Raw genomic sequence first — 72,089 nt, 5'->3', positions numbered from 1 at the left:
AACCGCCCCGACATGTAAAATCTTCATCGGCTCGTCCTCACGGTTCCTCAACTTTGGCCTTGCCCTTACCTACACATAAACATAGCACTGTGAGTCGACAGACTCAGTAAGAAAAGCATAAATCATAAAACATACATAAATCCCGGGTTATGATCAGACGCCCATACCCCTGACCATAACCCTAACTGCCGTGTCCCACACGATACTGAGTCCCGAACGTTCGTACGATGGTACCATTGACAAAGTAACAGCCTATACTCGGTACACTGGTCATACTCCAGCTGCTAGTCATACTCTAGCTTTACCGATGTGGTACAGTATCAGTCTATACTCGGTTCACTGGTCATACTCCAGCTGCTAGTCATACTCTAGCCTAACTGATGTGATACGGTCAAACAATACAATACCACCAACCCTAGTATCAGCCTATACTCGGTTCACTGGTCATACTCCAGGTGCTAGTCCTACTCTAGCCTAACCAATGTGATATGGTCGGATGGTACGAAGCCCACATACATATCTAATGTAATCTAACAGGCTTCCTAACATGCACGCTAAACATGTAATACATATGCATACTGTTATACTAATCTTACCTCAATTCCGAATTCAGGTGTGCCGGTCAACCTGAGTGGAACGAACTGCACGGCGGTTTACAGGCTCCTAAACCATAACAATCACAACACTGATAAGTGATACGCTAAATCACTTCCCGGGGACTTAAACTTGAAACTAGAAGTTTCCCTATCGATAAAAAGCATGGCAATACTCTAAACCACATAAAAACGAGAAAAACTAGGGTTCCTAAAAATCCCCCAATCGGCAGACCGGTTCTGCAACCGGAATTCCGGTTCTGGGAATTCCTGAACCCCATCTGGAATTCTGGTCGCACAACCAGAATTCCGGTTCCTCGCAGGAACAACACAAAATTCCATAACTTGCTCAAATCAAACCAAAATCACACCAAAACTTCTAGACCTGTTCTAAATACCCCTAAGAACATATCCAAAGCATCAAAACCATCCAGAAACCACAGATACTAAAAGTGACATGTGAGCTCCAAGCTTTGAGTTCAAAACTCAAACTTGGCTAAAGCTCACCTACAAGCATCAAAACTAGCTTATATCTACTCAATCACGCATATAAAAACTGCAGAAAATGAACTCAAGCACAAACAATCTCTACAACAACTAATTTCACATTTTCACTTTGAAAAACCATAGTTTTTGAGCTAAAATTCACAACTTTAAACAACACCACTAACATGCATCACAAGCAGCTCAATTCTACTCAATTAATCATGAATAAGCTTCTGTAAACATCATCAAAAAATTAACAGCAGCAACACAACCAAATCAAGCATGCAAATCATCATTTTCTTCCAAAAATTCCAAGAAACATAGAAGAGAAGCTAGAACAAGGATTACCTCCACTAGAATTACTCTAAACTTGATGGAAATCACTTGAATCACAAAGGAAAAATCCACTTCCTTGCTGCTCAAGGAGGGCCGAAAAGAGAGAGAGAGCTTTGAGAGGAAAAACTCTTACTTTTTCTAATTTTTCTACTTTGAATAAAATGAGAGTTAAAGCAAATAATAAACCTTTATTTCAGCCAAAAGAAACATAACATAACATCAATTTTCCAATTACTAAGTCCATTAAAGGACAAAACATAAATGGGGCAAAATGACCATTTTGCCCCTTTACACTAAAATAGCATAAAGGGCACTAAAGGGTATTTTGGGAAATTCTAAATTCCCGACCACTCCCGACATTCTTAATGTCTAAATAACCATCCCCTAATACTAACATACTAAGTTCTGATTTTACTGAGCCAAACGCCGAGTTCCATGTTATCGGGCACCGGAAATGCAAAATTATGAAATTCACTATATGACATAAAATGCTTTTCAGAATTCAATAATAATAGCATAAATAATTATTTAAATATCTATAAATAATTTTCCATAATTAAACATAATTAACTGCTAATTTCCAAATTAAACTAAGCGGTCTTTACAATTGTGTAATCTGATTTTTCAGTGTAAAGTATGAGTATTAATGCATGTTGTATGTGTTTTAATACCTTATCTTTGAGCTTGATGATATGTGAGCATGTTTTGAGATTTTGGTTGAGTTTTGGGGTGATTTGGTGTCGAGTGAAAGCTGAATTTTCAAGTGTTCTTGCTGGTTTTCTGGGTTTTCAACCCTATTGACGCGGGATGGGGTTGAGCATGCTGCGAGCCGCCTCCTTGTGGGGGAACCTGAGATGTGTCTCAGGTGTCGCGGCATGGCTTGGGCATGCCGCGACCCGCCCTCATGTTTTTGGGCAGTTTCGAGTTGAATTTCAAAAATTCATAGCTTTTGATTCCGAACTCCGATTTCGGAGTTCTTTATATCGTTGGAAAGCTCGTTCCGAGCTCTATATGATTATCTAAATTTTAAATGACATGATTGAATTTTATGAGTATGGAATTAGGGGTTAACCCTAAGTGTGAAATATCCTGAATTGGTGTGACTAGGATTATCGGCACCTGATCAGGAGCACCCGGGGATTTGGAATCTCTATCTATTGCTGGACAATAGGTGTTGTCGAGTGAATTTCGCAACACACAAATGTATTATTTAATTAATATAAAAGAGAATTTTTAGGGAAATGACAAGTGCGAGTATTCGACCTAGAATGGCGAGTACTCGACTGGGAATGCAAGAACAAGCAACAAGGCTGGAAAATGTAAACAAGACAAAGAATTATAGTGGTTCAGTCAGATTATGATCTGCTTAGTCCACTATAGTAAAGGATTCGTAGGTCCATTTTCATGGTGGATCATCCCTTTATATACAAAGTAGGTGTCCAATCGGTTACATAAGGATCACATTCATTGTTAATCCATTATTTACACATTGAATTACAATAATTAAACCCAAACAACGTTAACATTAATAAATGCGTGACAGTTACTAAGTTCATCAACGTATGCGTCTTCCGCATCTGCGAGTTGACTGTTCATGTTCCGTTTGTTGAGCTCGCAGGGTCGCCAGTACGTTTGGAACGTCTGCGCCCTTAGGTAATCGCCCCTTGTAGACATTCGCATGTTGGAGCTGGTAAAACTTGGACATGCGAATTTATATCGGTTTGTCAGGGCTATTAGGTCGTTGGGACCAAATTGCAGTATAGAGAGTTGGCCTCTATACTTGTCGCGAAAATATAGAGGGGACACTCGCACATGTTCTGACACATGCGAGTTGGATCTACCCTGCATGATGAGAATTATGGTTACGTGGTTCGACTTAGGTCGCACTCGCCGTATCTCGCTGGTTTTATCCTGGGCGAGGTCTAAACTTCGAGAAGTCTCTTACGGACATTCAGCTTTCATTGGAAATCTGAATACACGTGTCCTTTAAAGAGGAGTCTGGTCTCGAGTTTCTAGGTGAGAGTAATCTCACTATAACACATGCCCCTAGTTTCGCGATGTGACAGGAGCAGTCACTGAGGGAAACTATTACTCGAGAGACAGGTGAAAGGTTGTCACGAGGAGGTGACCTTTTGGTTGTCCCATCGAGGGTTTCGAAAAATGACGGCTGTAATTATTAGTTTTTATTATCTTTATGGTGCCACGTCACAAAACTCTTCGGTTTTCGTGTAGGCGTGGCCATAGTTGGCCGTTAGATTGGGCGACCTTAGGCATTCTGGCTGCCACGTGTCACAATCCCAATTAATAAGGGATATGGGTATTTAAACGCTTTGATACGAATCAAATTTCCCATTTTTCCCTCTTACTCTTAACTTCCCTCCATTGCATACACTTCGAAAAAATCCATTCCCAGATTTTCTACCATTTTTCCACAACATTTTCAATCTCAGAAGTGATCGAGAGCAATCGCAGAAATCAGAACTAAAGGTTAGTTTCTAAATCACTGCATTTTTCGTTTTCTGTTTTGGAGAAAATATGCTTTATTTTCTGGGTTTGGGTGTTTTAAAGGCTTTTTTAGGAATGTATGCTAGTGGGTGTTAATGAGGTTATGTGTTTTTGGGTAAGTGAACCTGGGTAACATTCATAGAATATGACCTGTAAACTGATATAACCGCACACAATTCATAGGCACTGTTTCACGTCTCGAATACTCGCGGATATTCGGATGAACAATTTGAATGTTCGCGGGTGTTCAGATGAACTGCTTGAATATTCGCATATTTCCAAGACTTATTTCCACTTGACTATTAGCTAGATCTTTTAGGATTTTTATATGTCGCGGGCTGAGTTGTGAGGGTATTAATTGCTATTCCAAATGGTGGGTGTGTCACAGTATTCTAATGGCCATATATGCGATTATATGCCCCTTGAGATACTGAGATACACCCAGCCATTTGTGACATGCGTTAATACTCGAATGATCGCACTCTTTGGTTGATAGGTAGTCTCGGAACGGTGGGGGTCTCTCAGTAACTTCAGGGTTATGCTCGAAAATGCATACCTCTTGAGTCACTGTGATACTCCCAGCCGTTTCTGGAGGTATACCGCTTAGCCGAGGATGCGTGAATTACTTTGCCCAAGATAGTTGTATCTCTTCTCGCACATTGATGGAATGGTCAGTTTTCGCAAGGAGACGGACCATTCTGTCGAGTGCGACTTTATAATCTACTGCGGGAGAGATCACTTACTTTATTTTTCACACATCCATCACGCTGAAAAGATCTTCTATCTTTCAGATGAGCGATTTATCGGATAGCCAGCAGCTCGGCTCGGGAGGCCATGCATTTGACGGTGAGACTGACCAGGAGAGGGACAGTTTTCTCCCCACGGACATTTCCGAAATGGAGGCCGCTCAAATAGAATTAGGTCCGATGTCTTCTGTAGACATCGAAAGGATGGTGCAGGAACTCGCAGAACCTGGTACCATCGATATCCGGGACAGCGAGTCCACAGTGTCGGCACGCGACTATCTTATACATACGAGGCATGCTCCCGACATCGAGGTCGAGGAGATGGACGAGGAATGGACGACTCCAGCCCGCGAGTCAGGTGGGGAAGAGGAGGAGGCGGAAGGGAGTGGGACAGATTCGGTCGACGACTCCCAACTGAACGAGCCCTTCGCGTGCGAGGATTTAATCTCGAGGGTTGCCAAATCAGACTTCACCACCTTTGTGAGGTTGAATTTGCTGCGACTCGCGTTTCAACGTCCTAAACCATCTCAGAGAGCGCACCTTCCATTCACTAACCCTGCGATCATTCCCACAGAGGATGTGGTAGTCTCAATACCCATCCTTCGGTGTGGTGTATCGGTCCCCTTTCACCCCTTCGTCGCAGCCATTCTCAGGCGATATGACGTATCGCCCTTTCAGTTAACTCCCAACAGTTATCGCACTGTCCTGGCTTTCTATGCGATGTACATGGAGTACGTCCATAGGGCTCCCTCAGTAGAAGAGTTCAGTTACTTCTACGACATAAAGAGCGTAGGTCTCCATAACGGCTTCTACTGCTTTAGCAAATGGGCGACTTCTGAAATCAACGGAGTTGAGGGAATGGTGTCGAACATGGGTGATTGGAAATCGAAGTGGTTTTACGTCTTTAAGGTTCCTGGGATTAGGACCGACTTTAATCGCAGACCCAGTATGTCGCGTATTTTTTGACTTAGACATTTTTTGCATTGCTTTTGAAATCTTTTGCTTACTCGCTCTTTGTTGTCATCGCAGATAGACCAGCTCGACCGACTCTTGACGCGACTAGCAAGGAGACAGCTGAAATTCTCGGGAGCCTTCCGGTACAAGATCGCGACTGGCGATTATTGTGTACAACTGCGAAGTTGCGAGAACATCAGCTGATTCCTGAGAACGCAAGTCTTCAAAGGGAGCCAGTATACAAAGAACCATCCGAGAAGCAGCAAGAGCGAATAGACAAGCGTCTTTCTAAGCAAACTCCTCGACAAATTTCAGGTAACTCGTCTTTTGTTATAAACTAACAGGTAGGATTGTGATTTATACTTATCTTTCATTCATGTTCGCAGATATGACTTTTCTGAAGTCTGCCCCTGTCCTGAAGATCAAACCAAAGGGTGGAACAGCGACGACTTCGCCGGTTGTTGCCCAGAAGAGGAAGAGCGAGGTGATGGCTTCACTTGTCGCAGACTCTTCCAAGAAGCTGGCCAAGACCACACAGGACAAGGGGAAGAAAGTCGTCATTGATCCACCTGTTCGAGCTCGCGACTTCCTGGCCATGCAGGAAAAGTTCCTGGCTGAGATCCCTTACGAGGATCTTGTTACGCGATCTGCTGAACTGGCTGCGCAGTCCATGGCTTTGTTCATAAAAGCTGCGGCTACTCCTTCGAAGGAAGCTGACTCGCTGAAGAGGCAGAACGCTCATTTTCAGGAGAACATAAAAAAGCTGAAGCAGGATGTGGCGAGGATGGAGAAAGAGCTTGAGGAGCTCAGCAAGGCCAAGGAGAAGGAGCTCGAAGAACTCAGCAGGGCGAAGGAAAAGGCGGAGCTCGAGGCCAAGAAGTCGCAGGCAACGATCGTGGAGATGGCCCGCGATTTGGAGGCTGAGAAAGAGAATGGGAAGAAGCAGTATGATCAGGCAGTGTCTGATTATATCTATACCACTCTCTCCAAAGTCCCAGACTTCGACTTTTCTCTTCTTGGAGCAGAAGCCGCTGAGATGGCCGAGGCTTTTCGCGCCATGTCGCCTACTCAGACTCAAGGTGGGGGAGGTAACCTGCTTGACGAGGTCGAGGGTGCCCAAACTGAAGAAGTCGAGAATGAGGTCGTCAGCAAAGTCGCGGATGAGACTGCTCCGGATGAGACTAATCCTGCTGCTCCAGATGCTTAGTTATCCTCTAACTTATGTTGTTTTTTAATTTCACTTTTTTTTTATAGATGCGGTACAAGGGTACTCGCACTTATGTACTTAGACGAATTTACCTTTTGTTTTGGACAAATTTCTATCCTCTCGGGGATAGCTATCCTTTAACATTTACGCAGTACACGGGTACTCGTGATTTTATATATATATTTGCGACTTTGATTACAGCTCGGTGTAATCGCAATTTTATATATATATTTGCGACTTTGATTACAGCTTGGTGTAATAAGTAGGAAAATTTGCAAAGCTGGTAAATTTTTTTTGAAAATTTAGCAAGTAATTTTATTCATATAATCAATAGTACATTCGGGCATATATCCCCCTATACTTAGGATTTTTTCTTATTGAATAAAAAATATCTAAGTATAAGTACAAGAATGAACATAATCGAATAATGCGAATACTATTGATAATAAAATTTCAAGCTCTCGCTATTCCATGCTCGTGGAATCGCAGTTCCATCGAGTGTTGCGAGTCGATAAGTTGCATCACCAATTTGATCTGCGATGAGGTATGATCCTTCCCAATTATCCCCGAAAACCCCGTGCGACGGGATTTTGGTGTTTGGCATTACTCTTCTAAGGACCAAGTCTCCTGCTCGCAGGGCTTTTACCTTCACTTTGGAGTTAAAGTATCTTGCGGTTCGCTGTTGGTAAGCCGCATTTTGTAGGTGCGCTTTATCAAGCTTTTCCTCCAAAAGATCAAGGCAGAACAGCTGATTCTCGTTGTTCTGCGAGATGTTGAAAATATCCCTGCGTAGGGAACCTGCCCCAACTTCAACTGGCAACATGGCCTCGCACCCGTAAGAAAGTGAGAAGGGTGTTTCGCCAGTTGTAGATCGAGGGGTCGTATTATAGGACCATAGGACTTGCGATAACTCATCTGGCCAAGCCCCTTTGCGATCTTCTAATTTTCCCTTTATGGTGTGTTTAATTATCTTATTAACGGCTTCAGTCTATCCATTACTCTGCGGGTAAGCAACTGCGGAAAAGGCTTTTTTAATCCCCAAATCGTCGCATAGCTGTCGCATCTCTTTACAACAACCGTTTTCCATTGTCTGAAATGAGTTTATGCGGAATGCCAAAACGACAAATGATGGAGGTGTAGACAAACTCGCGTAATTTCGTTGCAGTGATGGTTGCGAGTGCTTTTGCTTCAGCCCACTTTGTGAAGTAATCAACTGCGACTACAGCATATTTGACTCCGCCTTTTCCCTTGGGTAACTCGCCGATTAAATCGATTCCCCATATTGCAAAGGGCCAGGGACTTGTGATAGAATGGAGGTTACTCGGGGGCTGGTGTGTGTAAGTGGCTATTTGCTGACATCTATCACACCTTTTTGCAAATGCGAGGGCATCTTGTCGCAATGTTGGCCAGTAATACCCTTGCCGCATAATTTTTAAGGCAAGGGAATTACCTCCGGTATGATTGCCACAAATCCCCTCGTGTACTTCACGCAGTATGTAACCGCAGTCTTCTCCACTTATACATTTGAGAAGTGGTTGACTAAAACTTCTGCGATACAACCTTTGGTCATATATCACATAACGGGCTGCTCGCTGTCGCAATTTCCTCGCTTCTATTTTATCATCAGGTAGGAGCCCCTTTTCAAGGTATGCGAGGATAGGAGTCATCCAGGTAATCTCCTGAACATCATCGATCTCCATGATTGTTTCTCGATCTATGGTTGGGTGAGCCAATACATCTACCGGAATCACATCGAGTAATTTGGCTTCTCTGGTTGAGGCCAATCGGGCCAATGCGTCTGCGTGGGCATTTTGAGCACGCGGTACTCGAGACACAACTACATTTTTGAACTTCTGCATTATTTCACGAACGATGGCTAAGTATTTAACCAATCTTCCGCCTCTTGCTAGGTATTCTCCATTCACTTGGTATACAACGATTTGAGAGTCGCTAAAAGCCTGTAGATACTCGACTTTCATCTCGAGGGCCAGTTTCAAACCTGCGATTAAAGCCTCATATTCGGCTTCATTGTTAGATGCAGAGAATTCAAAACGTAAAGCAGCGTGTACCTTGAAATTATTGGGACTGATTAACAAGATCCCGCTGCCAGAACCTTCGTTATTTGAGGCTCCATCGACATACAATGTCCATACTTCTTTGCTTGCCATGACAATGTCATTTCTACCCTCTACAACTGCCACCTCGGTGCTTGGGAATTCAAGTATAAAATCTGCCAAGGCTTGCCCCTTGATCGCAGTTCTCGGTTTATACTTGATGTCGAACTGACTTAACTCCATCGCCCACTTTAACAATCTCCCCGATGCTTCTGGTTTCGCCAAAACCTGTCTTAAGGGGAAGTTTGTCAAAACTTCAATGCTGTGAGCCTGGAAATAAGGTCGCAATTTCCTTTAGGATATTATCAAGGCGAAAGCCAGTTTCTCCATTTGAGGATAACGCGTCTCGGCGTCTAGTAATCGCTTACTAACGTAATATACCGGGTATTGGCGTCCTTGGTCCTCGCGGATTAGTACTGAACTAATCGCATATTCGGAGACGGCCAAATAGATAGACAAAACTTCTCTGGACAACGGCTTTGATAAGATTGGAGATTGCCCCAAATGTGTTTTTAAAGCTTGGAAGGCCTGCTCGCATTTTTCATTCCAATGAAACTTGTTGTTGCCTTTCAAAGTCTGAAAAAACTCTTTACACTTATCAGAAGATCTGGATATAAAGCGGTTTAAAGCTGCGACTTTACCTATGAGGCTTTGAACCTCCTTTGGCTTAGTCGGTGATGGCATCTCTACCAATGCCCTGATCTTCGCAGGATTGGCTTCTATTCCTCGCTGATTTACCATAAAACCAAGGAATTTCCCAGAGCCCACCCCAAAGACGCATTTCAACGGATTTAGACGCATCTTGTATCGCCGCAATATGTCGAACATGGCCTGCAAGTGGGTAATATGATCCTCCGCATGTTGCGATTTTACGAGCATATCGTCAACATATACCTCCATTGTCTTTCCAATAAGATCTGCGAACATCATATTCACTAGCCTTTGATAAGTCGCACCTGCGTTTATTAAACCAAAAGGCATTACTTTGTAACAGTATAATCCTCGATCAGTAATGAATGAGGTATGTTCTTGGTCTGGTTCATACATCGTGATTTGATTATATCCCGAGTACGCATCCATGAAGCTTAAAAGCGCGTGACCTGCAGTGGCATCGACAAGTTTGTCAATGCTAGGAAGAGGAAAGCTGTCTTTGGGACAGGCTTTGTTTAGATCTGTAAAGTCAACGCATGTGCGCCATGAGCCATTAGGCTTTGGCACGAGTACTGGGTTAGCTAACCAGTTGGGGTAAAATGACTCCCGTATAAAGCCGCAGGCAAGGAGGCGGTCAACTTCTTCTTTCAGCGCTTGGTACCTCGCGGGGTCCATTTTGCGGCGCTTTTGTCGGACACCTCGCACTTCGGGGTCAATGTTCAAGCGATGACACATGACCTGTGGAGATATCCCGACCATATCTGAATGTTTCCAGGCAAAAATATCAAGATTTTGCTTTAGAAAGGTCGTTAATTGTTCTCGCAACTGTATATTTAATTTAGAACCAATTTTTAAAACCTTGTTATTATCTATAGGATCTATAGGTACCTCGATTGTATCTTCCGCGGCTTGGGCTGCGGCGGTGTGATCGAGGATTCTTGGATCCAAGTCTGGTTCGTCCATGTGCGGCACCTCCTTGATCCTGAGGATCTCCTGGCGAGGTGGTGGTGCATCCAAAAGGTGGATAACATTTACCGTCCTTTTTTCTGCAAGTTTAACAGCTGCGTTATAACATTCTCGAGAGTCGGATTGGACTCCCCGCACCGAACCTACTCCAGCGGGAGTAGGGAACTTCATCGTCAGATGATAGATCGAGGTTATGATCTTCATCTCCTTCAGAATTGGTCGACCAATTACGGCGTTATACGCTGAGTATTGGTCGATTACTGCGAAGTCGGCCATCGACTTGGCTGTTACTGGGGCAGTTCCCAAAGTGATTGGGAGCTTGATCATTCCTTTAATTGCTATGACATCTCCCGAAAAGCCATAGATGCTTGATGTCATAGGCGCAAATCCTTCTCTTGCAATCCCATTTGCTTGAAGGCTTGGAAATTCAGCAAATTCACCGAACTCCCATTGTCAACCAGTATACGATGGACATTGTCTCCACCAATATTGGCGACTATCACCAGTGCATCAGAGTGCGGGTGATGGACCCATCTCGCGTCGCTCTCCATAAAGACGATGTCGTCGCATTCTTTCTTAAAGAGCTTCTCTGGCCGTTCACCAAGATTGTTCACATTGGTTAACGGCCTCTCCTTGGCTTCTCTGGCATACCTTTCTTGCGATTTGCGAGAGTCGCCTGCGATGTGTGGTCCTCCGATTATAGTTAAGATATTGCGAGGTGTTCTGGAGCCACTCGCGTTCTGGGTATCTCCTTTGCCATCCGCTTGGGGATGTCCTTCCTCGCTTCTTTTATACTTGTCGAACTTCCCTCTTCGGATCAGTTCCTCTATTTCATCCTGCAAGACCCAACATTCAAGAGTAGTATGACCAATGTCCTTGTGGTACTTACAGAATTTTTTAGGATCCCTCCGGTCGCGATTTCCCCTGATGGGGGGTAGCTTCTTGAAGACGCCGTTCCTTTCCTCAATCGCATAGATATGGTCTCGAGGTACGGCAAGTTCAGTATAGTTGACGAAGCGAGGTCCTCCCTTCCTTTTCGGCGAGGACTCCTTCTTTGGGGGTGACTTAGCCAACTTCGGGCTTCGCTGTCTGCGCGGGCTACGTCTTCTTGGGCTTCGGCCCCTGGAATTCTTCCCTCGCGGACTGCGAGAGCGCGACCGCGGTATGGGTGATCGTCGTTTGTCCTTCCCCTTCTCTAACTCTGCTAGAGAGTTCTCGATTCTCTTGTGAGGTTCGGCCATGGCAAAGAACTCTACTAAGGACTCCGGCCTTCGAGCTTGTAGTTCCTTCCAGTAGTCGGTCCTTGGCAAGATACCTGTAATCAACATACAAACAAGCGAAGACTCGGGGGCCTTCTCGACCTTTGTTACTTCTGGGTTAAAACGCTTGAAATAGTCTTGTAAAGACTCACCGGGTTCTTGTTTGATGTTGGCCAAAGTCGTATAGGGTGGCCTATACGTCATTGTGGCTTGGAAATGTGTGAGGAATAAGTCGACAAAGTTTTCCCACGTCGATATCGATGCCTCAGGTAATTGGGTAAACCAATCATGAGCATTTTCCTCGAGTGTTGCCGCAAGAATGCGGCACTTCGCAAGTTGCGGTACCTGGTCCACTTCCATTATAGTATTGAACTTTTCTAAGTAATCTAACGGGTTAGAAGTACCTTTATATTTGAGGGATTCGGATAAACGAAACCCTTTTGGAAGTTGGGCCTGTCGCACCTCTGCAGTAAAAGGCGAAGTGCGATGCAGCTTGTATATAGGCTTGCGCTGCTGCTCGAGCATCTTCAAAGCTGCAGAAGCATGCTTTGGTCAATTCCTCCTGTCGCAGGGGTTAGAGTCGCTGCGACTGCGGGGCTCGCAACCATTGCGGCAAGGTTTGCTGGGATATTAATCCCAGTAGTCGCGATCGGCGCGATAGGCGGGTTATTACCTGCGTTGACACCCTGATCGCCCGCATGGGGATCACGGAGCGTCTCAGTGTTATGTGGGCCGCGGGAGCGTGCCCTGAAAACTGCGTTGAGATGATCACGCAGATCACCTCGGTGTTCTTGATAACGTCCTCCCTGTTGTGTCTGTACAGAGCCGGACCTTGTATACCTGCTCGGAGTGCGGCCATGCGATGACGAAGAGGCTGACTCTGCGTCGTTGTCTCGCGATGGACGACTGCGAGGATTGCGGCGCTCAGGATCCTCGTCAATTTGTGCGCTCTGATTAGGAAACCTTGCAGATTGATCTCTTGACATTGGGTGATTCAAGTCCAGAGCTTCAGGGTCAGTTCTTCGTTCCCTGCGTACACGGTTAGTTTGACGTCTGGAAACTGTTACCTGAGGGTTTTCGTTGCGAATGGCAGGAACTCGAGGAGGACGTCGAGCTCGACTCTGTCCATCTACCTCGGCTTGTAGTGCCCGCAGTTGATCCTGAATTGCAGCATATTGATCGGTGGTGAGCTGGACCATTCCCTCGGATACTACCGCCGGGGTGACGGGGGGAAAATGCATGGTTGCTGGTGGTGTGGACGTGTCTCCGACTTGAGGGCCAGTCGTTTCTGGGAATAGGCTGAGAGGTCTGATGTTGCTCCTCCCTACTCCGCCGTTGATGACGTCTACAGGTGGCACTCCAGCTCCAGGCAGTGGTACACTCATCATTCCAATATTGATGGATCCGTTGTTAGCTCCGTTAGCGTGATTTCCAGCCATGATGAATAGTGTTCTTTAAAGCGAATGAAATCTTTCAGTCGAATTCCCATAGACGGCGCCAAATGTTGTCGAGTGAATTTTGCAACACCAAAATGTATTATTTAATTAATATAAAAGAGAATTTTCAGGGAAATGACAAGTGCGAGTATTCGACCTAGAATGGCGAGTACTCGACTGGGAATGCAAGAACAAGCAACAAGGCTGGAAAATGTAAACAAGACAAAGAATTATAGTGGTTCAGTCAGATTATGATCTGCTTAGTCCACTGTAGTAAAGGATTCGTAGGTCCATTTTCATGGTGGATCACCCCTTTATATACAAAGTAGGTGTCCAATCGGTTACATAAGGATCACATTCGTTGTTAATCAATTATTTACACATTGAATTACAATAATTAAACCCAAACAACGTTAACATTAATAAATGAGTGATAGTTACTAAGTTCATCAACGTATGCGTCTTCCGCATCTGCGAGTTGACTGTTCATGTTCCGTTTGTTGAGCTCGCAGGGTCGCCAGTACGTTTGGAACGTCTGCGCCCTTAGGTAATCGCCCCTTGTACACATTTGCATGTTGGAGCTGGTAAAACTTGGACATGCGAATTTATATTGGTTTGTCAGGGCTATTAGGTCGTTGGGACCAAATTGCAGTATAGAGAGTTGGCCTCTATACTTGTCGCGGAAATATAGAGGGGACACTCGCACATGTTCTGACACATGCGAGTTGGATCTACCCTACATGATGAGAATTACGGTTACGTGCTTCGACTTAGGTCGCACTCGCCGTATCTCGCTGGTTTTATCCTGGGCGAGGTCTAAACTTCGAGAAGTCTCTTACGGACATTCAGCTTTCATTGGAAATCTGAATACACGTGTCCTTTAAAGAGGAGTCTGGTCTCGAGTTTCTAGGTGAGAGTAATCTCACTATAACAATAGGTAAGACAGTGATTAGCACGTAGAGTATGCGCAGTGGCGCTTATATTGAAAGTTATATGTATGATTATTTAATAACCGGGTTAGGGCAATTACCTTAATAGGAACGATATACTTGCCTAGGGTTATTACCCTAGTGATATATGTAAGAAAATGCCATGTCATGTTATATGTAATGAGATTCAAGGGTTATGCGCTTAAGGGATAATTAGGTTAGACTCGGTAACCATAACTGAGATGAACCAATTCTAAGGCCTTAAAGTAATTAGACGTTTGAGAGCAACACGTAGGTCTACGCCACGTAGATTTAAATAGATGTGTGAGTGCGACACATAGGTCTACGCCACGTAGATGTGAATAGGCATGTGAGTGCAACATACAGGTCTGTGACACACAGACATATATGAATTGCATTATTGTTTAAATAGTATAATGTGCATATTAATATTGTTAAGTTATACACTGTCTTGCTGGGCTTGGCTCACGGGTGCTCTACTGTGCAGGAAAGGGTAAGGCATTAGCTGATCAGCCATGAGTTCAGGAGCTGGGCGAAGAATGTACATGTCCGAGCCATATCAGACCAAGCAGGTTAAGGCTCTATCAGTGATGTATTTTGAAACTCTATTTTGCCGCTTAGGCCGGCTGAAAGAAAAATACTTGTAATAAAGTTTATAAATATTTTTTTTGGGATCCCAACTGTTTTAAAGTTTAAATTTATTACAAGTCTTATTTTCATTGTGTTTAATATAAAAGTTTAAATTCAGAGCTATTTTGATTAGTAATCCCGATATAGGGGATCAGGGTTTCATAAACATTTTGGGTAGCGTGCCTAATTTTTTATGGTGTTAAAATTTGGTATCAGAGCGCCAAGGTTTTTAAACTTCCTGTAGACCGGCCGAACATGTACATTCGTCAGAGATAAGCTGGACTCATGGTGCAGTGAGTATTGAGAGTAAATACTTTACTGTTTGTGTGATCATCTGTTTACCGCTTTCCATTTTAGGCAGTATGCAAGCATTTAGAGTATGTATGTGTTATGTGATGCCATGCTTTAAATGCTATTTGTTTATGTGAATATTTTATGAGGGAAATAGATGAGTTAGGGTTTAAGGCAATAAGTGCATAAGTGTGGTATTGGTGCTTAAGTCGCTGGGGTTGTTGACTACATGGGTACTAGTAATGGACCCTCCGCAATCATCTAGACCACAGGGCTAGCAAGTAGAGCCTGGGGATACCCGAACCGATCCACAAGAACTGCCTCCACCTCCGCAGATCTGGGGGATAATGCGGGGGCTGGTAATGCTAATTCTCCTGCTGACTGGCACCAGATGTTTTAAGAAATGCGAAGTATCATACTTCGTCAAGAGGAAGAGTTGCAACGTTTGAGGCAACAGGGTGCCCCAGTTGATCAAGGGTTACCACCAGCACCTGTGCCAGTGTTGGGTAACCAAGGGTATATTATGCTTGATTGTGGCTTGAATTTGAGGTAGTTCTTCTCCTCACCCCCATTAATTATGAATTTGTCGTTGAGTTTGGAAATGAAAGCATGTATTTTTAGGTTTGAGTGTTCTTGATTATATGATGAGTGAATTGATGTTTGATTTGGATGAATTGGATCTCTATTGTATGAAGTTGTTGTGGATTTTATTGTGAAGTTGTGGCTGTGTGTTTTAGGGGATTTCCTAGGTTGAATTCAGTTATTAATTGGATAGTTTGCTGCTGGAAATTAAATGTTTTGGGTGTGCTTGAAGCACAAATTGTTAAGCTTGAGGTTGTGATTTTGAGCATTATTTTTGAGTGATTGTGCAATCTAATTTTTCAGTGTAAAGTATGAGTATTGATGCATGTTGTATGTGTTTTAATACCTTATCTTTGAGCTTGATGATATGTGAGCATGTTTTGAGATTTTGGTTGAGTTTTGGGGTGATTTGGTGTCGAGTGAAAGCTGAATTTTCGAGTGTTCTTGCTGGTTTTCTAGGTTTTCAACCCTATTGACGCGGGATGGGGTTGAGCATGCTGCGACCCGCCTCCTTGTGGGGGAACCTGAGATGTGTCTCAGGTGTCGCGACATGGCTTGGGCATGCCGCGGCCCGCCCTCGTGTTTTTGGGCAGTTTCGAGTTGAATTTCAAAAATTCATAGCTTTTGATTCCGAACTCCGATTTGGGAGTTCTTTATATCATTGGAAAGCTCGTTCCGAGCTCTATATGATTATCTAAATTTTAAATGACATGATTGAATTTTATGAGTATGGAATCAGGGGTTAACCCTAAGTGTGAAATATCCTGAATTGGTGTGACTAGGATTATCGGCACCTGATCAGGAGCACCCGGGGATTTGGAATCTCTATCTATTGCTGGACAATAGGTAAGACAGTGATTAGCATGTAGAGTATGCGCAGTGGCGCTTATATTGAAAGTTATATGTATGATTATTTAATAACCGGGATTAGGGCAATTACCTTAACAGGAACGATATACTTGCCTAGGGTTATTACCCTAGTGATATATGTAAGAAAATGCCATGTCATGTTATATGTAATGAGATTCAAGGGTTATGCGCTTAAGGGATAATTAGGTTAGACTCGGTAACCATAACTGAGATGAACCAATTCTAAGGCCTTAAAGTAATTAGACGTTTGAGAGCAACACGTAGGTCTACGCCACGTAGATTTAAATAGATGTATGAGTGCGACACATAGGTCTACGCCACGTAGATGTGAATAGGCATGTGAGTGCAACATACAGGTCTGTGACACATAGACATATATGAATTGCATTATTGTTTAAATAGTATAATGTGCATATTAATATTGTTATGTTATACACTGTCTTGGTGGGCTTGGCTCACGGGTGCTCTACTGTGCAGGAAAGGGTAAGGCATTAGCTGATCAGCCATGAGTTCAGGAGCTGGGCGAAGAATGTACATGTCCGAGCCATATCAGACCAAGCAGGTTAAGGCTCTATCAGTGATGTATTTTGAAACTCTATTTTGCCGCTTAGGCCGGCTGAAAGAAAAATATTTGTAATAAAGTTTATAAATATTTTTTTTGGGATCCCAACTGTTTTAAAGTTTAAATTTATTACAAGTCTTATTTTCATTGTGTTTAATATAAAAGTTTAAATTCAGAGCTATTTTGATTAGTAATCCCGATATAGGGGATCAGGGTTTCATAAACATTTTGGGTAGCGTGCCTAATTTTTTACGGCGTTAAAATTTGGTATCAGAGCGCCAAGGTTTTTAAACTTCCTGTAGGCCGACCGAACATGTACATTCGTCGTTAGAGATAAGCTGGACTCATTGTGCCGTAAGTATTGAGAGTAAATACTTTACTGTTTGTGTGATCATCTGTTTACCGCTTTCCATTTTAGGCAGTATGCAAGCATTTAGAGTATGTATGTGTTATGTGATGCCATGCTTTAAATGCTATTTGCTTATGTGAATATTTTATGAGGGAAATAGATGAGTTAGGGTTTAAGGCAATAAGTGCATAAGTGTGGTATTGGTGCTTAAGTCGATGGGGTTGTTGACTACAGGGGTACTAGTAATGGACCCTCCACAATCATCTAGACCACAGGGCGAGCAAGTAGAGCCTGGGGCTACCCTAACCGATCCACAAGCACTGCCTCCACCTTCGCAGATCCGAGGGATAATGCGGGGGCTGGTAATGCTAATTCTCCTGCTGACTGGCACCAGATGTTTTAAGAAATGCGAAGTATCATACTTCGTCAAGAGGAAGAGTTGCAACGTTTGAGGCAACAGGGTGCCCCAGTTGATCAAGGGTTACCACCAGCACCTGTGCCAGTGTTGGGTAACCAAGGGTATATTATGTTGCACCGAGACTCTGTGTTTGAGCGGTTTGTGAAGCTGCAACCTTCGACTTTTCTGGGACGTATTGATATTATTAAGGCCGACCAGTGGATGAGCACAGTTACCAGTATCCTCGATAATATGGAGGTGACGGGAACTGAGAAGGTGAATTGTGCGGCCTTTATGTTTCAAGACCATGCCCGCGTTTGGTGGGACATAGTGGGTCAGACCCGAGGTATCAGTGTTATGACGTGGGAAGAATTCAAGAAACTTTTTGAAGAAAAGTTTTATAATGTTGCTATGAGGACTTCACATCAGGAAGATTTTGTGAAGTTGACTCAGGGAAAGATGTCTGTGGCCGAGTATACTCTTGAATTCGACCGTTATCTAAATTTGCTGGTGATCTGGTGCCCACAGATTTCACTAGGAAACAGAAGTATGTTCGAGGACTGAATGCTACAATCAGTCGGGACTTGAAAATTACCACATCACATGACACTATGTATAAGAGAGTGGTAGACTTGGCCTTAATTGTCGAGGAGGCCGAGCAGTAAGTAATTAAAGAGCAGGCTGCAAGGGATGCCGTCATGGTATCAAATCCTCCTGCTAGTGGTAGTATCAGTGAGGGGACTGACAGTAGCAACCCTGAGCACAAACGGAAGGCTGAGGCTTCTGGAGCTTCAGGGGGAAGTAGAAAGTTTTGAGGAAACCGAGGTGGCCGTTAGGGTCTCGGGTCTTCATTCCGATCATATCTCGAGTGTCCTAAATGCAAGAAGCATCATCTTGGTGAATGTCGAGCCAAGGCATGTTTCCAATGTGGCATGCCACTTTATCAAAGATTGTCCTCAGGCCAAGAAAGAGGAGCCTAAGAAGAATACTGCTAAGAACCCAGGGCAACTTTTCACTATAACTCAGGCTGACTCTGATGCTAGTCCGTCAGTTGTGAGAGGTCAGTTGTCTATTAGTGGTTGTTCTTATACTGTGTTGATTGATTCAGGAGCTACTCATTCTTATGTATCGATTAGAATGATAGAAAGTTTTCATAAGCCATGTGATAATTATGCTTTGGGGTTTGGAACCCTGTTACCCTCGAGAGACCTTTTAGTATCCACTAGGTGGATTCGGTCTTTGTCTTTCTGGATTGATGGTTGTGAGTTGACCGCCAATTTGATTGAATTACAACTGTCTGATGTTGACATAATCCTGGGAATGGATTTTCTATCTAAGTATGGGGCTATGATTGATTGCAAACGAAAAATGTAGTGTTTGAGCCCAATAGTGCTAACCCAGCGGTGTTTATCGGTAAGGTTTAGGGGGCACGCATACCGAGAATAACACTGTTGAAAGCTAAGGACCTGATGGGTAGAGGTTGTCTAGGGTTCATAGTCACTGCAGTGGATACCAGCCAACCTGTGACATCAGGGCCAGAAAATACGAGATTGGTATGCGAGTTCCTTGATGTCTTTCCAGAAGACTTGCCGGGATTGCCACCTACCCGGGAAATTGAATTTGTTCGAGGAGTGGATCCAGTATCTAAGGCACCGTATCGAATTGCTCCAGCTGAGTTGAAGGAATTGAAGATACAATTGCAAGAGTTACTGAATCTGGGATTCATCAAACCGAGCTACTCACCTTGGGGTGCTCCAGTATTGTTTGTGAAGAAGAAAGACAGAACCCTGCGAATATGTATTGATTACCGGGAGTTGAACAAGCTTACTATTAAGAACAAGTACCCTTTGCCTCAAATTGATGATTTGTTTGATCAATTGAAGGGGAAGACGGTCTTTTCCAAGATCGATCTTCGCTCAGGCTATCATCAATTGAGAATTCGAGAGGAAGATATTCCGAAAACTGCGTTCTGTACTCGGTATGGACACTATGAATTTCTTGTGATGTCTTTTGGACTCACTAATGCCCCGATGACATTCATGGATTTGATGAATCGAGTGTTCAAGGACTACATGGATAGGTGTGTGATTATGTTTATTGATGATATTTTGGTGTACTCCGAGTCAGAAGAAGAGCATAAGTTGCATCTTAGAGCAGTTTTACAACGGTTACGGGATCATAAGCACTATGCTAAATTCAAAAAGTGTGAATTCTGGTTATCCCGTGTCTCATTTTTGGGGCACATAGTGGATAAAGATGGGATCATGGTGGATCCAGCCAAAATTGAAGCTGTTCGGGATCGGCAAGCACTGAAATCAGCTACTGAGGCTGGAAGTTTTCTGGGTTTAGCTGGTTATTATCGTCGATTCGTTGAGGATTTTTCAAAGATAGCTATACCCTTAACAGAGTTGACTCGAAAGAACCAAAAGTTTGTTTGGACTGATCGGTGTGAGAAAAGTTTCCTGGAGTTAAAGCAATGCTTGATTACCGCTCCAGTACTAACTCTTCCTTAAGATAAGGAAAAGTTTGTGCTTTATTGTGATGCCTCGAGACATGGTCTCGGCTGTGTGCTTATGCAAGCTGGAAAGGTAATAGCTTATGCTTCTCGTCAGTTAAAGGAGTATGAGCAGAGGTACCCTACTCACGATTTAGAACTTGCAACTGTGGTATTTGCGCTAAAGATTTGGCGGCATTACCTATATGACGAGAAATGTGAGGTATACACTGATCACAAGAGTCTGAAATACTTCTTTACCCAAAAGGACTTGAATATGAGACAAAGACGTTGGCTAGAATTGGTGAAGGATTATGACTGTGAGATCCTTTATCATCCTGGTAAGCCCAATGTAGTTGCTGACGCCTTGAGTAGAAAAGGTCAGAGTCAGTTGAGCACTGTGAAGCAAATCTCCCAGCAGCTAGCAAATGAAATGACTTGAGCTCAGATTGAGTTGGTTGTGGGGAATTGGCTAATATTACTCTGCAATCCACTCTTTTAGAGAGAATTAAAGAAGCACAAAAGCATGATTTGGAATTGATAAAAACTCGAGCTAGGGTTTCGGCTGGGAAGGCTAGTGATTTCCCTGTGGATGAAACAGGAATGTTAAGATTCGGGAATCGAGTTTGTGTGCCCATGAATGAGAACATCAAGAAAGAGATCATGGATGAGTCTCATACGACTCCTTATTCTGTTCATCCAGGGTCATCAAAGATGTATCAAGACCTAAAAGCCATGTTCTGGTGGCCAGGCATGAAGAATGACATTGCTGAATATGTTGCAAAGTGTCTTACATGTCAGCAAGTGAATGCTGAACACCAGCGACCTGCAGGGTTACTGCAACCATTGAATATACCAGAGTGGAAATGGGAGGACATTGCTATGGACTTCGTGGTAGGTATGCCTAGAACCACGGGACAATTTGACTCTGTGTGGGTCATAGTGGATAGGTTTACAAAGTCAACTCACTTTTTACCTGTTCGGACGAATTTCTCCATCGATCAGTATGCTGAGTTGTATGTTAGAGAAATTTTACGTCTTCATGGTGTCCCAAAGTCCATTGTGTCGGATAGAGATCTAAAGTTTACATCAAAATTCTGGGAGAGTCTGCATCGAGCTATACTCAGTTAAAGTTCAGCACAACTTTTAATCCTCAGACGGATGGACAATCCGAGAGGACGATACAGATTCTAGAAGACATGCTACGGGCATGTGTGCTTGACTTTGAGGGATCATGGGCAAAGTACCTTCCCCTGATCGAATTCTCTTATAATAACAGCTATTAGGCAACAATCGGGATGGCTTTTTATGAACTTTTATATGGAAGAAAGTGTAGATCGCCCATTCACTGGGATGAAGTGGGTGAAAGAAAGTTCTTGGGTCCCGAAGCTGTTCAGAGAACAAGTGAGGCAGTTGACAAGATTAGAGCGTGAATGCTGGCAGCTCAGAGTCGGCAGAAGAGTTATGCTGATCCTAAGCTTTGAGATATTGATTTTTCAGGTCGGGGACATGGTATTTCTCCGAATATCTCCGATGAAAGGCATTAAACGCTTTGGGAAGAAAGGAAAGCTTAGCCCCAGGTTCATTGGACCTTTTGAAATCCTTGAGAGGATAGGGCAAGTAGCGTACTGGTTGGCTATGCCCCCAGCGCTGGCAGCTGTACATAATGTGTTCCATGTTTCAATGCTTCGGAAGTATGTCTCAGACTCGTCCCATGTTCTGAGTTATGAAGCGTTGGAACTCTAGCCAGACTTGTCATATGAGGAACAACCAGTGCAAATACTCAATGGAAGAGAGAAAGTCTTGAGAAACAAGACAGTGGCACTGGTGAAAGTACTGTGGAGGAACAATAAAGTAGAAGAGGCAACCTGGGAACTCGAGACGGATATGCAGCATAAATATCCAGAGTTATTCAGGTAAATTTCGGGACGAAATTTCTATAAGGAGGGGGTAATTGTAATACCCTGGAATTAAGAAATGGATTAGCAAAACCCTAATTAGATAATTATGAATAATTGATGGATTATATTATTATATAGTTCAATATATGTGAATTAATATGAATTTTAATATGTTAAGACCCCGTTAGTGAGCCAGGGGCATTTTAGTAATTGTGACCCAAGAAGGGTAAAATGATGAAATTAATTTAATTACGTGCTTAATGGAACTATATTATTATATAGTATACCTGTGTTGTCTTTTCAGGTGTTTTTTGACAGGTTGGCGCGGTATAGTCACAACTGGGCATTTCGGGCCGAACCGGGTTCGGGCTCAAAATGTAAATTGGATTGCATTATTTGGCATTTTATTTGATAATATGGATTCTGAAATTTATTTGGAAATAATTGAGTATTAAATGACAATATTTCCCTTGAAATGTTTATGCATGTTATTAGCCCTAGGGGAAAAATGGTCATTAGACCTTTATTTTCTATACTTGGTAAAAAGTTGATTTTTGAGATGAAGGAAATCAAAATTCTGGATTTGTCTCCCTCTCACTCGACCCCTCTTTCTCTCTCAAAACCCTCTTCTTTTAAAAATTGATTTTGGGAAGGAAACTTGATTCTTGGTGTGAATTGAAGCTAGCTTTTGAAGAATTAAGCTTGATTGTGGCTTGAATTTGAGGTAGTTCTTCTCCTCACCCCCATTAATTATGAATTTGTTGTTGAGTTTGGAATTGAAAGCATGTATTTTTAGGTTTGAGTGTTCTTGATAATATGATGAGTGAATTGATGTTTGATTTGGATGAATTGGATCTCTATTGTATGAAGTTGTTGTGGATTTTATTGTGAAGTTGTGGCTGTGTGTTTTAGGGGATTTTCTAGGTTGAATTCAGGTATTAATTGGATAGTTTGCTGCTGGAAATTAAATGTTTTGGGTGTGCTTGAAGCACAAATTGTTAAGCTTGAGGTTGTGATTTTGAGCATTATTTTTGAGTGATTGTGCAATCTAATTTTTCAGTGTAAAGTATGAGTATTGATGCATGTTGTATGTGTTTTAATACCTTATCTTTGAGCTTGATGATATGTGAGCATGTTTTGAGATTTTGGTTGAGTTTTGGGGTGATTTGGTGTCGAGTGAAAGCTGAATTTTCAAGTGTTCTTGCTGGTTTTCTAGGTTTTTAACCCTATTGACGCTGGGGTTGTTGACTACATGGGTACTAGTAATGGACCCTCCGCAATCATCTAGACCACAGGGCTAGCAAGTAGAGCCTGGGGCTACCCGAACCGATCCACAAGAACTGCCTCCACCTCCGCAGATCTGGGGGATAATGCGGGGGCTGGTAATGCTAATTCTCCTGCTGACTGGCACCAGATGTTTTAAGAAATGCGAAGTATCATACTTCGTCAAGAGGAAGAGTTGCAACGTTTGAGGCAACAGGGTGCCCCAGTTGATCAAGGGTTACCACCAGCACCTGTGCCAGTGTTGGGTAACCAAGGGTATATTATGCTTGATTGTGGCTTGAATTTGAGGTAGTTCTTCTCCTCACCCCCATTAATTATGAATTTGTCGTTGAGTTTGGAAATGAAAGCATGTATTTTTAGGTTTGAGTGTTCTTGATTATATGATGAGTGAATTGATGTTTGATTTGGATGAATTGGATCTCTATTGTATGAAGTTGTTGTGGATTTTATTGTGAAGTTGTGGCTGTGTGTTTTAGGGGATTTCCTAGGTTGAATTCAGTTATTAATTGGATAGTTTGCTGCTGGAAATTAAATGTTTTGGGTGTGCTTGAAGCACAAATTGTTAAGCTTGAGGTTGTGATTTTGAGCATTATTTTTGAGTGATTGTGCAATCTAATTTTTCAGTGTAAAGTATGAGTATTGATGCATGTTGTATGTGTTTTAATACCTTATCTTTGAGCTTGATGATATGTGAGCATGTTTTGAGATTTTGGTTGAGTTTTGGGGTGATTTGGTGTCGAGTGAAAGCTGAATTTTCGAGTGTTCTTGCTGGTTTTCTGGGTTTTCAACCCAGATGCCATGACATGGGGTTGAGCATGCCGCAACCCGCCTCCTCGTGGGGGAACCTGGGATGTGTCTAAGGTGTCGCGGCATGGCTTGGGCATGCCGCGGCCCGCCCTCGTGTTTTTGGGCAGTTTCGAGTTGAATTTCGAAAATTCATAACTTTTGATTCCGAACTCCAATTTGGGAGTTCTTTATATCGTTGGAAAGCTTGTTCCGAGCTCTGTATAATTATCTAAATTTTAAATGCCATGATTCAATTTTATATGGAATCAGGGGTTAACCCTAAGTGTGAAATATCCCAGATTTGTGTGACTAGGATTACCGGCACTTGATCAGGAGCACCTAGGGATTCAGAATCTCTATCTATTGCTGGACAACAGGTAAGACAGTGATTAGCATGTAGAGTATGCGAAGTGGTGCTTATATTGAAAGTGATATGTATGATTGTGTAATAACCGAGATTAAGGTTATTACCCTAATATGAACGATATAGTTGCCTAGGGTTATTATCCTAGTGATATATGTATGAAAATGCCATGTCATGTTATATGTAATGAGATTCAAGGGTTATGCGCTTAAGGCATAATCAGGTTGGACTCGGTAACCATAACTGAGATGAACCAATTCTAAGGCCTTAAAGTAATTAGACGTGTGAGAGCAACACGTAGGTCTACGCCACGTAGATTTAAATAGATGTGTGAGTGTGACACATAGGTCACGCCACGTAGAAATGAATAGGCATTTGAGGGCAACATACAGGTCTATGATACACAGACATATATGAATTGCATTATTGTTTAAATAGTATAATGTGCATATTAATATTGTTATGTTATACACTGTCTTGCTGGGCTTGGCTCACGGGTGCTCTACTGTGCAGGAAAGGATAAGGCATGAGCTGATCAGCCATGAGTTCAGGAGCTGGGCGAAGAATGTACATGTCCGAGCCATATCAGACCAAGCGGGTTAAGGGTCTACCAGTGATGTATTTTGAAACTCTATTTTGCCGCTTAGGCCGGCTAAAAGAAAAAGACTTGTAATAAAGTTTATAAATATTTTTTTGGGATCCCAACTGTTTTAAAGTTTAAATTTATTACAAATCTTATTTTCATTCTGTTTAATATAAAAGTTTAAATTCTGCGGTATTTTGATTAGTAATCCTGATATAGGGGATTAGGGTTTCATAAACAATTTGGGTAGCGTGCCTAATTGTTTAGGGCGTTACAGTGTGGTTATATCTCCTAGGTGAAAGTACCTGAAGGGTACTCCTCAAATGTTTCTGATTGGGTAGATATGAACAAATTAATTTTGAGTGGCCTGAAATCTCACGATCATCATATATTGATTCAACATATTCTACCAGTGAGTATTCATTCTGTATTGCCAAAGAAAGTTAGATATGCAATTACGAGATTGTGTTTGTTCTTCAAATCTCTTTGCTGTAAAGTGGTTGATGTGACTAAGTTACAGAATCTCAAGTTAGAAATTATATAAGTTTTGTTTTATTTGGAACAATTTTTCCCGCCTTCATTTTTCGACATAATGGTTCACCTAACAGTGCATTTGGTGAGAGAGGTGAAGTTATTTGGACCTGTGTAATTGAGATAGATGTGCCCATTCGAACAATACATGAAAATCTTGAAGGGTTATGTCAGAAATAGAAGTAGGCATGAGGGTTGTATTATTGAATCATACATCGTTGAAGGGACGATTGAATTCTACTCAAACTACTTGTCAGAGGTTACCTCTATTGGCTGTCGCTCTACTCGGGTCGATAGGGAAATAAGTAGGGGGTAAGGGTTTTTCTGTTTGTGGTGTGAGCCGAGCTGATTGTGAAGAAGTGCACCGACTTGTGTTGCAAAATACTGATGTGGTCCAATCGTACATTGAGTAAGTTTAAGTTAATTTTTCATTGTTAAAACATATTAATAATATCAATTGAAACTAAAATTAATCCATCAAATACTTGAAGGGAAAATTTTAATTAGATCAAGACTACTAATTCGACTAAGGCACGAAATAAAAAATGGGTACAAGATGAACATTATCAAAATTTCAGTACATGGTTACAAAATAAGGTACTATTAACATTACTGTTTTGTTACGCATCATATGTTGATTTACCTTGACTCACTAATCAACTTGTATGTTCATAGGTATATGCAGAAATGTGTGAATCTCTGAGTAATGTATCCAACACACTACTTTGCATATCAGGAGGTCCTTCGTGTGATGTACTCAAGTACCCATCATACCATATAAATAGTACTCAATTTTGCACCCAAGCCCGTGATAAATCTAGAAAAACACAAAATAGCAGTGTTATGATTGTTGCTAAGACTTTCCAAATATCTAGTTCAAAAGACAAAAATCCTATTGAACGTGACATGTCTTTTTACAGTGTAATTGAAGAAATATGGGAATTAGATTACAGTAGTTTTCAAATCCATGTTTTTCTTTGTGATTGGGTTAGGAGTGATAATTGGGTTAAAGATGATGAATTTGAATTCAAGTTGGTGGACTTGAATCGAATCGGATACAAGTTCGATAGGTTTATAATGGTGTGCCAAGCCAGTCAAGTGATGAGCAATCCATTAGATGCACGCTGGTCAGTTGTCTTGACGACGCAACAAAAAGATTATGATAATCAAGAGTCTAATGGCGATGATCTTATGCTTGGTGACCAAATTCATCAAATCACCCCACCACCTGTTGATGTCACCGTTGGGAACGATATCATATCATCTCGTGATGGTGGTGAAGGACTACGGTTGAACGAATCTATCAACACATGAGTCATATATCAAACACGTACTTGTATTTAGTCTTTTTGATATATTTACATTTAGCTATTAATTTGTATATTTTTGTATATTCTAATGTATGATTTTAAATTTGTGTAGGATTTTATATCATGGAACGAGGTGGGGATAATGAGTGGACTGCGTGGTTAGATTATGGTGGTGATGATGGTCCATCTGTGCCAGAAGGATCTAGTGTTGATCCTGAACAACCATCCATGGAAGAAGGTAGTGGTGATCCTGAACAACCAACACAGAAAAATGTTCGCGGGAGAAGCAAACAAAATGATATAACAAAAATGGTTAGCGAGGTAAAAAAAGTTAGAGGTTGAGTACAACAACTACGGAAGAAATTGGGGAAAGGGAGCGACAGCAAAAGTTACTCGAATTGGAGCATGGGTGGGAACTAATATTCCACTTTGAGACATTTTGTGGCCTAGAGTGAGTGAGGACCTTAAAAACTAATTATGGGAACACATAAAGGTAAAATTAATTCTATTATTCGAGTTCTTTACTATTGATTATAATTTGTACTTATAATTACTATTGTCAATGTGGCAGGCCGTGTTCGATGAACCGGACACAGATAAGAAATTAACAATTTCTAAAGGTGAAGATTGGTGGAAAGATTGGAAAATACCCTAACAGAAGGTATAGGGCACTGTCGCCTATAGTATAGGGCATAGTTTACAACCGTTGCCTATACCCTATTATAGGCGACATTTTTAAACGGTCGGGAAGTTCACATTAGAGACAGTTTTTAATAGTTGCCTATTTTGCCCGTTTTGCAATGATCGTATAAGCGACACTTATAGAAACCGACAGGAATACTTTAAATGACTGTTTAAAATATCACGAAAAACTATTTTTGTAGTAGTATTTAATAACCATAACGTATACATATATATAAATAGATTTTTTTTTTCTAAATACTCAAATAGATAGAGAGTGCATCAATAGATCAATACATTGTAGAATCACTCTTAATTATAATACAATATATATTTTCAACTTTTTTATCACCCTCTCGCCCGCATTTATTTCCTTTTAGTTGCAGAAGACAAACAATTACAGAGAAACAAAGAGAATGAAATTCATCTTTCATTATTGCAAAACAGAGGAATGAACAGAGTTTTATATACAAGCTTTAGCTCTAACTGCCTAACCGAAATCCTAACCAACTAATTCAACAAAATAACAGAAAGATGTAACTAACTCAACACCTTATAACAAATCATTCTAATACTCCCCCTTAAGGTGGAGAGTATATGTTACAAATTCCCATTTTACTCTTGAGAGCTTCAAATTGGCTAGGAAGCAAAGCCTTGGTGCAAATATCAGCAATCTAATTTTCGCTAGAAATATGGGTAGTCTTTATCATTCCTTCTTGCACTTTGTCTCTTACAATGTGACAATCGATCTCTATGTGCTTTGTCCTTTCATGGAAGACGGGATTGGCAGCTATTTGTTGGGATGCCTTGTTGTCACAGTGTAAAATGGCAGGTCCTACATGTTCGATGTTCAACTCCTTCAAAATGGACAAGAGCCAAACAAGCTCACATGTAGTATTAGCCATTGCTCGATACTCCGCTTCAGCTGAAGATCTCAAAATTATAGATTGCTTTTTACTCTTCCAAGAAACCAGAGAGTAGCCCAAGAAAATAAAAAAACCGGCTGTTGATCTCCTTGTGTCAACACAAGCTGCCCAATCAGCATCTGTGTAACCTTGGAGCTGAATTTCAGACTTTGTTGGATAAAAGAACCCCTGTCCAGGTGTTCCCTTCACATATTTCAAGGCTCTTTGGGCAACATTCATGTGTGTGGCTCTCGGGGCAACAAGAAATTGGCTTAACTTGTTGACAGTGTAGGCCAAATCTTGTCTAGTAATAGTGAGATACTGCAGCTTCCCTATTATTTGTCAATACAACTTGGGATCAGCAAGAGAATCCTCACTATCTTGGTTGAGTTTTAGATTTACCTCCATAGGTGTGTTGGCTGCTTTACATCCGAGTTGTCCACGATCCTCTAAGAGTTGTAGAGCATAGTGTCTTTGAGACAAGAAAATGCCCTCATCACTTCTAGCAATTTCGAGTCCCATAAAGTACTTGAGCTCACCAAGGTCTTTCAACCTAAACTTATCATTCAATCTGGTTTTCAAATTCTGAACAGCAGTCATGTTGTTGCTAGCAATGATCACATCATCAACATAAACAAGAAGGATTATGATACTTGATCCTTTTTGTTGTATGAATAATGAATGATCTGGAGCTACTGTTGAAAACCTTCAGCAAGTAAAGCTGTAGAGAATTTTTCAAACCATTTCCTAGAGGCTTGCTTTAGGCCATAGATTGCTTTTTGTAGCTTGCATACAACATTAGGTGGCAACTCCCCCTTAGGAGTATACCCTTGAGGTATAGTCATATAAACTTCCTCATGCAAATCTCCATGGAGAAAAGCATTGTTAAATCCAATTGCTGCAAAAACCAGCCATTAATGGCAGCAAGAGCAAGTATCAACTTAAGAGAAACAAGCTTAGCAACTGGTGCAAAAGTCTCATTATAATCGACCCCTTCTTGTTGACTAAAACCCTTAGCAACAAGACTTGCCTTGAACCTTTCAATGGATCCATCAGCATTATATTTAATTCGATAAACCCATTTGCACCCAATAGCATGATGTCCAGCTGGAAGACTAACAATGATCCAAGTTCCATTGGATTCAAGAGCTGTTATCTCAGTATTCATGGGTTTATCCCAAACTGAAATCCCTTTATCTTGATGATAAAATTGAGGCTCAAAGTGGCTGGAAATAGCAAGCACCAGGGCACGAAACTTAGGAGAAAGCTTGCTGTAATCAACCATTGCAGAAATAGGGTGATCTGTAGAAACTTTTGAGACCTGAGATTGAACATTGTTAGTTGATAAAAAACAATGATAATCTTGTAAATAAGTAGGTCTTTAAATGTTTCTTATAGGTCTGGTATGAAAAGCCGGTGTTGGAATGTTAATCACATCAGAACCGTGAATAGAATCACGTGTGGAAGGAAGGAAAAAACTGGGATCAGGTTCTGATGTGTGAAAATCTGGTGCTGGTGTATTGGTTTCTGGTGCGTCATGATCATTTTGATGGTGAGAATTAGGGGCACAAGCTGCTGGAACACAGGGATGAGAATTTGACATATCAATATGCTTTTGAGAAGCATCAGCAGCAAAAAAATTAGAAAAATTTGATGACAAACTGCTGTTATTTGAGAAAGGAAAAATGTGCTCATGAAATATGACATCTCTAGAGCAAAAAATTTTGTTTGTGCTAAGGTCAAGAAATTTGTATACCTTCATTCCAGGTGGATATCCCAAGAAAACACAGGCAGTAGCCCTTGGGGAGAACTTAAATCTCCCAGCTCCTAAGGTTGAGGCATAAGCTAAAGTCCCAAAAGTTTTTAGATGTGCATAACTAGGAGCTTTAGAGTTTAGAATCTCAAAAGGAGATTTGTGTTTGAGATTAGGAGTGGGAGTTCTATTTATAAGATAGGGAGCAGTGGTTATGCCATCTCCCTAATAAGCTAGAGGAATCTGAGATTGGAAAAGAATAGCTCTAGCAACATTCAATAAGTGCTGATGTTTTCTTTCCATAATAGAATTCTGTTGAGGTCATTGGACACAAGAGTGATAATGTATAATGCCTAATGAGGAGAATAAGGCTGGAAATTGCAACTCTTTGGCATTATCAGGCCTAACACCTTTGACTTGCACATTGTATTGGGTTTTAATCAGCTTTATGAAGGCAGGTATAACAAATTGGGCATCGAATTTGTTCTTAATAAGATGAATCTAAGTGAACCTAGAACAATAATCAACTATGGTTATGAAATACCTAAAACCTTCAACAGTGGGAGTATTGTATGGTCTCCAAATATCAATGTGAATGAGGTCAAAACAGTGTTTAGACAGATTATGGTTGCTAATGAAAGGTAATTTTCTCTGCTTGGCAAGAGGACATATAGAACAATGGAAATCATGACAGTAAGAATATTGAAATTGTAAATTTTTATTCAAAGGATGTTTCTTTACACAAGAAGCATGACCAAGTCTATAATGCCATAGATTGTCATCATTTATTCTAGAATAGGAAACAGTACAAACAGAGGGATCTTTATGCTCAGAAATATAATAAAGATTTCCAACTCTTTCACCCATCCCAATCACTTGACCCTTGGTGATATCCTGAATAATGCATTTTTGGGGAAGAAATAGAAAAGGGTAGTTAGATGAGTTGGACAAAGCACAAACAGATATGAGATTTTGATGAAAATCAGGAACACATAACACATCAGTAAGCATGATATTGAATAATTTGACATTTCCAACAAAAGATACTCTAGTGCTAGAACCATTTGGCAAACCAACAGATCTAATCCTGCTATTAGATTTAACCTAATGGAATAGAGAGGGATTAGAACATACATGATGTGTTGCACCAGTATCTAAGATCCAGCTGAGACTAGGAATAGAGATGAAATTACCTGAAATGTTTGAAACATCAGGTTGATCAGTTTGTGCAGCTGGTGTGCTTGTTTCCTGCAACTTCTGAGTCAACAAACTTATAAGCTTCTAGCATTGAGCAGCAAGGTCCATCTCTCCACTGCTATTCTCTTTGTTGTCATTGACAGCTGTGAAATTTGCATTCGATTTTCCCTGCTGATTGTAGACTGATTGGGCGTTTCCTTAGGGAACCTGCCATATAGACGATGGCCAGGTGGATAACCATGAACTCTATAGCATTTTGCTATAGTATGTCCAGGCACTCCACAATGTGTGCAGATAGGTCGATTATCAGATCTGCTATCAGATCTATTGTTGCTTCGATTTTCTTGAGTGCTTCCAGCAAACTGATTAGAATTCTCATTTGTGGATTGACTGCTTTCAGATTGAGGAATGATGATTCCTCTTCGTTTCTCTTCTTGGATTATACAAGCAAAAGCCTTATTGACATTTGGAAGCGGATCTTGAAGAAGGATTTGGGATCTAGCATTCAAATATGATTCATTCAGGCCAATCAAAAACTCAAGCACCTTGTCTTCATCCTGATATTCCTGAATGATCTTCAAAGCTCCACATGTACAGACCGGTTGTGGTCTGTATTCCTGAAGTAAATCCCAAAGTCCTTTGAGTCGTGTATAGTAGGCTGTAACATCATTAGAGCCTTGTGTCAATGTCTGCATACTTGTTTTAACTTCAAAGATTCTTGGTGCATTCTTTTGATGGAACCTCTCTTGTAATTCAGGCCAGATCTGAGAGGCATCTTCCATGTACATAATACTGTCAGCAACGGTGGGAGATACAGAGTTGAGAATCCATGATATAACAAGGCTATTGCACCTGATCCAAGACTCATAGTCTTCATCTTCTTCATCAGGTTTTGGTAATTTACCATTGATGAACTTGATTTTGTTTCTCTCCATTAAAGCCACCATCATTGATCTACGCCAAGAACTATAATTCTCTGCACCAGTGAGAATCTTAGGAACAAGTGAAGAAGAAGCATTATCGCCAGTAGACAAGAAATAAGGGCTTCGTGGATCATTGGTAGGAAGCTTACTACCATCATCCAAAGCTGAAAAATAGATTGGAACCAGTAGCAAGTCCATTGTGAACATTGCTACGAGTTTGAGTTCCACCTCCTCGAGCCATGGAAAGATGAAAACAAGAAAGTAGAAGAAGAAGGAGAAGAGATGCGGAAGAAGAGCCAAAGGATCAATATGGCTCTGATACCATTTTAGTTGCAGAAGAGAAACAATTACAGAGAAACAAAGAGAATGAAATTCATCTTTCATTATTGCAAAACAGAGGAATGAACAGAGTTTTATATACAAGCTTTAGCTAACTTCAGCTCTAACTGCCTAACTGAAATCCTAAAAAACTAATTCAACAAAATAACAGAAAGATGTAACTAACTCAACACCTTATAACAAATCATTCTAATATTTCCAACTATTATTATACCAAACCATGTGTGTGTAGGATTGTGGAGTAAAATTTGGTCTTACATTATCTTTTCTTACTCCTTGATCTATTTAGGGCTAAAGATTTTATTATCCAATTATAATTTTGTCCACAGAAGATAAACTAAGCTATAAAAAAAACTTCAGTGTGAAGTTTCTCTCTCCATGGTTAGTTTTGGTATTTTCTAAGGCTCCTCTCTTTGCTCCTCTTCTTCTTCCCTTGTACTTTTTCTCTTTCCTATGTGATGATAATGATTACACTTTTGATCTTGAAAATTCAATTTCTCATCGCATTAATGTTCTTTCTAATCTCCATTTAATTTTTACTGTGCATATTTTATTACAATTAATATGGTTTCAAGGATCTCTTGGTGTAAATTACTTACATCGTGTCTCCACAGTAATTTCAACTGCCATTTCTACGGTTTTGAGGCATTTGAGGATAAAGATTCCTACTCTTGAGATGTTTAGCCTACTCTAGGGGAGTACTGAGCAAATGGTTTTAAGATTTTCCCACTCTGCGAGAAGTCCCTTATTCTCTAGGTATTACTCTTTCTTCCTCTTGTTGGTCTATATAAAGACTATTTCATTTATGTTTTCGGCATTAAATCTGTTTTTACCTTTTTTAGTTCTGTTTCTGGGCTCTTAAGTATGTCTTCTTCAAGCGAAACTTACCTAACCTTCTCACACTCGCTGATGTGGAAAGTTTTGTTCATGAATTTGATCATGTCTCTTTGGGGTTCAGGAAACCATTCTGAGTCTCTGGTTGTCAAAATCCTCTCTCCCAAAGCTTTGAAACCTGCATTGATTGAAAAAGCTATGAAAGAAGCTTGGACTCTTCACTTTCCTATAAGTTTTTCTGAGTACCACTCTAGTTTGTTTCATGCCAGTTTTAGTTGTGAAGGTGATCGACGTAGAATTCTTGAGGAGCAGCCTTGGCATTTGGATAGATGCCTAATGATCTTTTCCAATTTAGAGGATTTTGACACCCTTACCCCTAACCAGCTGCGTTATGTCCCACTTTGGCTTCAAGCCCATAATATCCCTTTTGGCCAAAAATCCCCCAAGCTTGCCCAATTTTTTCTGATGAAGTTGGAGACCTCATTGAAATTTATCCTTTGTCTCTGCTTAAAAGGTTTGGTTCTTACCTTATGATTAGGATCCTCTTAGACATAACTAAACCTCTGAGGAGGGGAATGAATCTCCATTCAGGAAAAATTCTATCACTAAGTGGTTGAGTTTCAAATATAAAGGGCAACAAATTTTTTTTCTATTTTTGTGGCTTGCTAGAACATACTTACAATAAGTGTGGTGTATCTCAAGCATTGTGACGATTTTAATGCCCCTTTTGCTATGATATAAAGAAACTCTTCGAGCCCTTGCTAGAGCTGCCTTTAAAAAGAACCCTTTCAAGGTGTCTAGCTTTCTTCCTTTCGAAGAGTACTTTGGGTAGGGTTATGGGTCTGATCAAGGGCTACAACAAGTTGTTGATCAGTTTCTCAATCTATACTCTATTTTTATGGGTTCTATGGCTGATCATGTTTCTCAGCCAAACTACCAGGGTGGTCAAAGTAGTCATCTGAGGCCTCAACATGGTTTTGATGATACGTCTAGGGCCTTGTCCACATTGCCTTCATCCCCTATAGTGGTTACTTCTGTGATAACTCATGTTGACAAGGGGAAGGGTATTGCTCAACGTGACAAGGGGAAGGGTCTTGCTCATAGTGAGACTTAAGGCATGTTATTACAACTATTTTTGGCCCCTCTAGAGGGTTGTCTATTCCTGGTTTGGTTAAGACAGTTGCTGCTTCTGTGGCGAGAGTTAAGAGATCCATTGCTAGAAAGAATGTTCATGTGAGAGGTTTAGTCTGGAGTATGCTCAAGCGAGCTAGGGCTGGCTAGGAAGATGATGCTGTGGTGCCTATTGTTACTATTTGGAATGAAGCAGCGGGTGTTGCTATGCAACCTTGCCAGAAAAAATGAGTCTTATAAGTTGGAATGCTCATAGTTTGGGGATTCCTCGAGCATTCTAAAATCTCTGTCTTCTAGTGAAATAACATCATCCTATTTTGTGTTTCATTATGGAATCTAAGCTCAATTAGGCTAGGGAATGAATATCAAAAATAGATTGTATTTTGATAATGTCTTTGAAGTTCCTTAGAGAGGTTTAGGGGGAGGATCTTTTGCTTTTATGGAAAATGTTGTAAGGATTATTTTTTTCAAGTTAATTTAATTTAATTTAATTTATTTAAATTATATATTTAATAATTTATATATTATTTTATTTAATTTAAATTTAAATTAGATATTTATTTTTTAAAATGTAAATTAAATATTATTTAAATTAATTTTAGGATTGGCCAAAATACCTAATTTCATTTCACAGAAGTAATTAAATATTACACAGATATCGTAATATTAGTCCATGTATTAACTAGTTAATAAATCTAACTACAAGTTAACCTAAAAAAATAAGCTAGGGATGAAAAATTCTTAGGCCTTTCAGCATCAATCTTCCAAGCCATCGTGAATCACCGCCATCAACCGTTCTATCCACTGTCACTGTATTGGTAACAATTGAGTTTTTGAATTGTATTGCTGCTTATCTTCAAACTGTTAAAAAAAAAGTAAAAATTTATATTAGTTTATACATATATTATTTGTTATTATAATAATAAATACTATAATAATTAATTAAAACTTACAGCTTTTTGATCTTGTATGTAACGGTTGGGGTTTACATGTGCGACGATGTCACTCATGTATTTCAAAACATAAAAACCACATTCTTAGTTTTTAAGTTGTCTTGGACAATTTTCTAGAAAAATTCCTAGCCATGGGCCAAGAAATGCATTTGATGTCCCTATATATTTGTATGATTTGTTTGAAAAATTATATTATCATTTCAATTCATTAGTTAATTAAATAATTCGTTACATAAATAGTCATTAAATTACTACCTTCCCAATATTTAAGTAATTTGTTCGGGAACTTGGTGGTTAGATATAGGGTCTAAATGGATAATTTTCTTTGGCGCAACGACCTCTAGCATGCAATGCGCACAAAAAAATTATATTGGGATATAAGTAAGATAGTATGAAAATAATTTGAAGTTATAATATATAAGGTAACAATTAGCACTAAAGAATGTTTACCCGATATTCTAAGGAATAAAGAACATTTAGTGGTTGTTATTTATCGATGATAACCAAGCACCCAATCGTCTTGCCGCATTGTCAAAAGACTGACTCTTCTCTTCATCGTTGATACCATTCACTACAAGAAGCTTTGGGTCGTAAAACTTAAAATTTTTTCTCAAATCGTTGATGCTCTCCCAGAAGTGCATGCATTAAATAGTTAAGTATTAGTGTCTTATAATAATTTGACTAGAATTTGATATATAAGATTAATTAGATTAAAGAAGAGTATATATCATTCCAAACAACATTCCCTGGTTGCCGATGAAGTCACACATTGCAACCTGCTGCAAATCCTCTCCAGATTACGTGATCTGGGTACGTGGTGTTATGAATCCCTTAGGCACAGGCATTGTGATTATATCACTTTTATATTTGAGGTTCAGAAATTCAACAACCATCTATTTTAACGATTTATGGATCAAGTCCATGACCTTTTCCAAGAATAATTCATCTTCTTCATCATGACCGCCTTGTGGAGAAAGCATGAGAGCTTTCCCCTTCGACGCATCGCGTCTTGATGGCGGTTAAGCGAGTGGACCCTACAAAAAATACACCATAATATATTAAATTTCCTCTTCATCACTAACCAGGGAGGAAGATTGTACATAACAAGGAAGACAGGCCATGAACTATGACGACTACATAGAGATCTATGTGGATTTACTCCATCCGCAGACAGACCGAGACGAATGTGTCTTGGTTCAGATTTGAATTCAGGATTTATGTAGTTTACTTTTTTCCAAGCTTGGAAATCTGTAGGATGTCTGAGTGTTCCATCTTTCACTCTCTTGGTCTCATGCCAAATCAAATTTTCAGAATGTTCTACACTACGATATAATCGTTTCATTCACAGAATCAAAGGCATGTACCACATCACTTTTTGGGGGATAAGTTTCCTATTCTCCTTACTCTTGTTTACTTTCTGGTGGGACAAACCACAAGTCGGGCAATAATCCATGTCTGCATATTCCTTACGATATAAAATGCAATCGTTCGGACATGCATGAATTTTTTCATACTTGAATTCTATGGAATTTAACGTTTTTTTCCCTTTATATGTAGACTCCAGGAAGCAGTTGTCAAATGGTAAGATATATTTAAAAGCAACTTAAAATTGAGTAAAACATTTATCGGTCACTCTATTTTCTACTTTTATGTTGTAAAACTTTACCATTGTTGGCAATCTTAGTTTTGTACAACCATCGAACATGGGTTTATCAGCATCACTTAGAAAATTATCAAAATTTTCAGGTTCATTAAGAAATTCCTCATGTGCTTCGTTAAGCAAGTCCAATGGATGATCATTGAAATCATTACCCTTGATATCATCTACCCATCGCTTTCCTAATGGATATGGATCATCTGCTAAATGTTCACCATACCAACATCAAGTAGTATAGCTTCTATTGAAACCTCGTAAATACACATGGTCCTTAATTATTGTAATATTTTCTTTAGATCCGTTACAACAATCTACACACGGACAATGAATAGGTTCGACGTTTTTAGAATTCTTTAAGGAAAACTCTAAAAACGCATCGAACTCTACTTGAAATTGCAGTGTGTCTCTCTCCTCACACATCAATGATTTGTCCATAACAAATATCCTAACCAAAAAGTTTTAGTATTTAGTAACTAATAATAACTAGTTACTAATTACACAATGTAACTAACTAGGTTTCTCACAACTAATTCATATTAATTTACATATTACTAAAATTCTTGTTCTAGTTCGGTTTATGATATTAAGTTGTATAAGTTATAAAAGTTGTAATTAACTAACTAGGATAGTGCTTAGTTGATTGGAATGTTGATAGAATTGGAATGACTTTTCCTAAAGTGAATCCATTCATTTGTTTGGTTTGTCATTTATAATTGAAAAGTTTATATAAATGTGTTATGTCACCTAATTTCTTACAACTAGCGAGTGGATACAAAACTTTAACTTGAGTATAGGACATTATATATAAACATAAACCAATAAGAGCAATGCAAAGAATATAAATAGTTTTTTTTTTATTATTTAATGAAAGAATATGAATAGTTTTAATAACTAAATATAGAATAAATATAAATAATATTTTTTTAATGAAGGAATACAAATAATTTTAATATTTAACAAGGAAATCTTAATATAAACATAAATGAAAAGAGTTAAACAAAGAATACAAATAATTTTTTTTTTTGTTACGAACTTTTATTTTTATGTAATTATAAAAACTCTAAATAATAAGAAAATGAAGGTATTAAAAAACAAAATATATAATAAAAAAAGCTCATATGCAGTATCACATCACCTTCCTATATCATTCTCCTTTATTATTATTATTATTATTATTATTATTATTATTATTATTATTATTGATAGAAAGAGTACTAAGAGATGATGATAATTACAATTTATAATTGTATTGATTAATATATTATTGTTATTATTATTATTATTATTATTATTATTATTATTATTATTATTAATTAATAGAAAAATAATTTAGGCCTAAGAGATTGTTCATATTCATATTAATTGTTATTAAATTATTAGGTAACTTATTATGTGTTGTAACTTACTTATTAAAAGTTACTATTAATTAGTTGTTATCATCTTTTATATTTTAATAGAGATAGAATATTAAAAAAAGATGATACCATTTTTTTAAGAAAATAGTTAAATAGCTATAAACTAATTTGAGAGTGCCATATCATCTCTTCAAAACCTTCCTTTATATCTATTCTATATAAAGTGTGCCTATAAAACAGAATTCTTGGTTTATGAGAAATTCATGGTGACTTTTTATTTATATTAAAAATAAAATGACTTATTATTAAAAATAAAATGGTTTATGAAAAATTCATGGGTCACTTTTTATTTATATATAATACAATAAATCCCATTAAATCTAAAAAAACACGATTGGGTTTTTGCTGTTGTACATCTACGATTTTTCTCTTCTTCTTCTCTTCTAGAATTACCATTTTTCTATAAAAACACCCATTAAAAGAAGAAGTTATATTTTAGCACATACGGTATAATTAAGAAGCCATAAAATTTATAATTTCGTCTTCTGTTAAATAAAAATAAAAGCAACTTAAAGCATTATTATAAGTATGCTGCTTTGTACATGGTGCGACAAAAAGAAATGCTAATCTTATTAATTTCTCCATGTTCTAGCTATTAATGCAAACCAAAAAAAGAAAAATATTTACTAAAACCCACCAAAACTTACATCACTGTTTTTGATCACGTGCTCATAAATTAGAAGCACAATTAAATATATTAGCGAAATAGTGACTAACAACCAAATTTCAGAGTTGACGAAAAATCTGCAACTGAATGAGGTAAAGACTACTACAATATTTACTTTATAAAACTTTTGTTTCAATATCTTACTATTATTAACACTATTTGATTTGGATGTAGAAAAAATATTTTTGGATTGAGGCGGCAATAAAAATAACTGATACTGTCCAGAGTTTTTATTATATGTCATGTGACTCATGTCATAAAAAAATAGATTTATACAATCTCAATAAAAAAATTATATGTGACAAGCCAACATGCGGCCAGGAAGAATTTCCTACACCACGGTATATTACAAAAAACATATGATGTTATTGAAATTATGTTAAAATTAAAAAAGGCACTAACAATCTTATTATGCATTTTACAGTGCTATAGCATATGTTGAACTTGATGACAACACAAAGAGCCTATCTGCTGTCATGTTTGCAGATATCGTGGAAAAAATATTTTCGTGTACTACTGCCTGACTAATGAAATACACCGCAGAGGTGTAATTTTAAAAAAATAAAATAGTTTTACATGCCTTTCATAAGTTGATTTTTTTAATTAAATAAGCTATGCACACCATGTCTAATCATCTTAAATGAAAATACATCACGGTTTGCAGGTACACCGCCGCTTTGTTGACACTACCATATTCAATTTATCAACGAATAAATGAACAATCTAGATATATGCGGACCCGGCTAGAATGAAAAGTGCAAAATATAAAAATTACACTATTGTCTCTATTGAAGCAAATGAAGATTGAAATCCACCAATGACTATCATTAGTTTTCTTATCTACAGTTTTTAGACAAATGCTATCTTCAATTATCAATAATTTAGAGATTGATTTTTAATTTTCTTTTTATCTTACACCCATTTAAGTAATGTTTCTTTAAGTATTGAAACATCAATTTTTAATTTATTTTTGGATTAACTTAAGAACATATTTAAATCATCAAGCTTTCTTAAACACTAATATATTGCATTCCGTATTCACTTTTAATTGACAATATTATAAACTATAATATTTAGATACACATTGTAACACCCTAACTAGCATAGGCGTGTTTACGTGATTTTTAAACGTACTGTGCAGCTCGTTGCTAATCAACGAGATTTATGGAAAATGTGATTAATTAAAATTTTTACTTTTTAATTAAATACTCATAATATTTCATACAAAATACTTTGGGATCCCATTTACAAAATACTTTACAAAAAGTTCACTGTCTATCACAAAATACTTGTCGCCCAACGACTAACTACAGAAGCCCTGATGTCCCGAGGATCGTACGCTCCAGGCCTAACCACCGTGACATGTACAATATTTATTGGCTCGTCCTCACGGTTTCTCAGCTTTGGCCTTGCCCTTACCTACACATAGACATAGCACTGTAAGTCGACAGACTCAGTAAGAAAAGCATAAATCATAAAACATACATAAATCCCGGGTTATGATCAGACGCCCATACCCCTGACCACAACCCTAATCCCCGTGTCCCACACGGTACTAAGTCTCGAACGTTCGTACGACGGTACTTTTGACAGAGTAACAGCCTATACTCGGTACACTGGTCATACTCCAGCCGCTAGTCATACTTTAGCCTTACCGATGTGTTACAGTATCAACATATACTCGGTATGCTAGTCATACTCTAGCCTTACCAATGTGATACAGTCAACCAGTACAGTACCATCGACCATAATATCAGCTTATACTCGGTACGCTAGTCATACTCTAGCCGTACCGATGCGATACTGTCGGATGGTACGAAGCCAACATACATATCTAATGTATTCTAGCAGACTTTCTAACATGCACGCTAAACATGTAAATACATATGCATTCTGTTATACTAATCTTACCTCGATTCCGAATTCAGGTGTGCCGGTCAACCTGAGTGGAACGAACTGCTCGACGAATTACAGGCTCCTAAACCATAATAATCACAACACTGATAAGTGACACGCTAAATCACTTCTCGGGGACTTAAACTGGAAACTAAAAATTTCCCTATCGATAAAAAGCATGGAAATACCCTAAACAACACAAAAATGGGAAGAACTAGGGTTCCAAATTTTTCCCCAACCGGCACACCGGTTCTACAACCAGAATTCCGGTTCTGGGAGGAACCCAAAACACCAACCGGAACAGGCGATACTGAACCGGAATTCCGGTTCAGTGCAAGAAAATTAAAAAACTTCATAACTCGACCAAATAAACCCCAAACTAATTCAAACTTTCCAGACCTGCTCTAAATACCCCAAATAACAATTCCAAAGCAATAAACCACCCAGTAAGCACAAATACAAAAAATGCCATTAAAGCTCCAAGATTTGAGTTCAAAACTCAAGCTTGGCTAAACTCCACAAACATGCATCAAAACCAGCTTGAATCTACTCAAATATACATAACCAAACCTCTGAAAACAACAGCAAACAAATACCACAAGCACAACAAGCTATTTCAACATTTCACCATTAAAATCAAGATTTTGAGTCAAAATTCCAAACTTGAACAAAACAACTAGCATGCATCCCAAACTATTCTATTGCACTCCATTAATCATATATAAATTATAGAAAATAACCCATAAACCCAGCAACAACAACATCAAATTACTAAGCATGCAACTCACAAACTTTTCTTAAAATCCAAGAAACTTAGAAGAAAGCTATAAGAATCTTACCAACAATATGAGATCACTAAATCTTGAGAAACTAGCTTGAATTACCAAAGAAAACCCAAGATTTCTTGCTGCTCAAAGAGGGCCGAAAGAGAGAGAGCTAGAGAGAAAAATAGAATTTTGCTTTTTCTTTGATTTTTTTTCCAATTTTGAATAAATGACAAAATGCATAACCTTTCTTTATTTCAGCCAACATAACATCAAGTAATTTAATTAATTCATAACTCAAAGTCCACTAAAGGACAAAAGCTTATGGGGCAAAATAGTCCTCCCACACTAAAAGGATTAAAAGACACTAAAAGGGGTATTTTTCGGAAAACTCTAAATTCCTGACTAATCCCGACATTCCCAATGTCTAAATAAACTGCCCCGATATACTAAAATACTAAATTGTGATTCTACTGAGCCATACATCGCGTTCCATGTTGCCGGGCACCGAAAATGCAAAATTATGAAATTTCACTATATGACACAAAAATGCATTCTGAATTCAAATATAACAACATAAATAATTATTTAAATATCTATAAATAATTTTCATAATTAAATCTTAATTAACTGCTAATTTCCAAATTTAAGCTAAGCGGTCTTTACACACATAATTATATTCTTACCTAATAACTAATAATATTTTTTCTTTAATTTTTAATTGTATCACTTTCAATCAACATAGAAAAAAACTAGCATAAAATTTAATATACGTGCCTCGCACGTAATTTTTGCTAGTATATATATATACATTGATATTGATTGATAGAACCTAAATAGTCTTCAAAAATAAATATATCATCAATTACAAACACAATTTATTAATTTTTTTTTTATCTTTTTCATTTATCTTCTCATAAAAATACATGCAATTTTTTTTGTTAATTCAATAATTTTTAATATTTGTCACAAAATTGTCATCTTTCTCTACATTTTAAAATTAACAAATTATATTTTTAATTTCAATATTATTACTTTATTTATAATACATATCAAAAAATAATATTTTAAATTATATCACTCAAAATTAGCTAACACTGCGTGAAGCAAGACTTAATAAATAACATATATCTATTCTATATAAAGTGTGCCTATATAACTGAAATTCTTGGTTTTTGAGAAATTTATGGGTAACTTTTAATTTTTGTTTAATATAATAATAAAATATTATTTATATATAATAAAATAATAATAAAACAAATCCACTAATATTTGAACTGATATTAAATATTCTACAATCAAATATTTTAGTTGAGTTCAAAGTTTTTAATTTTACTTTGAAAGATCGGAAACTATTAAGTTTGTTCTTAATGGGTTTTCTACAAGGCTCACTATGCCGATAGTTGAGGCCAATGTCGAGTCTTCTAGGATCGAACAAGTTGTTTTCTTGACAAACAAACACCCGAACCCAGATGGGTTTTCCCCAAATACTTTGAAGAATGAGCATATTAGAAAATCTGGTTGGAACAGAGAGAGCCCTAAGGTTTCCATGTCTTTGGGTCCCAAAGCACAAGCGTCGAGCAAAACATGCCAACCATTCTCTCTAGCAATACTCATCCATTGATATGAGTATCGAGAGCCAATCATTCTCGATTGAAGTGGGAAAACGAACAACCCCTTGTTGTGTTTATTACCTCTTATTAATAACATCATACCCGAATCGCTGTGGGAGGTATTGACTCGAGTGCGTTTTTTGCTGTGGGAGGTATTGACTCGCACGTAATATTCTTCTAATATATATCTATATATATAATAATATGGTTCTTTTTTTTGGACGTTCGTTAATATATGTTTAATGGCTTTTGCCATTAATTTTCGTTTTTGGTTCATATACGGATGGCATATAATGCATCAATCAGTTTTTTTTCAATCGTGTTAATTGATTGAATTTTTTTATTGACTTAAATCCTCTTAGGTATACATATATATTGAATTGATTCGTAAGTAGCAGTTTATTTATTTATTTATTTATTTATTTTTCATTTTCTTTATTAATTACTTGTTGTACGAGTTTTTTGGCATATATATGTGATGCTGTAAAGTGATTTATTATTAATATGATATATGACTTGCTGTATACATACATATATATTTTATTAAAGATTATATATATTTATATATAATATGTGTGTAATATATATATGTTACAGTATAAATTGATAAATGTATATTTTAGTTCAAACAATTAAATTCAAATTTTAGTGTTGGTTTATAACTAATATTTTGAGTAAATTAATTAAAATAATATGTTGCCAAAGTTACTTTCTTTTGTGTAGATTAATTTATTTAAATATTAGGTTGGTTGTGTGTTTGTAATTGATGCATATATTGTCTAACCCAAAGGTAAGTGAAGGCTAGCTCACGGAGTTTCCATGCTTTGTGGCTACCATCTTCAATCTCATGCACTACTCTTCACTAATATTATAATTAATAAGATATTGATTATATTTTATGACTCTTTTTATTAATTACGTAGTCATTACTATATTTTTTATTTTGTCTATCTACTGATTTATTTGAAAACAGTTGAATAAATGGCTACAATATATACAACAATTAAGGATATCACCCCAACTACAGAAAGTTGTAAGATTGAAATGAGAGTGTTAGAAAAATCTGGAAAGCGGACAAGCAAGAGTTCACCACTCAAATATCAAAAGCTTATGTTAGCAGATAAAAAGGTATACAATTAGTTTATTTACCGTTGAAATTGTAAATACTCTACTAATAAATGTTATATTTTCCGAATTCTGACTATAAACACGCTCCAACAGATTATTATTTCATAAATATATTTTTTTCCTTAAAAATGACACAGGGTAATGATGTTGAAGCAGTAATATTTGGCACTGAAATTGATGCTAGAGAAAACACTTTGGAAGTGTTCCACACTTACTACCTTAGCAACGCTTATGTAAAAAAACAGCCCCACCTTTCGATAAAAAGCAAGACTACAAATATTCTTGGACATTGAACTCAAGAACATAAATCGAAGAAATCCAAACAGAAGACAACCAGATATCAGCACCAAACTATGATTTCATTCCGTTTAGCGACCTCCATACACCTAAAGAATTCAGCAAACCAATAGATATTTACAATTTGATTTTCATATATATATATATATTCCTCATTGACTAACTATTTAATATTTCAATTTATTAGATATTTTGGCTATTGCTCTCAAAATGAACCCACCAAAAGAAGTCAACACTTCCTATGGACTACATACAATTCAAGAGATATATTTAATTGATGAAAGGTAAACTATACATTTAATCTACCACTATAAATACACCCTTGTGTTCATTTTTATTGCGATATATTAAATACAATTTAACAAAATTTTTGCTAATCTATTTTTTTATTTCTTTACAAAGTTGTAGCTTCAAACCAGTATGTTTGACGATGTGGGGGCATAAAGTTCACGATGAATGCTTACAAATAGCAGAAGTAATCGAAGACAGACTCATAATATTGGGATCAAAACTAATTGTTCAAACCAAGAGAGGTTATTGCATTAATTAAATTACTGATATTTAAAAGCGAAAATTCAAAAATTCAATTAACACATACATTTTGATTTAGGGCTTCTCTATTGTCACGCGACACGCGTACCTTCAAAATCAATCATCAACTCCCCGAAGCAGAAGCACTAAAGGAATGGTAATACTCATAAAATCAAATACACATACTATTATAGCTACACATTTTACAAAAAAATTTGAATTTTTGTATACTATATTTATAATAATACTTACTTTATTTTAAGGGCGGAGAGTAACGAAACAGAAATTAAAAACGCAATAGCAAACTGCTTGACATATGAATCTTCTCCAAAATCTTTTGTTGGATTACACGAAATAGTGACTAACATCCAAATTTCAGAGTTGACGAAAAAATCTGCAACTGAATGAGGTACAAACTACTATAATATTTACTTTATGAAACTTTCGTTTCAATATCTTACTATTATTAACACCATTTGATTTGGACGTAGAAAAAATATTTTTGGATTGAGGCGGCAATAAAAATAACTGATACTCTGTAGAATTTTTATTACATGTCATGTGACGCATGTCATAAAAAAAATAGATTTATACAATCGCGATAAAAAAATCATATGTGACAAGCCAACATGCGGCCAAGAAGGATTTCCTACACCACGGTATATTATAAAAAACATATGATGTTATGAAATTAAGTTAAAATAAAAAAATATACTAACAATCTTATAATGCATTTTACAGTGCTATAACATAAGTTGAACTTGATGACAATACAAAGAGCCTATCTGCTGTCATGTTCGCAGATATTGTCGAAAAAATATTTTCGTGTAATGCTGCCCAACTAATGAATTATACTGCAGAGTTGTAGTTTTTCAAAAAATTAAATAGTTTTACATGCCTTTCATAAGTTGATTTTTTAATTGAATAAATTATGCACACCATGTCTAATCATCTTAAATGAAAATACATTACTGTTTGTGTAATGACCGCTTTAGTAATGTGGATTAGAAAAGGCAATTAGCACTAATTTTTATTATTTTATTATTTTATTATTATTTGTGAATTAATTTTGAATGTGGACCCCAATATTTAGAAATAAATATTAGAGTTATAATTTCTCAATTCTGGAGATTTTATTAAACTCTAGGGGTATTATTTAGCTTATATGTGAAATATGTTAATTTTGTAATTTTTGCTCGGCGACAACGGAAAATGCGATGGATGGCTAGATAATCACATGAGTAAGTTTAGAATCCTATTTTATAGTGGGGAATATTTTAGAGAAAATTAATTATCGGGATTGAGCGGGGTTATGGATTTTGACCATTTTACCCCTAGCTTTAGAAATACCCTAGTTTTAAGTCTAAGGGCATTTTGGTCTTTTGTTTATGGTTGAGTGAGGTGGCTGCCCAAGTTATTGACACCTAGCACCTTAATTTTCAGCCCAAGGATTAATCAATCCTTTTCCCAATTTGGAAAATCAAAGAAAAGAAAAGAAATTAAAAGAAAACATTTCCTCTTGAACTCTCTCTCTCTCTTTCTATTCGGCTGAGGCAATCAAGGATCAAACCAGAGTTTTTCCTTCCATTTTTGTGAATCTAAGCTAGGATTCAAAGTGGTTTTATCTAAGGTAAGCCCTAGAACTCTTGCTTATGTATTTTTGAGCTTTTTACTTAGTTTGAGCATGTGATTTTGGGAGTAAGTGGCTGTTAGGTTTCAAAGTGTTTAAGGTTCGAATTTTAGGGTTTAGTTGAGTTGATTCTAAGTCCTAGCTGCTGGTTTTAATGGTGTAGATGGTTTTTATGCAATTTTAGGTTTAAAGTTCAAAGCTTTACTCATTAATGGCAACTTGAGTTGTAGTGGTTTATTCTGTGAATTACTGCCTGGAAATCATTGTGTATGCATTGTATAGGTATACTGGAGAGTTTGGTAAAGTTTGGGATTGAATTGAATCAAGGGGGATAATTTTTTGGTTCCAATGAAACGGAATTCGGTTCGGGTGGTCTGTACCAACCGGTCGACCGGTTGGTGACCTGAAGCAGGGATGCCGGTTGGGAACCGGTCTACCTGTTGGGGGAATTTCCAGAACCCTAGTTTTGGCCAATTTTGAGTTATTTAGGGTATTGCCATGAAGTCTATCGATAGGGAAACTTTTAGTTTCAAGTTTTAAGTCCCGAAAAGTGATTTAGCGAGTCACTCATCTGTATTACTATTGTTGTGATTAGGGCATCCATCTAGCACGTGAATTCCGTTCAGGTCGGCCAACACACTTGAATTCGGAAAACAGGTAAGAACTGTGTATAATGTATGATGTGATTATCTGAATGTGTGTATATGTGTTTATATATGCATGCTTGAATTATGTTAAACACTACCAACACTTGTATGAATAAGTTATAGAGTGTATTGGTACAGTGATTGTTGTGATTATGAGTACGATACAGTGATACCAACGCAAGCATGGAAAAATGCTAAGGTGTGTGGTACATCACTCAGTGTTACTCAGTGATCGGGATAAACCCTACCAACACTCGTACAGTGAGGTGTGATGTGTATGTGGTATAGTGGTTGTACCCTGGTAATGAACGTTCATACTCATCTGTTAAGCTCTGTAAATAGGTGTATGGGCGCCTATTTACAGGTCGGAAATTATATGATATGTTATATGCATTTCTTACTGAGTCTGTTGACTCACAGTTTCTGCTTCCATGTGTAGGTAAAGGAAAGGCGAAGGCTGAACAGGAGTGAACCTGAGCTCGGGTGAGATTGTACATGTCAAGCGGCGCGACACGGAGTGTTCGGTCTCGGGACATCTGGGAGTTGTATTTTGAAAGTCGCTGTGCGACCTGTAAATCTGTATATTTTGGATTGTATGCTTGAAAAGTAAAGTTTGTAAAGTTTTAAAAATCGGGATCCCGGCACTTGTAAATATTTTATTAAATTACAAAGTTTAGTATTTAATGCAAAAGTTTTAATTTGACACGTTTTTCGAGAAATTTCTTTGATTAGCAAAGATTGCATAATTATTGAAAAAGCACTGTAGCGTGCCTTAGCATTAGGGCGTTACAATTTTGGTATCAGAGCCGCCAGGTTTGTCTACCGAAGCTTGCTATGACATGTACAATCTTCATCAGAGAAAGCTCGGTTCACGGTTCAGTAAGCCCGTACTTGTTTAGTACTTTAAATAAGTGTGATGTGAAAGCATGTTAGGAAGCATATTAGATTTAAATTAAATATATTTCTTTAAAAAGAAAAGAAAGTGTGTTGCCTTTTAGTTATTAAGAGCGGTGTTAATTTTGATCGCTGTCTAACCTGCCTGGCTTATGGATTCGCAGGCTAAGTCCTATTAAATGGACGCCCCGCGAAATACAAGAAGTCAGGGTGGCATGGTTGAGACCGGAGGCGGTCAGGGGAATCCTCAAAATCCTCGTGGCCGCGGCCATGGCCGTGGCAGAGCTCAGGGTGGTCGCCCTGTAAATCCACCTCAAGCTCCTCCTGATTGGGAGCAAAGATTTGCGGAGATGCAAGATAGAATCCGCCAGCAAGATGAAGAGATTCACGGAGTTGAGGCGAGCGGGGTCCTCTGCCGTGCCTCCTCAAGAACTTCGGGCCGTTGCGGTTCCGGCGGTGCCGGCGAGCAACTTTGTTGTTGGCAACCGTATGGAACCGTTGTACGAAAGATTTCGAAAACAGGCACCTCCAGTGTTTCTGGGAGGCCCTGATGTGATGAAGGCCGAGCAATGGCTTTCGATGATTGAGCGTATTCTCAACTTCATGGGAGTGGTTGGAAATGATCGGGTGACCTGCGCCACTTTCCAGTTTCAGGAAGATGCCCTCGTGTGGTGGGAATTGATAACCCTCACTCGGGACGTCACGCTGATGACCTGGGAGGAATTTAGGGAGTTATTTAACTCCAAGTATTACAATGAAGCGGTCCGCAGTGCAAAGCGGAAAGAGTTCAGCGATCTAGTTCGGGACCGAGGGTATGTCGATCCACCGAGTACACAACGAAATTTGATCGGTTGGCTAAATTGGCAGCAGGAATTGTGCCCACGGACTTCAGTAAGAAAGAAAAATACTTAGCGGGTTTGAGTGCAAAAATCCGACATGATCTGGTTATTACCACTACTGAAGCAACCACGTATGCAGATATGGTTGAGAAGGCTTTGAGAGCCGAGGGTGCAGTAAAATTTCTTCAGGAGCCCCGGGTGACTCCGAGTGTTGGTGGAACCCCCACTGTTCCTACTCTTGTTTATGGTAGGGATGGTGGTGACTCCACCACTGAGCAGAAAAGAAAAGTTGTTCCAGCTTCTGGTGGCTCGGGGCAAAGCAAGCGGTTCCGTGGGAACCAAGGCAGAGGAGGACGTCAGGGTTACTCTTATCCTGAGTGTCCAAGGTGCAAGAAACATCATCCGGGAGAGTGTAACCGGAAGACATGCTTCCTGTGTGGCATGGTGGGGCATTTCAAGAAAGATTGCCCCCAGGCAAAGAAAGAGGAGCCGTCGAGGTGAAACCGGTTCCTGCTCGTGTATTTGCCATTACCCAAGCTGATGCTGCGGCCGGTCCGTTGTGACAGGTCAGCTTCCCGTCAACAACTTGTTATTTACAGTATTATTTGACTCGGGAGCTACACGTTCATATGTGGCTACAAGAGTGATTGATCTTTTGGGTAGGCCTTGTGAAATTTTAGAAAGAGGGTTCGGAACCCTAATGCCTATCGGGGAATTGGTTATCTCTAATAGGCGCATTAGGTCTATGCCGATTAGGATCGAGGATAGGGAATTGAGTACTGACCTTATAGAATTGAAATTAACTGAGTTTGATATTATACTGGGAATGGATTTTCTATCCAAGTATTCGGCCAGTATAGATTGTAGGCGTAAAATGGTCACTTTTCAGCCGGAAGGTGAAGATCCATTTGTTTATGTTGGATCGGTTCAGGGGTCTCGGATCCCGATTATTTCTGTGTTGAGAGCTAGGGATTTACTATGCAATGGTTGTGTAGGATTTCTAGCGGTAGTATTTGACTCCAGCAGACCTGAAACATTTGGGCCTGAGGTAGTCCGGGTGGTGAAAGATTTTCTTGATGTGTTTCCCGAGGAATTGCCGGGATTGCCGCCACAGCGAGAGATTGATTTTGTAATTGATTTGGCACCTGGAGTCGAACCTGTTTCTAAAGCTCCATATAGGATGGCTCTAGCGGAACTCAAGGAGCTTAAGTTACAACTTCAGGGGATGCTTGATATTGGGTTTATTCGACCCAGTGTATCGCCCTGGGGAGCTCCGGTTCTTTTTGTGAAAAAGAAAGATGGTTCCCTCAGAATGTGTATTGATTATCGGGAACTAAACAAGCTGACGATTAAGAACAAGTACCCGTTGCCTAGGATCGATGATCTATTCGATCAGCTTCAGGGAAAGATAGTGTTTTCGAAGATTGATTTACGGTCTGGTTATCATCAACTCAGAATTCGGGAGGAGGACATATCGAAGACTGCTTTTAGAACCAGATATGGGCACTATGAGTTTCTGGTAATGTCGTTCGGATTGACCAATGCTCCTGCAGCCTTTATGGATCTCATGAATAGGGTGTTCAAGGATTTCCTCGATAACTGCGTTATAGTGTTTATCGATGACATTCTTGTATACTCTCAGTCAGAAGAGGAGCACGAGCATCATCTTCGAATGGTGTTACAGCGACTTAGGGATCACAAGCTGTATGCCAAGTTCAAAAAGTGCGAATTCTGGTTGTCCGAGGTGTCCTTTCTAGGTCATATTGTTGGGAAAAATGGAATTATGGTTGATCCAAACAAGATAGAATCAGTGAAGAATTGGCCGAGGCCCAAGTCTGTGACAGAAATTCGAAGTTTTCTCGGGTTAGCAGGGTATTATCGACGTTTCTTCGAAGGATTTTCTAAACTTTCTATGCCCCTAACCGAATTGACCAAGAAAAATCAGAGATTTGTGTGGTCAGATAAGTGTGAATCAAGCTTTCAGGAGCTGAAGCAGCGTTTAATAACAGCTCCGGTGTTAGCTTTGCCATCAGATCAAGAGAAATTTATTGTGTATTGTGATGCGTCCAGACAGGGTCTGGGATGCGTTCTGATGCAAGCTGACAGAGTCATAGCTTATGCCTCTCGTCAACTGAAGGATTATGAGCAGCGTTATCCAACTCATGATTTAGAGCTCGCTGCTGTGGTTTTTGCTTTAAAGATTTGGCGACATTATCTTTACGGTGAAAAGGGTGAGATTTATACGGATCATAAAAGTCCTAAATACTTTTTCACCCAAAAAGATTTGAATATGAGGCAGAGAAGGTGGTTGGAGTTAGTTAAAGACTATGACTGTGAAATACTATATCACCGCGGGAAAGCCAATGTTGTGGCCGATGCTCTGAGCAGAAAAGGTCCCGGTCAAGTGTGTACTACGGTTATGATAGCTCCTCAACTAGCCTCAGAAATGGTTAGTGCAGGAATTGAGTTCGTGGTCGGGAAATTACATAATTTAACACTCCAATCTGATCTGTTGGAGAGAATCAGAAAGGCACAATTGGAAGATCCCGAGCTAGTTAAAGTTCGAGATGAAGTAGTGGCTGGTCGGCCTAGAGGTTTCTCAATCTCGAGCAGTGGAATGTTGTTATATAAAGCTCGAGTTTGTGTTCCTAGTGTTGATGAGCTTAAGAAAGAGATACTTGATGAAGCTCACACCACGCCTTATTCGTTGCATCCGGGAACCACCAAGATGTATCAGGATTTGAAACCCTACTTCTGGTGGTATGGGATGAAAAGAGATGTAGTGGACTATGTGTCCAAGTGTTTAACCTGCCAGCAGATTAAGGCTGAACATCAGAGGCCAGCGGGGTTATTGCAACCTTTAATCCTTCCAGAATGGAAGTGGGAGGACATCGCAATGGACTTTGTAACTGGGTTACCTAGAACTACAGGGATGTATGATTCTGTATGGGTCATTGTGGATAGATTTACAAAGTCGGCTCACTTTCTACCAGTGAAAGTTACCTATTCAGTGGAACAGTATGCTGAATTGTATGTGAAGGAGATAGTTCGTCTCCATGGAGCCCCTAAATCTATTGTGTCAGATAGGGATCCAAAGTTCACATCGAAGTTTTGGGTGAGTCTTCAGAAGGCTATGGGTACCAAGTTAAAGTTTAGTACAACCTTTCACCCTCAGACTGATGGTCAGTCAGAAAGAACTATCCAGATTTTGGAAGACCTACTGCGAGCCTGTGTCATGGACTTTGAGGGTTCATGGAGTAAGTATTTGCCTTTAATTGAGTTCTCCTACAACAACAGCTACCAAAGTACAATAGGGATGGCTCCCTATGAGATGTTATATGGTAGAAAATGTCGTTCTCCTATTCATTGGGACGAGACAGGAGAAAGGAAATACCTGGGTCCAGAATTAGTGCAAAGGACCAATCAAGCTATTGATAAGATCAAGGCTCGGATGCTTGCTTCTCAAAGCAGGCAGAAAAGTTATGCTGATCCGAAGCGCAGAGATGTCACATTTCAGGCAGGGGAACATGTTTTCCTGCGAGTTTCACCCATGAAGGGTATTAGACGCTTCGGGAAGAAGGGTAAGTTAAGCCCTAGGTTCATTGGGCCATTTCAGATACTCGAGAAGGTCGGGCAGGTAGCGTATCGGCTAGCCTTACCACCAGCATTATCAGCTGTTCATGACGTATTTCACATCTCTATGTTAAGGAAATACGTGTCAGACCCGACTCATGTCTTGAGTTATGAAGCCCTTGAACTACAACCAGACTTATCCTATGAAGAGCAACCTGTTCAGATTCTGGATAGAAAAGAAAAAGTTCTTCGTAACAAGACTATTGCACTGGTTAAAGTGCTCTGGAGGAACAGTAAGGTGGAAGAAGCCACCTGGGAATTAGAGTCAGATATGAGGACTCAACATCCAGAGCTATTCAGGTTAGATTTCGGGGACGAAATCCTATTAACGGGGGGATAATTGTAATGACCGCTTTAGTAATGTGGATTAGAAAAGGCAATTAGCACTAATTTTTATTATTTTATTATTTTATTATTATTTGTGAATTAATTTTGAATGTGGACCCCAATATTTAGAAATAAATATTAGAGTTATAATTTCTCAATTCCGGAGATTTTATTAAACTCTAGGGGTATTATTTAGCTTATATGTGAAATATGTTAATTTTGTAATTTTTGCTCGGCGACAACGGAAAATGCGATGGATGGCTAGATAATCACATGAGTAAGTTTAGAACCCTATTTTATAGTGGGGAATATTTTAGAGAAAATTAATTATCGGGATTGAGCGGGGTTATGGATTTTGACTATTTTACCCCTAGCTTTAGAAATACCCTAGTTTTAAGTCTAAGGGCATTTTGGTCTTTTATTTATGGTTGAGTGAGGTGGCTGCCCAAGTTATTGACACCTAGCACCTTAATTTTCAGCCCAAGGATTAATCAATCCTTTTCCCAATTTGGAAAATCAAAGAAAAGAAAAGAAATTAAAAGAAAACATTTCCTCTTGAACTCTCTCTCTCTCTCTTTCTATTCGGCTGAGGCAATCAAGGATCAAACCAGAGTTTTTCCTTCCATTTTTGTGAATCTAAGCTAGGATTCAAAGTGGTTTTATCTAAGGTAAGCCCTAGAACTCTTGCTTATGTATTTTTGAGCTTTTTACTTAGTTTGAGCATGTGATTTTGGGAGTAAGTGGCTGTTAGGTTTCAAAGTGTTTAAGGTTCGAATTTTAGGGTTTAGTTGAGTTGATTCTAAGTCCTAGCTGCTGGTTTTAATGGTGTAGATGGTTTTTATGCAATTTTAGGTTTAAAGTTCAAAGCTTTACTCATTAATGGCAACTTGAGTTGTAGTGGTTTATTCTGTGAATTACTGCCTGGAAATCATTGTGTATGCATTGTATAGGTATACTGGAGAGTTTGGTAAAGTTTGGGATTGAATTGAATCAAGGGGGATAATTTTTTGGTTCCCAGTGACCGGAATTCGGTTCGGGTGGTCTGTACCAACCGGTCGACCGGTTGGTGACCCGAAGCAGGGATGCGGGTTGAACAGGTCTACCTGTTGGGGGAATTTCCAGAACCCTAGTTTTGGCCAATTTTGAGTTATTTAGGGTATTGCCATGAAGTCTATCGATAGGGAAACTTTTAGTTTCAAGTTTTAAGTCCCGAAAAGTGATTTAGCGAGTCACTCATCTGTATTACTATTGTTGTGATTAGGGCATCCATCTAGCACGTGAATTCCGTTCAGGTCGGCCAACACACTTGAATTCGGAAAACAGGTAAGAACTGTGTATAATGTATGATGTGATTATCTGAATGTGTGTATATGTGTTTATATATGCATGCTTGAATTATGTTAAACACTACCAACACTTGTATGAATAAGTTATAGAGTGTATTGGTACAGTGATTGTTGTGATTATGAGTACGATACAGTGATACCAACGCAAGCATGGAAAAATGCTAAGGTGTGTGGTACATCACTCAGTGTTACTCAGTGATCGGGATAAACCCTACCAACACTCGTACAGTGAGGTGTGATGTGTATGTGGCATAGTGGTTGTACCATGGTAATGAACGTTCATACTCATCTGTTAAGCTCTGTAAATAGGTGTATGGGCGCCTATTTACAGGTCGGAAATTATATGATATGTTATATGCATTTCTTGCGAGTACGGTGACTCACAGTTTCTGCTTCCATGTGTAGGTAAAGGAAAGGCGAAGGCTGAACAGGAGTGAACCTGAGCTCGGGTGAGATTGTACATGTCAAGCAGCGCGACCTGGAGTGTTCGGTCTCGGGACATCTGGGAGTTGTATTTTGAAAGTCGCTGTGCGACCTGTAAATCTGTATATTTTGGATTGTATGCTTGAAAAGTAAAGTTTGTAAAGTTTTAAAAATCGGGATCCCGGCACTTGTAAATATTTTATTAAATTACAAAGTTTAGTATTTAATGCAAAAGTTTTAATTTGACACGTTTTTCGAGAAATTTCTTTGATTAGCAAAGATTGCATAATTATTGAAAAAGCACTGTAGCGTGCCTTAGCATTAGGGCGTTACAGTTTGCACGAACACCGCCGCTTTGTCGACACTACCATAATCAATTTATCAAAGAAAAAATGGATAATCCAGATATATGCAGACTCGGCTAGAATGAAAAGTGCAAAATACAAAAATTACACTACTGTCTCTATCAAAAAAAAAAAATGAAGATTGAAATCCACCAATGACTATCATTAGTTTTCTTATCTACAATTTTTAGGCTAATGCTATCTTCAATTATCAACAATTTAGAGATTGATTTTAAATTTTCTTTTTATCTTACCCCCATTTAAGTAATGTTTCTTTAAGTATTGGAACATCAATTTTTAGTATATTTTTGGATTAACTTAAGAATATATTTAAATTATTAAGCTTTCTTAAACTCTAATATATTGCATTCATTATTCAATAATAATCTCACTTTCAAATAACATAAAAAAAAACCTAGCATAAAATTTAATATACGTGCTTTACACGTAGTTTTTTGCTAGTATATATATATATATATAGTGTAGAGGACTAATAGAAAATTTTAAATAACTTTTAAAATGAAGGTGTTGTTGTTTCATTTTTCAAATATTTGAAAGCTTTTTTATTTTAGGGTTGATGTAAGTGTACTTTTTAACTACGCAGATGAGATGATATAAATTCTGGTTACCTTTCTATAAAGATAATAATATAGATTCTCGTTAAATTTCATTTTAGATATTTGTTTCTGGCATGCATAGATAAGCTTTTATAAACTAAATATAATTAATTATATGATAGCTGACATTTACTAAAGGTGTTATACATGCATTTCACACCAGACACACATATTAGAATAATAATTATAAATTTAATAATCTCAATATAAACTTAAAATCTCTTTCTGTAAAGTTATTATAATTCACTCCAGCTTGATTGATCGATCGTAACTAATAGCATTAACTAAAGTAATTATTAAGTAATACATAAGATTTGACAGAGTTTGATGATGTCAGTGGCCTAAGTGACTATATCCATTGGATCTCAAACCTCAAGATAGAAAGATGATCAGAGATGTCTCTCTTTCTCTCTCTATATATAAATTATATACTGTCATCAATATGTATAGATCTCTCTCTGCTATATATAGAATATCACCCTGTATAATATGCCAATTGGAGCTGATGATAATCAGTTCGAGCAGAGGGATAGAGAGAAAGGGAAAGTAATAAAATTGATGAAAGTAAGTACATGAACAGTAGATAATAATTAAATAAAAAAAATGGGAGTGGGGTTTTAGTATAATGGCAGAAGAAATAGAAACAGTGATGTTGTTGTAGTAAATAATATATTGTAGAGAGAGAGAGAGAGAGAGAGAGAGAGAGAGAGAGAGCATAATAAAAACAGTGATGAGTTGAGATTTTGAGAGAAAAGGGACAGCTCTTACTTCCGGTCTCGTAGTAAACCAACCCGACCAAGGCGCGCCCACCAAAGCAAATGCTGGGTTTTCCTGCACTATGTCTAAGTATTTACTGTATATAAACCTTTTATTATAATTTTTTAATTAATTTTTTTTTTTTTGTGTCATTTTTTTTTTTTGAGTGTAGCGTAATGGTTTTTACAATCATATATTAGGCAATAGGCTTAAGCGTCACAGGTGCTCGAACCCACGACCTCTCCCTTTTCCTATCCCTCCCTCACCACTAAGCTAGCCTTAGTGGCTTAATTTTTTTTTTTTTTTTTTTTGTCTAAAATACATACCCAAATAATTTTTTTCAATTTTTTCTATAGCCGCCGGTGTTCATTATAGTATAAGCAATATATTCTTGTAATTTTTTAAATAGTTTAGCATAAATATAGTTGAAATTTTTTGAACACACATATAAATTAGAATATTAAAAATTTTATTTTTGTAATGTAAAGTATTTGAAATTTTTCAAAAAATTTAACTATAACACATACTACATTGAAAACAAAAAATTCTAATTTCAGGTGAAGAAATAATTAAGAAATTATAATAAAACGTCATAATTTAACTATTAAATATATATAACTTCAATAACAAAGGGTGTATTTTATCATAACATTAAAAAAAGAAAGAAATGTTAAATTATTTTCAGTGTAATTTAATATCATATGTCAAATATTTTAATATTAAATCTCATATTTTTTTTTTTTGTTATATCAACAATTGAGATGATATTAATCCAACAAACTTCCTTATAATGTAATAGCACGATAAAAGTGGCCTCTATACATTTTTCAATTGATCAAACCATAATCTATCATGATTCCTCAAAATCCTTAGGTACAACTAAAAAACGTCAATTTTTAACGTAATTTTTCAAACACAAAAGAGAAACTGAGATCTTTTTATACCAAAATATTGTGTTTCGATTCTCCAAGCATTGTACACCACTATCGCAAGAGCCATTGAATACCCTTGCTTACAAAAAGAAGAAAGACACAATCTAGAAATCCATCTCAATATATTTTCCAACCATCTCTTAATGGACTCTAAACACATTTTGCTATAGAGGCATTCAAAAATTAAATGATTATCATTCTCTCACACCTAAATAATAACTTATCAAACAAAAAGTGTCTTGACAGATATTGAATCAATAGAGCCTTTCTTTTGTTGGTAACCTGTCAATACTCGCATGGGAGAATATAGGTTTATTATGTTTAAGAATATTAAGCCTTCCCCAAACTTGCCCACACCACCACACCTTCTCTACAATAGGATTCAATGCTTGGCGTATCAAGTACCTGCAGCTAGCAATTTTTCTTTTCTTTTTTCTTCAAAAAATACCTATTTAATCTTATCTTTAATCTTGACAGTGTATCTCAAATACCAACTGTTATCCATAGTAGCTATATAATTCCACCAATTGCAATTCTCCAAGTAAACATATTTTTTTACCTATTTTACCTAAATAAAGGGAGGTTTTTAAAATGCTTTTTGATTGAGTTAGATGTGGCATTGCTGATTCGAGAACAGCTGCCCTTTCTTTTTGCTTCGACAATAGATCAAAATAGAGGCAACAAAGCCACCCTACTTAGATCCCCGGATCGCGTTATTGGATTAGCGGGTGCCACAAGACAAATTAGTCGTACAATATCTTGTTTTGTTACCACGACCCACACATATTTTCCAAGAAATTCTTGGTTCAAAATGTTAAGTTTCGAAAGCCCAAACCCCCTTCTTGTTTCCGTTTTCAAAGCTTCACCCAAGAAACATTACTAGGGCCACCATAATCATCTACCCTTTTAAAGGAAAAGCTCAACAAATAGCATGAGTTGAATTTATAATATTATTAAAAAAATTTAAACACACTGTCATTCTATGGTACCGACATGTGCCTCCTTTATTATGGTTATTTTGTTTCCAAAGTTAAATAAAGAATACAAAAAATATATATTGTACGAAATTAATATTTGAACAGTACTTAAGATATAATAGCTAGATAGGGATCATATGATAATATATCACGTATATCATGATTTAGCTAATAACTCATCATTTTGTATAATGTACAATTTTCTTTGTTATCCTAATTTTTGTCCTCTTGACGCGGCCGTACTTACGTGGATTGGATTAGTATCATGTGGCAATACAATTCAGAAATAAGAAGGCCAAGTCAGCACCTAAGCAAACAAAGACCCCGGGCGTCAAACGGGCATCAAATGATAGACCAGCTCCCTCACAGAAGTTGGCCAAGCATCCTTGGCCGACCCTATGGTCGACTAGCCTTGGGATTGCACCATGGTCGACCAGCCTGTCCTCCATAAGGGCCTGGCCGGCGAAGAGGTGTTTTGTAGGGTTTTCTACGCACTTCTACACGTTGACAACAACTCTTGGGCTTGAAATTGGGCCCTAGAAGCCCAACAAAATAGCTAAATAATATATAGATTCGACGGCATTTCGGTCTTTTATAGTTAACTAATAAAATATACAAATATCTAGGGTTTCAAGTTGTAACCTAGGGCTTAGGCGTCCTATATAAAGGCATTAACTCTAACCTAGAAAGCCTAAACTCAGTTAAGCCTAATACTTTCCTCCAAGCTCTAAGCCTAAGTCTAACAACTTCTCTCTTCTTCACTTCCTCTCTCACATGCCCATACACTACTAATCTGGATAGTATTAACCCTCAATATTAATACAATTAAAAGGAGAGTAGGTCATTACCCATTATTACAAGGGGGAAGAACCTCTATAGCAAATATGTGTTTTTATTACTTTTCATTATTGTTTGTGCAACACATGATGAGCATCAGATCTATACGACCCCTGTCGGTTGATCACTTTTTGAGCTCAACAATTTGGCGCTTTCATTGAGAGCGTGGATATCAAGCGCCACGGTTAACATGAGAAGAACCCCTGTCACACCATCCGCATCTTTGGGTCTCCCTCAAGAGCTACAAACAGAAGATCCAGATACTTAGGTTCCAGTCACAACTAGAATCGTCATGAACACTACAGATGTGGTGAATCCTATCACCAAAACAGGCGTCACAAGTCTGGCCACTACAGCTGGCCAAACTGATACAAGCATCTCGGTGGATCCAAGTAGCTGGCCCTTACCTCCAAGGGAAGACCCACCATTGGCACCTCCTACTAAAGGAAGGACCTAGGCGCAACAACCCCTGGAATAATAATTGCATCTCGTCTTCGACATTATGCTGGAGAGATTGGCCCAATAATTGGCGAGCCTACGATTGGCGAGCTCCATCTTGACTTGGGAGAAGATCTCGAGTTAGCCAGACTCAGAGATGCTGTAGGCCATACAAGCCTAACTGAAGAACAACGCGCTGCTGATTGTGATTTTTTTGCTCAGTAGAGATGCGAATTCTTGAGATGGATGGATATCCAAGAGTACATCCTTCTATCTCACCATGCAGAGTTAGATCGCCGCAACCGAGAGGCTAGCGATCTGATAAGACAATTCAACTAGAGAACTGATAGAAGAGACCAGGATCTCATCTGAGATCTACTTCAAGGAAGACTTGTTGATTGATTAGGGAGGGTCTATCGACATGTTGATAAACCCAGTTCCTCAGGAACTAGGACAAATCATCCCTTGCTACAGGGAGGACAGACCTTTCGTCAAAGGTGAAACGACAAAAACGGCCAGATCCCGGCAACCAATGACATGGGAGGCCGACCAGGGATCTCTGGCTCAGCAACACTCCTATTGTACAGGCAATGGTCAGCCAACCATCAGCAGGGGCACCCTTGGCCAGCCAGAGTACTACACTTCCTCCCAAAGGGAGCGAGGTGCCTAGAAGTCAATCTTAAACTTACAAGGACCAAGAGCGGGTGGAAACACCCAAAATAGTGATTCACGAAGTGAAACTGATCATTTCAGACATCTAAATCAACCAAACTCTAGCAATCGGTGTCATGATATAGCTCCTATTAATAACCAACATCAATCGAACGCGGAGTCACGGGCGGCTAGACCTTGCCCTTTGTAGGTCTGGCTGATCGTGCAAGTATCACGGGAAACCAGAACCTGCCTTTGTAGGTTTGGTCGGCCATGTAAGTATTGTAGATGGCCCGACCCTACCCTCTCCTTGTATGACCGACCACGAAAGAATACTGGGGGGCCAGACCCTGCCCAATGTAGGTTTGGCCGGCCAAGCACAAAAGCTAGGTGTAGGCCTGACCAGCCAAGGCCAACTCCTGTACTTGGGAATGGCTGGGCAGGGTTTATAATTCAGCAAAGGTCTGGCCGACCTTCACCATTCTGTCTCACAGGGTATAGCTGTCAACCCCTATCTCTCCAGAATCTAATGCTTCCCCAAGGAGGGTTAGTCAGTTAATTCCCCATAGCAACAGATCCTTCTGTGTAAGATGTATATCAGGTGAGAAGACCCACTAGCTCACATTAAATACTTCGAGATGCACCTCGATCTCTAGAAGGTTACAGTTGATGTTCAATGCCACATATTCCGAACCACATTGTTGGAGACGGCCCAATAATGGTACTTCAAACTCACCGCAAGAAGGTTCAATTCTTGGGCTGAGTTCTCACAAGAATTTTAGACAAAATTTTCGTCCTCGAGACTTGTACCAACGCAACTAGAAGACCTTGTCAAAGTCAAACAATGAAAGGGGAACCTTTGAAGGATTACATCGAGAGGTTTATGGCTGAGGCTACCAAAGTCCAAGGCTTTACAAAAGAAGGCCGATATACGACCATACTGGGGCACATACACCCATTGAGTGACTTATCAAAAGATATCTAGAGGATCTCTACCAGCAACGTGAAAGAGTTCCTTGATAGAGCTGACAATTTTATCAAAACTTGAAGAAGCCATACGACAGGCCCAGGCGGGGCATGTCAACAACAAGCAGTCACGAGGCATCCAGCAACCTCATGACCCACCATGCGCATAGGGAGACACTAACAACTCTGCTCAGGCCTATAGTGGCAAAAACATTTGAATCAAGCGCAACACCAACAACTTTGGGAGGAATAGTGGCAAAAAGGGGAAGTTTAACACTTCTCCCACACCACAAAAGATGAGGGAGGAGAAGTACATCTGGTTAACCCTCCTAATAGAGAAACTTGAGACCATCTTCATGGCCACTCAAAGAACAGTCCCATATCGAAAGCCCTTTCCTATCAAAAAGGAGATGGGCTAGAGGGAAATGTAAAAGTTTTGTCGATATCACAACGACTTTGACCATGACCAATGAGTGTCAAAGTTTGAAGAGGGACATTGAACCCCACTTGTGTCGTTATGTCTAAGACGACCAAACTCATGCACAAGGCGCCCAAGAATAGAGATCCAATGCAACCACCAGTGGTAGGACATCGAGGGGGTCATTATTGGCTGACCCCACATTACAGGTGAAACTTGCAAAGCTAGGGAGCGCTATGCTCGAATACTCTATAACAAGCCCAAAAACGATATCCTAATTGTCAAAGACCAGAGCTCTAAGAAATAAAAGCCTATAGATCCCACAATCTTCTTCACCAAAAAAGATGCTCCTCAAGTAATTTTCCCGCATAATGACCCCCTGGTTATTACTGTACAAATTGGGAACATAACTGTAGAAAGATGTATGGTGTACGACAGAGCCTGCTTCAGCATTTTTTTCAAATCAAGACATGAAAAGATGGGGCTCCAACTCACTGACCTAGAGCCTTGCAACCAATTGATGTATGGCTTCTTTGGCCAATGCATCACACTTGTCGGGTATATAAGATTACCCCTCATAGTTGGAGAAAATCTAACGACTAGAACACTGATGGCACAGTTCGTCACGATTGACATTCCATCAACATTCAATACCATGATAGGCCGACCGGCCCTCAACGACCTAAAGGCAGTAACATCTATCTACCACCTATGCCTCAAACTTCGAACAAAGCACGGGGTGGCATGTGTGAGGGGAGACCAGCTGTCTGCCCGTCACTATCACTATTACAAATTGGCCCTATCAAAGGAAAAAAAGAAAAGATGCTCCGCAAAGACCCAGAAAATGAACCCTACAAGGGGCAATGAAGTCTAGCCGAAGGCAGGGACACTTACATAGATCCTCACTTTAAGGATATTTTAGGAAGCTTCGTGCCTATAGAAGAGTTAAAAAAGGAGGAGGTTGATCCCACTTTTCCAACAAGAAGATTGAAGATTGGGAAAGGCTTAACTCTAGAAATATAATCGATATTGATAAAATTTTTAAGGGAAAACCTAGAACTTTTTGCATGGTCACATGGAGATATTGTCGGAATTGAGCCCTCCGTGATGACCCATGCACTCAACCTTGACCCAAGCATCTAGCTTTTTCAACAAAAGAGGCGGTTGTTGGACAAGGAGTGCGCCCAGGCGCTCAAAGATGAGGTTGAAAGGCTGAGAGCCCATGACTTAATAACAGAGGCATTTTATCCTCAGTGGGTGTCCAACCCAATACTGGTGACAAAACCCAACAAGAAGTGGAGAGTATGCATCGACTTCACCAACTTGAACAAAGCATGTACAAAAGACTACTTTCTACTCCTTAGAATTGACTAGCTTGTACATTCCACAGCTGGCCATGAAATCCCAAGTTTCATGGATGCATATTCAGGTTACAATCAAATAAAGTGCATCCACTAGATTAGGAGTACACTAGCTTCATGACGAACCTAGGCCTATATTGCTACAAAGTCATGCCCTTCATGTTGTAAAATGTAGGGGCTATGTATAAAAGGCTGGTGCACATGATGTTCATAGATCTTATTGGCCGCAACTTGGCGGTGTATGTGGACGACATGATTGTCAAGTCTAAAAAGGTTGGGGGCACGTGGAGGACCTATGCGAGTGTTTCAAAATCCTTCGCAGCTACAACATGAAGCTCAGCCCCCTGAAATGCTCCTTTGGTGTAAGCTTGAAAAAATTCCTTGGCTTCATTGTCAACACCAGGGGAATAAAAGCAAACAAAGACAAGATTCAAGCCCTTTTGGACATCAATTTGCCCACAACTGTCATGGAAGTACAAAGCCTAACAGGATGCATTGCTGCATTAAGCAGATTTGTGTCCAATTCTACAGACAAATGTGTTCCCTTCTTCAACATTCTCAGAGGCAACAATAAATTTGACTGGACAGAGGAATGTGAAAACACATTCTAGGAGTTGAAAAAACAATTGGCCCAACAACCTATGTTTTCTAAACCCCTACATAGTGAAGAGCTAGGCGTGTACCTAGCTGTTAAAGAACATCAGCAAAAGGCTAATCGGTGACAAAAGTTGGTACCCACTCATGCTGACTCATGCAGAAGCTGACCTACAGCTTGCTCTTGAATTTTAGAAAGCTAAGGCCCTACTTTTAGGCAAACCCCACAAAGGTTTACACCAATCAATCACTGCGACAGATTTTGCAGAAACTTGAAGCATCAGGGTGACTACTCAAATGGGCCATTGAGCTTGGCCAGTTTGAGATCACATGCCAACTAAGAATAGCCATAAAGGGCCAAGCCCTTGCAGACTTCATGCCTGAGTGCACTGACTAAACTCTTGAGATCTCTCTCAGGAGAAAAACAAGAGCAATAACAAAAATCCCAAATCACTAACATGGAAACTCTGTGTTGATGGAAGTTGCACTGACCAATTTTTCGGTGCAGGGATCACCTTTACAACACCTAGGGGTAGTAACTACATGGAGCAATCAAATTTGACGTTAAAGTCTCGAACAATGAAGCTGAGTACAAGGCCTTAATAGCCGGCCTCAAGCTGGCACATGATGTACGGGCTAACCACATAGATATATTCAATAATTCTCAACTGGTTATGAATCAAGTCCTAGGTGAATACACAAGTCGAGGTGAAAAAATGGTGGCCTACTTGATTAAAATCATATACTTGCTAAGTCAAGTCAAAGGCTACACAATCAGGCAGATCCCTAGAGAGCAAAACACTACGAATGATGCACTTGCCTATCTGGCAAGCACCACCATTACTGACAAAGCAAACTTGGTGTTCATACAGTTCCTCGAGGAAACCAACATTATTATCCTAGAAGAAGTCGACATTTTGGATGACACCTATCGCAGCTTACCTCCAAATTGGAGCCTTCCCAATAAGATGAAAATGAATCAGACAAACTGAGAAGAAAAGCTGCTAGCTACTTGATCCTAGACGGGATAATGTACAGACAGAGCTTTTCCATGCCTCTCTTTAGGTGTGTCACCAAAGGCATAGTTGAAAAGCCAATGATAGAAGTGCATGAAGGCTTCTGCAATAACTATGTTACTAGCAAAGCCTATCTAAGAAGATAATTCAACAGGAGTACTTTTTGCAAACAATGATCAAAGACTCGATGGACTATGTCAAAAAATGTGACAAGTGCCAGAGATTTTCAAAAATCCCAAGGGCTCCACCCAAAGAGCTCACGATGATGCAGTCTCCTTCGGCCTTCGTAGTGTGGGGAATAGAACTAATTGGTCAACTCCTAAAGGGAAAAGGAGGGGTACAGTTTGCTTTCATCGCAGTAGACTACTTCACTAAATAGATAGAAGCTGAACCTTTAGCAACAATCACCTCAAAGACAGTCCTTCACTTTGTTATCAAGAACATCATATGCTAATTCAACCTTCTCTAGAAGAATGTGTCAAACTATGGCAAATAGTTTGACAGTGACATGTTCACTGATTTCTACAACAGACATGGAATCATTAAGAGCTTCTTTGTTGTGGCCCATTCTCAAGCAGATGGGCCGGTAGAAGTTGTCAACAAAATAACACTGTCTTAGAGGAGAAGCTAAATTTGTGTAATGTAAGCTTATAGATTCAATTTATGAAAGTTTCACCGCAATAAAGACCAATTAATTAATACATAACAATGTTTATATTCTGTTTATTATGTCTAAACCACTTCCTCATAGATTAACTTCTTAATTTTATTCTTCAGTTCCACGTGCGTACTATGGATAGCACCCTAAGAAAGAATCCATCTGATGTCTGAAACATGGTGAATAGCAAGTTACCAAGACACTTGTCTGCATGGTCACTTGGGGGGCACCCATGCTATACAAGGCATCGAACTAAGCACAAAGAACTTATGCAGAGAAATTTCAATGCTTAGAATAAGCTACTAAACCTGCCTTTAAGTCATGCAAGCATACTTCAGCATGGCAAAGTAAATGTAGACCCTTACTTGTCAAGGCCATAAGATGATAGCTAGGATTAAAGACCACCTGGTTGGTCACACAATCCATGAGAAAAAAGCTACAGGGCCAAACAATAGTAGTGTTCAAAAATAGAGGGCCTATAGGCCAAAGATACGAACATGAAAGCCATGGGACTGAAAATAAAGTAGTCTTCTAAAAAGGCATAGGCCACATAGAATATTAAAGTAAGTAGTGTTCTAAAGCTAAAGGCCACTGACCATAAAAAGCCATAGGCTATATGGAACATGAAAATATTGTCTATGTTATGCAAACATAATGCTATGTTCTACTAATGAAAATCCTGTCTAAATGTGTGCAGGGCCAAGAGGAGCTGAATCTAATGCTGGGAGATTAGGATCGCAAAAGTCCAAACGGCCCCAACATGAACATGTTGGTTGGCCTGGTGGTCAGTGTCCTAACTAGGCACCTCTCCATAGGTTGTTTTGCCAGCCCCTCGTCATGGTTCTCTGATGATGACCCCTCAGGATAGGTAAGGACCTGGTCTGCCTCAATCTGGCTCTCGAAAAGTGCCTTTCCACGGGCCAACATTCTCTTCACAAAAGCCTCACTGCCAATGTATGACAAACTAGCTTGGGGGTTTCACAACTTGAACTCATAAGTGAGTTCAGAGGACAAGTCAGCCTACTCCTCCCTTATGGCTTGCTGGCCATCAAGAGCCTTCCTTAGTTTCTCCTTGTGCTCATCAAGGTCAAACTTTAGCCCGGAGATGAAGGTAGCTTGTGTGGTGTTGTCTGTGTTTCTAGCGCCAAGCATTGTCTCTAAGCCATAAACCATTCTCTGTCTCTCTGCTAGGAGAGCCTCCAGCTTAGATATGGCTTTGTCCTTTACCACAAAGGAAGCCTCCAAGGTCTTCACTTGATCCCAAAGAGCATCTGAGGATCCTAGGGAGCCATCATGTGCTAAACTCAACTTCATCAAGGCCTGAAAATAAAAAAAAAAAAACAACATCAGTGTCAAAGTCATAACAGTGGTCGCCCATCCTCCCCTTGAGAATGCTATGGCCGGCCAGCCCCTCACAACAACATCCAAGGCCAGCCAGCCACATGCAACAAGCCTCATGGACGGCCAACCTACACCGCGCCAGAATGGTGAACAAAGCAGAAAGTATAACTTACCAGAGAAAGATCTCGAAGACCGGTAGAGTAGAGCCTATTTGGCTTGCCGTCACCAAGCTCCTACTGATCCTCATCCATGAAGGGGAGAGCTCTCTCTATGCGTCTGTTGACTGCCTCAGCAACCCTTTTCCTAGCAAATGATCCCCCTCTTCTGTCGGGCCTCGGAGTACCCTGGCCTACAGGCTGTTGTTGGAATTTATTTTACCAGGATCTTAGATCTACTCACAAGTATGTTTATTAACATCCTAAATATGAACTTTCTAAAACGATAAATTAAACACATATAAAGTTTAAGAAACCTTACATTGGGTGCAGCGGAATATAATGACTCCTTCCGTTCAGATATCTAGCCCTTGATTCCTTTCTGTAGCAGAGCATTATCAATATCTGAACCTGGATCTCTTTCTCTGAATCTTTGATGCTGAAACTCCTTTGCTGATGATCTTTCTTCACGATCTTCCTCACTATGATTGAGGTATCACTTGATGTGTGTGGGCACTACTGTAATCACTAAGGATTTCGAAATTCTCAAGAGGGAAGAGAAGAAGTGACAGCTAAAGATAGGGAGAGAGAAGGCTCAGGTTTTTCTCTGAAGGAAAAATAGAAAATTTAAGTGTGTTATTTTCCTGAAGCCTTCACTATCTATTTATAGCATTCCACTAGGGTTTGATTTGAATTATATGGCATTAAAATAATGAAAAAATCAATTTAAAAAAGCTACAAAGGTGGCCGGCCATACACTTAATGGATTGGGCCTTGGGCTTTGCAATTTTGCAATTTTAACACCTTTTGTATCTGATTTTCTCAAAAATGCCAATTTCCTAATTCAAACATTTAAATGCCAATTCTAACTATTTAATAACTATAAATAATTATTAAATAATATTGTCATTTATCATATTTATTAATTGAACCATACAAAGTATCATAATTAACAAATATGCCCCTATTAACTCTTTCTTTACAATTTCGCCCTTACTTAGTGAAAAATTCACAAATAGACATAGTCTAATTTGAGAATTATAATTGATTAATCAAAATCAATTACATGAGTCTTACAAGCAATATTATCTCAACTAGTGGGGGGACCATGGGTCTATATAACCGAGCTTCCAATAAGTAGATCAAGAATTTAGCACTAAAATTCACTAACTTATTAATTCTTCGTTGAATCCACGCATAGAACTTAGAATTGCACTCTCAGTATATAGAATGCTCTATATGTTCCACCATATAGACACATCATTAGTTATCCATTGTTATAATCCTAATGTGATCAATGATCCTCTATATGAATGATCTACACTGTAAAGGGATTAAATTACCGTTACACCCTACAATGTATTTATTCCTTAAAACACTTGACCCCGTATAAATGATATTTCAGCTTATGTGAAATGAGTACTCCACCATTTATGTTCGTTTGGTCAAGCTCGAAGGAGATCATCCTTTGCTTACTATTCGCCAGATAGAAGCTATAGATTCCATGTTTATGCTAGCGCTCCCACTCAATTGCACTACCGCGTTCCCAAAATGTACGTATCACCCTGACCTAAAAGTAGGCTTAACTAACAAATCAAAGAACACGAATAGCCTTTCAAGATTGAGCCTAATCATAACAGGATTAAGAACATTTGATCTAGGATCAACTTGGCGATATTGACTTGAATAGATTTTACGGTAAGTTTAATTAAATCTAAGTCAAAGTTCAATATCGGTCCCTTCCGATGCATACTCCATGCATCCAACCTGAGCTTTACTTTAACCAATGCTCTGGAAAGAACATAGTATTTCTCCAAATACAAGTAAACTCTTGTTGTAGATTATCATATCAGTAAAACCCTATGTCTGATAAATCTAGGAAACTTTATTCACATAGTCATGTTTACTTTCCAATGTGTTGACGACACAATAAACAGGATCAAGTATGTGAAAAGGGTTTCAGATGAATTTATACATTATGTACATATAATCAAGAAATAAATCATGTGAACCATGCAACATTAAATGTTGTTTCTGATCTATATTAATAAGTAAATCTGATTATATTGAAATGAGTTTTATTTAGGGCATAAAACCCAACAAACTCCCACTTGCACTAATATAAAACAAAAAGTGCGTTTCAAATAATCTCAACACCTTGATATACAAATCAAGTGTAGTAGTAGTAAACTCCTCGTAATAGGATCTGAAAGGTTGAATTAAACACAACCTTTTCTCCACCATTACTCTTCCTTAATCACAAAATCATTGATAATGTGGAATTCCTCTCTATATGTTTACTCTCTTGGGATACTGGATTCTATACCTTTGGCAACTACTTTTGGTTAATCAGGAAATTAACACTAGTGGTTTAAGGCAATTTGGAATGGTGCCAAAGATGTATAGAACTTTCCTTAGACTGAATAAGTACCTTTCCTGCAGCTTTAACATTCAGTCTCTCTCTGGTAGACCTAGAGACTTCAGATAGGTTTTTACACTTCTCCGAAATCACTATTCCACCCCCAGAGTAACCACCATCTTATCAGAAAGATTTACTAGCACATAGGCAAATTTCGAAATCTGATATGGTGTAGTCTAAGAGTTTTAAACACACCCTTATAGACTAACATATAGTTCCTCTTCTTTATCTTAAGATTTACTTGATTGTCTTCCAATGTTCTTCTCCTGGATTAATCTGATACCTACTCATTACTCCCACTCAACAGCAGATGTCTGGTCTAAGGCATACAAAAGCATATCTAAGACCTCTCACTGTTGATATAAGAAATTCTTTCATGGCTTTATCTTTTCTGGAATAGTTGAGACTTTTCCTTAGATAAATAAAATCTATGCCTAAGAAGTTGTGAAGCTTCTCTAGATTGCCATTAGAAAGAAAATGCTTCAGCATCTTACTAAAGTAAGTTGCTTGCATTAGAGTAAGTAATTACCAGGTATACCACAAGCCATAGGTTTAGATAAACTCAAACCTATAATACTAGGAACAGGAAGTTTTGTTAAGTCCATTGAATAGACTTATAAACGAAATTTCCTTTTATGTCCTTGTAATAGAAAACTTTAGGTTATTCCATGTGAATGGATTAAACCATAGTTCTATTGGCTTTTCTTCTTAGTTTCTTATCTTGACAATCCATTACTTGTTTAAACTCACAATGGATTTTAATCACTAGTGTCTCCCAAGTCATAAGAAGGTGAATTCCTAGAAACTCTCCCACTGCAACAAGGTACCGTGAATTATGTCGAAGAAAACTAAATGGTATTAACCTCTTTGGTTGTGACAAGACAACAGAGGCAGTGGGATCATCATATATTATATAAGATGATAGAACACTTTTGGAATCAAGAATTAAATATCTCCTTTATTTGCTACTTGTTTTTCAGACTTAGTCATTTTCTTAGAAAAGTAGTATTTGTTTGAACAAACACTTTCTTATCTATTGACAATGGGATGGTCCACCCCTAATCACTTAGAATAGCTAACAAACCATGGTTAACAGTTCTAGCTTTTCTTAAGATTTTGATTAGGTCATCCATGAATCTAGTAATGATTTACATTAAGTATACAACCATTACATCATTCTGAAATTGTATTACCATAGAAGGATTTAGGCAACGACTAGTAACTAATCATCAACATGCAACTCGAAATTTCTGGGGAGGTAAGTTTGGATATAATTCAAAAAGCAAATTAATGATCTTTGAACTGCATATCTACTAACTATTTCTCCACCCCTATCAGTTCGCAAGATCTTTAACCACTTACCTTAATGGTGTTTAACCATTGCTAGAAATTAATGAAATTTTTCAAACATTTCAAATTTCTTTGCATAAGGTATAATCTAGAGTTATCGTTTTAAGAATACAACGAAAAACTCATATCCACCCCTGAATGTACATCCATCTGCGAATGAGATGAACTACTTTCAGTGGATATAGGCATATTAACTCTTTGCAGAGATTGATCATGTCAAAGTCACTATGAACAAGATACAAATGCCATAGATTAAAAAAAATGTGGTAGTGTCTATGATGACATAGGTTTAGTTACATCAAAGAGTTCTTAGAATACTGCAAGTGGATCCTGGTCACAGAATACCTAACTCATATTCCATACAGTTTTAATCCATTAATAGAAGATGGATATTAAACACTTGAGAAAGTGTAACTGTATTGTATTCTGGAATTAGAAATATAAGAAAATTTCTATTTGGAATCTAAAATTAAAGTCAAAGACTTAAATTTATACCAAATATTATGAGTAATTCTATCTTGGACCACCACTACTGATACAAACTCTAAGTCAGATTTGCCCGTACAAGTAGGAGATTTCTAAGATTGAGGATTTTTATCAATTGGGAATAGAATTTCGGGATTATAATCATATGCGTCATTTAATTTCTTAAGAGAAAATATAATGACATGAAATGATTTATAGACCATTCATCCAATG

General features: G+C 38.7%; 1 protein-coding gene across 1 annotated transcript; it reads left to right on the top strand.

Annotated features, from left to right (window-relative positions):
• The first annotated feature begins 44,545 nt into the window (after positions 1-44,545).
• On the top strand, positions 44,546-45,448 carry LOC133034045 (uncharacterized). Its single transcript, XM_061109063.1, has 2 exons — positions 44,546-44,993; positions 45,131-45,448. The coding sequence occupies exons 1-2, from the start codon at positions 44,847-44,849 to the stop codon at positions 45,284-45,286; spliced, it is 303 nt and encodes a 100-aa protein (XP_060965046.1). The 5' UTR covers positions 44,546-44,846; the 3' UTR covers positions 45,287-45,448.
• Positions 45,449-72,089: the final 26,641 nt, after the last annotated feature.

This window comes from Cannabis sativa, chromosome 2 (genome assembly GCF_029168945.1).
Source record: "Cannabis sativa cultivar Pink pepper isolate KNU-18-1 chromosome 2, ASM2916894v1, whole genome shotgun sequence".
In the NCBI taxonomy this organism is placed as follows: Eukaryota; Viridiplantae; Streptophyta; class Magnoliopsida; order Rosales; family Cannabaceae; genus Cannabis; species Cannabis sativa.
Note: the sequence above shows the minus strand (reverse complement) of the source record. Positions and strands in the feature narration are given on the sequence as shown.

What these genes read in the sequence shown, in the direction of transcription:
- LOC133034045 (XM_061109063.1), top strand. Translation starts at nt 44,847, where the DNA reads ATGGCTACAATATATACAACAATTAAGGATATCACCCCAACTACAGAA. An exon ending in TTATGTTAGCAGATAAAAAG is followed by an intron (nt 44,994 to 45,130) that starts GTATACAATTAG and finishes AAAATGACACAG; the next exon opens with GGTAATGATGTTGAAGCAGT.